Genomic DNA, 72,089 nt, shown 5'->3' on the forward strand with positions numbered 1-72,089 from the left:
TTTAGTTTCCCTTCTTCACATATATATACTGAGAAATATGTTTCAGTCATTTTCACATACTAAAGATTTTAAATTATATATATCGATTTTTAATTTGCAATTTTGGGGTACTGCGCCACCTTCCTACACTAGACAATGAAATATTTTATTTAAATAGAGATATATATGTGCAAGGTTTCATTACATGTGTAATATATGACACTGGGTTCTTACAAAACAATGCTTGTCTTAGTATGGAATTTTGGGACAATCCTCTTACATACTTTAAAATTACCGATTTGTTTAATTTTTCAAAGTGCCAAAATCTACGCACGTGGTTGGCATTAAACATAGAATTAACTTTGGACATCTTAATAAAAGAAGCTCATTCTAAAGTTGTAACAGACAAAATAATTAACTTACACAGAAGTAAGTAGAGGTAGGTAGGCTGAAGGGGAAAACAAAATTGTCTGATTTCAACCTTTATGTATGAACAAAAGCGTGTCTTCTCTGCTGCTGTCAGTGCCATATGTGAAGTTCTTTCTGATCCAGCTTTTTGAGAATTAAGAAGTTTTTTGGCAATTTTACAGTGCACTTAAATTTTGAATAGAAAATTTTCCAGCATTATGTGGCTATGAATGGCCCCATAATCGATGATTCAGGGGCATACAGTTTTTGCGATGTCCCTCCATTTCTCAGTTTGTTTGTCTGCAAAAACTTAAACCTTGTCCATAACTTTTGATTGGTTGGAGCTATGGCTTTCATATTTCACATGTGTATTTCTTGTGACAAGGCTAGATACCAACATATTTGACCTTTTGACCTTGAAGTTTGACCCACTTTTGCCAAATTTTACCGAACTTTAACCTTGGTCATAACTGTGAATTTCTATTAATAAGACCTTTCCTGGGGTACAAATATTTTTTACCGTGACTTTGGAGTTTGGCCTCCTGGAAAAAAAACTTTAACCTTGGCCATAAGTTTTGAATGGTTGGAGCTAGGGCTTTCATATTATACATATGTATTCCTTGTGACAAGACCTTCCCTTGGGAACCAACAATTTTGACTTTATGACCTTGACCTTGGAGTTTGACCTACTTTTGGAAAACAAACTTGGCCATAACATTTGAATTGTTGCTAGGCTTTCATATTTCACTTGTGTTTTTTCTGTGACAAGACCTTCCCTAAGGTGCCATTAATTTTGACCCTTTGACCTTGGAGTTTGACCTACATTTGAAAAATGTTAACCTTGGCCATAACTTTTGAACAGTTGATGTTAGGGTTTTCATATTTCAAGGTGTATTCCTTGTAATAAGACCTTTCTTTGAGTAACAACATTTTTGATGTCTTGACCTTGGAGTTTCAGTTGCATTTGAGAAATTTTAACCTTCATGATAAGCAGCCATATGGGGGTATCGTTATTTCACAAACACATCTTTTTTTGTGTTTTGAAACTTTAATCAGTATTTTAAAGCATTTAAAAAAAGTAAAAATAAAAAAAAAAGACCAAAAAAAAACCCCAATCAAAAAAAGAACTTAAAATGTACCATCTGTAGTTCAGAAGCCCCAACCAATTGTGTTTTCTTAAATTATTAACTGCACTTATTTTAGATATTTTCAGTTGGTGTAATACTAATATAACCCCCCCCCCCCCCCCAAAAAAAAAGAAAAAGAAAATCCGAAGTTTTGGAAGCAGGGTATTAAGAGAAATCCTCTATCTGTCCATGCAATCATAACTTTTTAATGGAAAACCATTAGAAGCCCAGACTTCACACAAAGCAAAAGAATGCTTATGATCTGAGAGTTTGCCATTACCTTGTCACTCGCAGAAAATGTGCGAAATTTGTCTGATCCGTAACTTTCTAATGAAGAAACATTGGCATGTCATACTTCATTTTCAGAAAAAAAAACTTATTTCTAACCAGAGAAAGAATCCTTACCTTGATTCAAGGTTTTTTAGTCAAGTTCAAGGTCACTTTCAGAAAAATGTATAATTCTTGGTCATATTTTGAAATGGAGATATAATGATTGCTGATGGTTTTCAGTTGTGCCATGGCCTTACCTCAAGGTCATTTGGATAAGTTTAAGGTCACTGGCCTAAAAAGTGAATAACTCATGTCTGGCCCTTAACTCTCTCATGGAGAAATTTTGTAATGTGATACTTGTCACAAATATTGCCTATGCCCTGGGGTTGTTTCATAACCTTGACCCATGATGATTTGGTTAAGTTCAAGGTCATGGTAGAAAAAGTGTTAAATTTGTGCCCTTCCATAATGTTCTTATGGAGTAACAGTGGATGTTCATGCTTCACAAAAATATTACTAAATGGCCTAAAGATATGCCTTTACCTTATCAAAAGTCATTTGGACAAGTTCAAGGTCACCAACAGAAAAGTGAGTAATTTGTGTCAGGTTTGTAATGGAAAAAATGTTGGAAGATGAGATTTCCAAAGATTACTCTTGAGTTGAGGATGTGATATAACCTTGCCCCAGTGTCATTTGAATAAGTTCAAGATTGCTGAAAGAAAAGTGTCAAATTCATGTCAGGTCCATTACTTTCCAATGGAGAAACATGATTTTATAATTTTATGAGCTTGCTCACACTGTCTCTGGTTTTACTCCGTCTAAGTTTCTCTTTATTGTATTCACTGTTGACACCTTTTGTATGGATAGAGTATTCACAGGCACCACATGTAAGCCAAGGTAAATCCCTTAAATGAATAAATTATTATTAAACTTTTTAAATTTCAGTTCACAATCTATGTACAACTTATCAGGCTATTGTCTTTGACAATCTGCTCTTAATTGTAAAGACAATAACCAAGGATTTCCACATGAATTTGCTCTTGCTGTTATTCAGTGAGAAAATGAATTACTGACAAAGTTGGCATCAGACTCTCATGAACTTCAAGTATTCCTCTCTGATACTGAAAGCAAATGAAGAATTGATGCTGTTGAAATTGGCAATTTTGACACATAATCTGCTTTTGCATTTTGTGCTGAATACTTGGCATGTCACTTTACTTGTTTTTGGTTTTAACTTTGGTACTGTGATTTTTCCCATTGTTTTTTTTTTTTTTTTTTTTTTTTTTTTTTTTTTTTTGTTTGTTTGTTAAGAATTTGAATTCTTTACAAAATATTTAGGACTGTATACAGGTAAGAAGCCAATTTGTGGACGCAAATCTGATGTAGCTAAATGTTTTGTTTTTGATTTTTGACAAGTATCACAACTCTCTCAATTACACTAGGCAATCACTTATGGCATGACCTTGACCATTTTAGATATGACCTTGTATTAAGATCATGACACACATGAGGGTCTTAAACAAAAAAATTACTCAATTTTCAAGGGTTCTAAAACATTGACTTTTACATGATTACAATATCTCTCAGCCCACTGATCTTGAACCTTAAGATATGACATTGAGTCGGACCTTGACACACTTGTTGGTCATCAGCAACAACAAATATTTCTAGTAAGATTGGAAAAGTTGTAAGCCCAATTCTCATTCACTATAGAAGTGACCTTGAGCTTTGAGATAAAACCTTGAGACAATATCATGGCACACTGTTTAGGTTATAGACAGCAACATAATTTTAAATGTTTGAATCAAGGGATAAATGAAGAGTTATGACCAAAGCATGATTTTAAAACAGACAGACAGACAAAAAATCATGCCAAAACCACTGGAGACACATAAAACAGAGAAGCCTGTCTTATATTTTTCTTTTACTAGAGGCCATTTGAAATTATGGTGTTTTAAATATGAATGTTGCCCTAACTTCCTAAATTTCAATTCAATTCAATTCATTGATGATCACCATGTTGGTATACAGTCAAAATAAGAAATCAAATGACAGACAACAGAAAAAAGAATAGAAAAAATATTATAACATAATGGCTACAGCATGCAAGACAAATTTACATGATTCTCTATAGTCCATGGATTTGTTTCCTCTGCATGAAGCATCTATCTAAATTTCTATTGATTCAGTCTGTAAGTTTGCTCAATCTGAAAGTTAAATTTGCTCAAATTGTGATTCTTTTGCAGAATATAAAACAATCATTTAAATAATGTTTAAAAAAATTTTTCCAATGCCTTACACAATTAATTGAATAAACAATCACAGAATCAAAAAGTCGTAGGAGAAGGCTTTGTGTAACTATTAAGGAATATTGATCCCAATGTAACAAAATGTGCTGGAATGAATCCATACATGCTGCTATCATCAGATAGACTTATTCTTGACACATGGCTCATTTAAGTCAATGTTATAGATGGTATACTGGGATACACTAAACCTGGTTATACATTCCAGTTTGCATTATGTCTGGGAACTTCCAGTGCTTATCAATATTGGGACTCTGGACTATAAGTTTGTTACTCGGTATTGATTAGTGGTCATTTTTGCTGCAGTGAGATCCCATTCAAAGGATATGACATTTTATTGCTCAGTTAATGAGCAGCTGATATTATTTGGAAAGTAAAAAACACACTGATTGGACTTGTTACATAGTATTCTTTGGAATTATGTGGGCATGGCCTCTTGAGAAGAATAATTGTTTAATTGGCTGAGTTTAAAAGTGGTTGGGATCGAAAGAAGGCGTTTTATGTGAGAATAATAAACTTTTCTCTCGTTATTGATGGTCTTGGAATGTGTTATTTTGTAAGAAACTTAAAAATATTGACCAAAAAAAATTATGATGAGGATTGGAGTATGCCAGATTTAAAACGACGTACGGTTCCTTTATCCTGAGGATAACTAAATCTCAGCATTATTATGGCCGCATAGAAAAGGATATAATAGAATGTAATGTCTGATGGATTGCCTCGGCAATTTATGTTGACATTGATGTTATTTCATTTAAGTGATTTCTTTCTCGTCAATTTTTTCTTAACTATGCACAGCAACTAGGTCAGGTCTTGTTGCTCTGTTCAATGGTTTGGGACATTTCCTTTGGTTATTGGGCTGGACCCAGGAAAGAACCTAGAGCCATGACCGTAAGATATTCCACCTGGGGTCTATGTGAGGAGGATTTCGAGGGGATTTCTTTACAGGAGTTTGAATCTGCTGAGAGCAGTATACCTCTGTTGTCTGAGTACAGAAAAAATACAGGTTTGGCTATTAGTATAATTAATTGCTTTCAATTGGCCTATCCTTGCGTGTTTAGAAAATGTGTCTTGATAAATAGATATGTTGTATTTTATTGACTGAATGGACTCTATTTCTCCCTAGGTATTGTCATTTTTTGGTATACTATATAGACATACTCTTTTCCTTAGATTAATTTACGCTACGTATGTGGTGATAAATTTTTTTGCAAAAATTTGTCAAAGCAGACTTAATGTACAATTAAGAAATACAGTAGTACTGCAAGTAATCTGTGTAATTTTCTACCCAAAGATTGAACAGAAATTGTGTATAAAATATAAAACTGTAAACTGTAAAAATTATTACATTTGGTTCAGCACATAACATGTAAGAAAGCTTAAATATACATGTACAGTACAAGACATATTTAGCATTGTACTTGATTTAGGAGTAACTCCTAAATCAAGTACAATGCTAAATATGTCTTGTACTGTACATGTATATTTATATGAAGCACATTCACATAAACATACACTAAATCCAATATTTAGCTGAAAAAATTATTACAGACAATCTGACAAATATTGTGCAGTACACCCTAAATACAAGTATATATTTACAGACCTCTCAATTTACCCATGATTCTTATGATTCTGACCCCCTAAATAGGGTTTCATGATTTACATGAAAAATATTCCTATTTTCATCTTTCAGTTTATTTTTTTTTTTATTATGAAAAATGGAGAAGTACAGACACTTGTCCAATATTTTGGACAATTGGGTAGAAAACTACTGATAACATTTATTTGGGGTTGGGAGCTCTGCATTTAACAGTAATTTGCATATATACAGTAAAACTCGTTTAGTACGAACACGGATATAGCGAATTCACGGATATAGCGAATTTTTCTTGGATCCCCAGCTATATAAATTTAACGAATTTCTTATACGGAGATAACGAATTATGGATATAGCGAAGTAATTTCACAGGTCCCAGTGACTTCGTTATAACCAAGTTTTGCTGTATACCACAAATCCACATGAAATAATTATTACATATGGTCAATTGTCAGGTTATCATCCTCATGGTAACACACACAGAAATAGATAATTATTACTTACCTCATGGTAAATATATTAACACTTTCTCTGAAACAGACATGAAACATATTAGCTGGGGTATTTTTCAAAGAAACAAAAATTAAAAATTTCATTTTCATTGCATTCCCCTAAGTGGTTTCAATTTCTCTTAATTCATACTTGAGACATGCCCCCTTTTCTGATAAAGACATGGTAGCTCAGTCGGTAGAGCGCTTGTTCCATGATCGGAATGTCATGTGTTCAAATCATACGACTGACCGAAGTCGATAAAAAAATAGGTAGCAACTGTTTCTTCACCAAGTGCTGGGCACTTTGAAATAAAAGTTGCGGTTCCTTCGGATGAGACCTTAAAAACTGAGGCCCCATGTCACGGTAGGCATGGGCACGATAAAGAACCCTCACTGCTCAATGGCCCTAAGTGCTGAGTAAAGGTCTAAATTTGAAGCCCTTCACCGGTTTATGGTGAAGTCTCTATAAAAGTGAAAATTTTTCGAACAGAACGTAAAACAACATACAATCAATCAATCTAATAATAACAAAATAAGGAAACCAAGAAATAGTACATATTAGTCATATACATGATCCCTTATGGTTATGAAGGTATAACCTATGATTTTATGGCCTTTTTGATGCAACTTAAAGACCTTAGATGATGGTCATGACACATCAACCATTAGCCAGGGAAACTACTGTTCAGTAGATTATAAAATTTTTTGCTGCAAGATAAGTGTTTGGTATTTTAAACGAGAAAATTTTTTCATGAATTTAGTAAATGTCTTACATAATCTTTATTAATGAAAATATTTGCTGGAATGAAATTTTTGTGATCAGACCATCTTGCGTAATTATGGGAAAATAAAGTTCTCAGGAATAGAAAGTGATTTACGTTATTGTAAGCAGGAAGTAAATTGTTGTGTGAAGCAAAAAGTGATTTTCTTTGGGAGTTTCAGACAGTACACAGGCTAAATTCAAAATACCTTGAACTCTGACAGTTGAAGACGATCGACTCACTGTAAAACTTAAAAAGAACAAGAGTTTGAGATTTTAAGTTAGAGTTAAAGTGGAAATTTCCTGGTTACTTGATTGGGTTTTTAAAATTTGTCTAACTGGAAGTTATTGATTTTCATTAAGGCAGTACATGTACTACAATTATACATGTGTGCTTTAAAAACAATATTCTAGTAATTCCTTTGTATTTTTAGCTTGGTAAATTTGTTTGATTATATAGGAGAAAAAAATAGGGACCATTCTAGGGCAGTATCAATATATCGATACGTAACAATATATAAGAATGTATCATATCGAAAAAATACCTTCCAATACGTACCGGATTTTCTCATAATTCTGTGAAAAAGTTGGGAATTTCAATCACCAAAGGTTATATTTTCACTGTTTTGAATTAAAATTGATCAATAATGATATAATCAATAAGGAGATAGCACATCTTAGATATATATATTTCAAAATACATTGACAACTTTATTTTTACATGTTGTTTTACAGTCATTTAGTTTGAATTTGATGTGTGATTTGTAGAGACAGTGAGACAAGACCTTTGAAATGGGTATAAAACAATTAGTTTTTATAAAATTCATGCATTTAATGATTTATAAGACTTTTTGATAGACTTGTTAAAGAATCCAATAAATAGGATATCGCTTTATAAAATATTGTATCGTATCGAATTTTTTTGCTCAATACACAGCCCCTAAACCATTCACTCACTTCCAAGAGATCATGATCTTCAAAAGAAGTTTGAGTCATCAAGAGTCATCTGTAATAGCTACAAATGACATGACGTGGATATGATATTTGCTAACCAGATAACTGAGTAATTGGAGAAATGGCAATAAGTTGCAGATTTCAGATTTTTTTTCCAGGCATTTCAAAATACAATCTTTGTTTGCTGAAGTATTCAGAATTCTATGTGTTAAATTTTAAGTATTGATAATTTTACAGCTTCCTTTATTCAATAGCATGTTCATTCTAATAGGTTCTTGGCGGTTTAATTCAAGTGTGTGTGAGAGGTCACAGGTTCAAATCCCAGTCTAGTTGACACTTTTTAGCATTTAGCTATTATATCAATGATTTGAACTCTCGGGTGGTTTCAGAAAGACTCAGTGATGTTAACCAAATGAGAAGTTCAAGTTGTAATGATTTCCATCTTCGATTACTTGGTATATCTAATCTCATTATATTTATATAGTCTTTGGCAAATCTGCCTCCACTTGGTAGTACATGTAGACCTTTCCATGGCCTTATTTGTACCATATATTCTTATTAAGGTTCATTGACCCTCTTATAAGAGAGGTAACTCTCACTAGGATAAATTACTTTTCCTTTGTAAAATTGTAAGTTCAAAAGCCAAATTTTGCCCCATGAGGCATGCTTAAATTGGGTGCATTTCAATTATGCATTAGATTTCTTTTGGAAATTATCAGCATTAAAGCAAAATTTCATGTGAGAGATGAAGGATGAGAACCTTTTAGAACAATGATCAATTGGTCCTCTGATGCACAGAAAATATTACAGGAATCAGGATTCCAAATAGTGACATTACAATTTTAGTCCCCATAAATATTTCATAGTGTAATTCTTTTCCTTTTTTGCTTTCTTTTCTTTTGAGTTTCACCTATTGACCTTAAGAAAAAGAAAATTCATTTTGGTGTGACTAACTGGTTAATTGTTCAGAACTAAGTTAACGATAATGTCATTGCCATCCTTCATTAATTGATAGCTTATGTTTGCAAAGAAAATATGATATGAAATTCTGAGACAATGTGGTGCAATTGTATTTGGTGTCTACAATATCTGCTGTTCAATAATTGCTTTTCAAAATTGGAGAGATTTTTATGCAGCAGTTCAAATGAACTTACACTGAAAAGTGCATGCTTGCTTTATGTCAAAACAAGATCATTAATTTCTTGTTATACATGTAGCAATCTAGACCTTCAGATTCTCAGAGGATATGCAAACACTTTATAGTTACAATAAAGAGCATGTCTTTTTGAATGAATTTCTTCAGAGATTTCAATTATGATAATGCTTGCCATTTTGAAAAACATTTTAGTTTTTCTCTTTGCTACCATAGTGCCAATTTTATAGCAATTATCTTCCTTCAATGAAGTCGTTGGGACATAAGAGTTATTGTGGTATAAATGCAGTGTAGGCATTTTTTCCCTCATCTGTAAGATCATGCTTTCCGAAAGGCCATATTGATTTTTATTATCATTGTCCTTTTGAGAGACCATTCCTGAATCTCTAAGTTGTAATAATTCTCAAAAATCAATGCCCCCTGGTAGATAAGAGAGCCGAGTTTATAACATTTTGCCCAGTTGAAGCACATTGCTGTGGCATGCTGAAAGGGACCTGCTGAATGAGCAGTCCAGAAGACTGAGAAAAAGTATTCAGATTTACTAAATTGCTTCCGTGCATCCAAAGTTGTACAACCTGAAATTAACTTAAGAATTACACATATTAGTTGCAGGCAACTGATACATTCATTCAATTTTTCCATCAATATAGGCAGGTATGCAGAGTAAAGACCTGTATGTATTTGATATTAAACAAAGTTATATGGTGTAGAAAAATGTTTATACAGCAGTCAAAGTTAAGAGTCATAATGCATAAATGCATACTGCTTATAAAAAATGGTGATGTTTTAGCCAAAAAATTAATGAAATTATTGATAATTTTAAATAAATTTCTGATATAATTAAGCAAGGTAATTCTCACTAGGTTGTTACAAGGCTTTAATGTATAAGGATGTACATTGTACTAGAGCGGAGTTCCTATTAAGAAACTTTTTATTTAGGGTGGATGTAACAAGGGAGGGAATCTATTGAATTTTTATGGGAATAATTGAATACGTACAATTAACAAAGGAAATAAATATGTATGCTGATGTGGTAAGTTGGGTTCTATCTAATTACATGTTCTTATTATGTGTGCTTTATAAATATGAAGTCCAATTAAGGATAAATAACACAAAAAGAAACTTTTTTCAGAGATCAGCAATATTTCTCATAGATTTATTTTCAAATACTTAGGTAACATGAATAATGTTTGTCAGGTAAAGTGGGAGAATTTTTAAAGATTTTGTCACAATCTTTCAAATATAAATGCGTGCAAAATTTTATTTAGAATTACATAGAAAACTACACAAAGTCACTTATCTAAGCACCTGAAAGAAAAATTACTCTCTCTTTATATTTTTGATTAGGGATTTATTATTTATGTAATTTCTATTCAAAATCAGTCAAAAAATATATATTGTATACATGCATCAAATTTTTGTTTGTGGTATATCAACTTATATGTATATCCTTAAAGAGAGAATTTGGCCAGTTAATCTGGTCACATCTTATTAATACATTTATAAATGTAATTAGTGTCGGACTATATTATATATTACTTACTTCATATTTACCATTTGAATGTTGTAGTAAGTCTTTAGCCTAAATTATTCATACTTTATTCTGGTATATAGAACAGAGGTGAACATTGCTTCAAAAGTAATTAATTTCATGGAATTCACACATGCACATAAATTTAGTCTCGCTACCAATTAGGTTCATATATCTTTTTGGTATGTTGATAGATTATTTGAAAAGAAACTTAATTTTAAAGACACTCTTGAAGAAAATACTAATGATTCAATAATTGAGATAAAAATTTAAAATAAAATGCATTTTTTAAAAATTCATTTTGCACAACCTGTACTTTTTATACCTTTTTCATTTTCAGCACAGAGATGATATTAAAATAAAGAAATCGCTTTTACAAATTTGAAATTCAATGTGAAGGAAATATTAAGATAAACATTGTTAATATCATGAGTAAGGAACATCCTTCCCCCTCCCCCCCCCCCCATCCCCTACCCCATCCTCCTTCCAAAAAAAAAAAAGGATTGATAAAATTAGACAAAAGAAAGCAGTAACATTAATTTTCAGGGTATATTTTGTTAAATGAGAACCAAAATAACTTAAATTGGCAGACATTAACAAAACTGCTTAAAAACACGGTAAATTATTTTTAGAATCACGTCGCCCAAGTGACCCTACCTTCTTAAACAGTGAGACCAAGCTCTTAAACGAACTGTCCCCAGCAGGTCCTAACGGAAAAACTGACGCCTTCCTTTACAATTCTACTACAGATGTTAGACAGCCACCTGCAAGTCCTAGCTTCTACGGAAGCTCCAAGTATGATCTCCAACCCCCACCAAGCCCTGGACTGCTTAGCATCAATTCAGCATGGAGTGAGCTGGCCAAATTGCATTCTAGAAGGTCGTCTTTTGGGGACATTTCTGAAACAAGGTATTGTGAATTATTTTTAAAAAAAACTTTAAAGAGCTACAGATAGTTGTTGATTAAATACATACATGTAAGGCAGTGACTTAAATATTATGCTTATTTTGATTAAGGTGAGGTTTTTAGGTTTTTAATTACCATTTCAAGGGAATTAAGGGGTCATAATAGATGAAAATTAAGATTCTGATTTTTTAGTAAAATTAATGTATTCTTGCTGTCAGATGTAGAATGTATAAAATATATTGAGTAATGATTTGTAATTGAATTTTTGATCTAAGAAGACTGAAATCTCCTCACATAATAGTTATGGGTCATTGTATTTTGAGTTGAAGGAAGTTTTTACATTTTTTTTTTTTGTTTCTTGACCCTATCTGTTGAATAAGTATCAAGTTACATTACGTATTCTCAAAATAGGTTTTGACTTTACCTGTTTGTTCCAGGAGTAACAGTTTATCCAATGTGAGTAGCAGTCTGAGTCAGTACCTCCATGACTTGGTCCAGGCTTTCTCCAGCCGGACAGAGAAGATCAAAGAGAATACCATCCAACCCCCCACCCCCTCCTCCCTGTCGGAGGTTGATGCTCTGTCAGAAGCTAACTCAGGTACCTGATCAAACATTGATAGGTTATACAGTCAAACCTCATCATTTCAAACATGAAAAATTTCAAATGCTGAGCAATGGAGACATTGAGGTTTCAATGCATAAAGAAAATTGAATTGGTGGGGACTTCCAAGTCCTTTCAACTCCAGAGTTAGTTGTTCAAGATACCAATAAAGTTAAACCTGTATTTGCTAGTTCAGTATGCAGAAATGCATTATTTCATGGCATTTTCTACTTTCTCTTTTTTTCAATACTCTGTTCAAAAATTGAACTTTGGAGAGTTAAAAGGTTGATAATTGCAATGAAGCCATTCACAATATGCAAATAGACCAATATGTGAAAGTTTATTTTAATTACAGCAGTTTCTGTGACAGAAGATGAGTCTGCCAGACAGAATAGAATTAACAACTTTTACCCGGAGCACATGATGCTGGGGAAGGATGGCCTGCCTACAGAGGAGGAGCTTGACAAGTTTTACATGGACTGGGGCTGCTGCAAGTCCCGACTCCCCACTTGCTGCAAATATTTACAGTTTCCCTCCATTTTAGAACCTCAAAGTTAGTACATTTGTATGATTTAACACCTATGGCTGCATTTATTCAGCCACATTTCTGCATGTTGATGTACTTAAAGATATCTAAAAAAAAAAAAGGACATTAACTAGGTATGGCGAAGAAACGTTCAGGTCATAGAAAATGTTATTTTCCATTTCTCTCAGTAAGGGGAGAAGAAAATTACCTTGAATATTTTAAAGGAAAGATTTAAAAAATAGGAAAAAAAATAATAATTATTATTTTGGAAGTCAAATTTCAAGTGTGACCTCAACCTTTCAATATCCGTGAAGATTTAGTTGAATTAAAAGTAAATCAAATGCACTTTGACGTCTGTTAATTTAAACAAAGAATCAAGCTTTCATGATATATTCTAATATATAGTTATGATTATTTCTTTTATAGGTAAGATTTACATGAGTTGGTTGGCCCTCGTTGCTCTGTGCTTTACCTACAATGTGTCGGTGATTCCATTACGAGGGATTTTTCCCTACCAGACTGACAAAAACGTGATATATTGGCTGATTTGTGATTATTTTTGTGACTTTGTCTACCTGTTAGATATTCTTGTGTTCAAACCAAGACTGACATTCCTGAATAGTGGACTTATGGAAGTATGAATATTTTTTCATCAAACATGTCGATTTGTACATTTCTTTTCGATCTCTTAACCTAATCTGAACTTAATAATCATCTTTACCAGCAATTCAAAAACATTCAAATTGTGCAGATTAGTGCCCAGATCAGAAATGTAGTTGACACAGTTTCATTTTCATTTTGCAGGAGGATCAGAGGCTAACAAAGAAGAATTATATGAAGAAAAGCATGTTTAAGGTAAGACCTCTATGTCTGGTTAAACTGAGCTAAAAAGCAGTGAAGTTTTAGTTTCATAGTATTATAAATAAATATCTAATCTTATTTTGAGAGTTATCCCCCTTTTATGATTTCAGTTTGATGTTTTATCCCTGCTGCCTTTGGATCTTTTCTACTTTAAAGTTGGAGTTGTTCCTTGGCTAAGGTTTCCCAGATATTTTAAAGTAAGTTATCTTACATTTATAGTATGTAACATTAACATAAAGCATAATTCTACATACGGTAACTCTGAATGCATCACTTTTGCACCATTTTAGCCAAAACTTCAGATGTTTTCTCAGAGAACACACAAGTTATATCACAGATTTTATATTACAGATTCAGACTTTCTGGGAGTTTTTTGAGCGCTGTGATCAAGCTGTTAGATCAGCACACATCCTTAGGTTTGTTATCTTTATAAGGCACTTGAAATTTGATTTTTGCCACATGAATGCAATTACTTTTTAGCTCACCTCAACAAAGTTGGGGGAGCTTATGTAATACCGTCAGTGTTGGTGTCGGCGTCCCAGGTTAAAGTTTTTTGAGCAGTTTTCTTTTCAAGTACTTTTATGCCCTATATTAATCAGAGATGCATGGAGGATGCTTCTAGTGTGTTTCATTGTACCAGTCAAGGTTTGATGCTGCAATTTCAGATAAAGAGTGAATAGGTTAATGTTTTTGGAGCAGGTTAAAGTTTTTGGAGCAGGTCTCATTTCCAAGTAACTATAGGCCCTATATTGACCAAACTTGCCTGGATGATTCATCTAAGGATGCACACTACAGAACATGCTTTAGATGCTGGATCTGACCTACATTTTCCGGATGAGTGACAAGATTAAAGTTTTTGGAACAGATCTGATTTCCAAGTTACTATAAGCCCTAGGGCTGTCACCGTTCCAATATTTTTCGGGTCGGTTCGGTTCTGAAAATTTTCGGTTCGGTTTTGGGTTTTTTGGTTCTGTTATTTACCTCTATTATAAACCTTAATTTCATGAATTTCACATAAAAAATCTCTATTTGTAACGTTACATTCACCTTTAAAACAAATCTTATCCATGTTAACGTCTTGACATCGGTGTTTAGGACCACTAGGCTGACTATTAGCTTCAATCTGACCATTCTTGATTGTTTTGATTATTATCTAATCCTTTCGTGACGAGTGTTTTGTCATGGAATGAAGTATAATTCAGTTGTGATGTTTATTTATCACTGTTATTGTCATCCTTCTTTTGATTTTGATGACATTTTTTGTATAAAACATATTCTAATATATAAACCAGACCCAACCGAAATCTGGAAAAATGGAACCGAAAACAACTTGGACCGCGGTTTTCGGTTATTTCAGGGAACCGTGACAGCCCTAATAAGCCCTATATTGACCAAACTTGCATGGATGATACATCTAAGGATGCACACTACTGGAATTGCTTTGGATGCTGGAGCTGACTTGTATTTTCCAGATGAGTGACCAGATTAAAGTTTTGGGAGCAGGTCTCATTTCCAAGTAACTTTAAGTCCTATGTTGACCAACTTTCATAAATGATACATCCAAGGATACACACTACTGGACTTGCTTCAGATGCTGGATCTGACATATATTTTCCAGATGAGTGACCAGGTTAAAGTTTTTGAAGATCTCATTTCCAAGTAACTATAAACCCTATATTGACTAAATTTGCATGAATGATACATCTAAGGATGTACACTACTGGACTTGCTTCAGATGCTGGATCTGACCTACATTTTCCGGATGAGTGACCAGGTTAAAGTTTTCGGAGCAGATCTCATTTCCAAGTAACTATAAGGCCTATCTGAACCAAACTTGCATGGATGATACACCTAAGGATGCACACTACTTGACTTACTTCAGATGCTGGATCTGACCTACATCATCACAGGATGAACACTCTCAAACTTGCTTCAGATGCTGGATTTGACTTACATTTTCTGGATGAGTGACTAGTTTAAATTTTTAAATAAGTCCATTCCCAAGTAATTGCAAGCCCTATCAGACCCAAATTGCATAAATGTTGCATCTAGGGATGCACATTACTAGCTTATTAGTTTAGTGTGGGACTTTTCTTTACTTAAAGACAACATTCGTTGAGGTGAGCTCTGTAATCTCTGATCAACTATGTTTTTAAGTACGTGTACATGTATTCATGTATTTAATTATGAAGTTGTTTTATTGATTGGTTGATAGATGGATTTGTTGATTGATGAATTTGAGGTTACATATTTGCAGAAAGCCCTAGATTTCCAAAAAAAAACACCATAATATGAGTAGACTATTACCATACAATTTGGACTGTATCCGTCATAATTTATAAATTTCAGAATTACAAAAACAGTGATCTACATGTTGTTCTTGATCCACGTTGAGACCTGCGGTTATTATGCTATGTCTGTGTATGAAGGAATCGGTAGCAACAGATGGGTGTACAATGGTGTCGGCAATGCGTATGTATAACAAATCAAAGGGCAGAAAAAAGGAGCTTTGTGTGATGTGATTTTTTTTTCATATAGCATTTTGCTTTTTGAAAATTTTCACCTTGCACTTTACAATTAAGATTTTTTAATGTTGCAATTTAAAATCGGCTACAGAGATATTGAGACAAATTTATTAGAAAGTATCAGTTGCCAAGAGAAAATTTTACTTCAAAAGAAGTAACACTTAAATTCACTATCCGCGCAGCACAGTTAAGGCTGCAGTAAGGAGGTGGGGCCTAATTTATACGGGAAATGCTTACTATGACATCACACAAAAATATAAGTTATTCAAATTACCACAAAATGAAACGATTTGCTATCTTAAACTGTTGAATAGCTTTAAACTATATCACTACTAACTAGTGCATGTATTATTGTTGTTGGTTAAATCCCACACAGCAATATATAAACGATTCACTGATCGCAATGCACTTGTCAATGTGACGTCATATCGTAAAATTTGATGCAGTTTGTATGCAGTGAGAGGCAGATCAAGTTATATTTATATAATGAAAAATGTATTTTGTAATTAAATAAAATATAAATTGTAGATCTATAAGAGGCCATTAACTTGAATGCAATGTCTATTTTATGATTTTATTCATATACTTCCCGTACATTCCCTAGACTGTCGTATATTTGTATGCAAATTCATTGAAGGGTAATAGAAGGGTTGTAATAAATCGATATATTGCAAGGGCATACCCTCAATGAATTATGACAAGCTTTCACACATAAACTCAAGAAGTATGAAGATATTTGAAAAGTGCTGCGAACCTGTTGAAACATTGCAAATGAATTAATTATATCTATATTTAATGTACTTGACCAGCAAAATATTCAACATACAGTCTAACAAATGTAATTTTAGCAATTAGATAGTAGAATCTATATAGGTTCACAGTACTTTTCACAAACTACAATGTGTTTTGAAAATAATTATATGTTAAACTTAGATTTTTAACTTGGTTATGCCCTTGCAATATCAGAATTTATAGATGACCTCAATAATTCAGTATATTTGCTAAAATCACGTGACTGCCACATCATGTGACAAGTGTAAGTAAGAAATCTAATCGTCCTCAACATGTAGTTTTCAACCACATTGCATTTGTCCGATAAAAGTAAAGTCCTAAAAAGAAACACCCATCCTTGTAAAGAATGTATTTTCTATCTAAAAAATTCGCAGATATTTCCATTTGGCACCTTAACTGTACTGTCCGGTGTTTGATGTATCCTGAGAATTTCATATTTCAGCTACATCCGCTGCTTCTACCTGGCTACAAAGACAGCCACTTCCATTGGGAACAACCCTCAGCCTACCAATGTCCTGGAGTATGTCTTCATGACAGTGTACTGGGTGTCGGGAGTGTTTGTGTTTGCTCTCCTGATTGGTCAGGTTTGTTAATCATCAATTTTGTTGCGATGACATTTCTGATTGGGCAAATGTATGCTATACCTTTCATTGTGTCTGCATTTGTTTGGTCAATTTTTGCTAAAGCTAGTATTTAAAAAATGTAAGAGTTTTTTTTTGAGTTGCAAAACACTTGAAAAAGCACATTAGCTTTCATTTATGTATTTATTTGCTTTAGATAAGGGACATTGTGGATGCTGCTGGAAGAGTTAAGGCCCTTTATAATAAGAGAATGGATGCTGCTATCTGGTATGTCAAGAACCTAAACCTGCCAAAAGAGACCCAGGAAAAAGTCAGGACTTGGTTCATCTATAACTGGCAGCAACAGAAAATACTGGGTTTGTTTATGTTCCATCATGGACTATGAATTATAATCAGAATTTTTAAAAAAATCTGTGAATCTTTGCAGCTTTTTTTATGCTTGATCTTTTGCATTGATTAATTCTATGAATGAAATGCTTATTGTAGATTCCTTAATATACACAAATTTATTGCATAATTTTGTAAGGAAACACCACTCATTGAAATAGAATTAACTTTTATTTTTGATATTGCTGAATACATGGAAATACTTCTTGAATAGCAGTTTACCCACAAATTCATGTTTTCACCATTTGATTTCTACAAAAAAAAAAAAAGAAGAATTTTGAGATATTACAAATATAAGTACTCGTATAAAATAGTAAATCTACAGTATTTAGAGATAATAATTTTTGTAGATGAGAAGGCTTTGATGGATACGCTGCCTAAGAACTTAAGGACTGATCTGGCTATCCATGTCCATTTTAACACACTGAGTAAAGTCAAGCTGTTCCAAGACTGTGACAAGACTTTGCTGTTCGATCTCGTGTTGAAACTAAAGCCAATACTCTACCTGCCAGGGGACTATGTTTGCAGAAAAGTAAAAAAAAAATAATGCAATACAAATGAAATAACTGTTTATACTAGTAGTGGAATATATCCCTCCTAAAGATTATAATGTGCCATATTTAGAGTTATTGGCTATTGTTTTAATTAGCCCATTTTTTTTTAATTTGCCATTTAATGATAACTGCACAAAGGACACAAGTAATGCTAAGATAAAATATACCCAGGATGTATTGCTCTTTTCATAGTATTTCATTGATATTTTCACTAAACATAGGGGGAAGTTGGCAAAGAGATGTATATTGTAAGTCAAGGTCAGGTAGATGTGGTGGGCGGACCTGACAACTCAATCGTCCTGGCAACACTAAAGGAGGGGAGTGTCTTTGGTGAAATCAGGTCAGATTTGGTTTTCATTTGTCAGGGAAGCAGTACAGTGCCAAGTTGTTTATTTTATGCAAATCACATACAGTCAAACCTTGTTATATTGAATTCAATGGGGCCAAGAAAAAAACTTCGAGATATCAGAGGATTTGAGATATTGATGTTAATTTGAAAATACATAAAGAAAAAGTGTTTTTGTCTTCCAATCCACTTCTGAATCAAAGTATTCTGTTGAAGATATTGATGTTTGAGATACCAATGTTTAATTGTAAATGAATGTTAAAAAAAAAAAAAAAAAAAAAAACACTCATATTTTACAGGCTCTTAGAAAGGTATTCACTTTTGGTGATTGTAAAAGTTTTAAATTTCTTCTTTCTTAGCAATCATTTACAAGAATCAGATTTTAATTAAATATTATTACTACTGTAGTTTGCTGGCTTTAAGTGGAGGGGAGGGAAATCGACGAACAGCTGACGTCATCTGTAAGGGCTTCACCAACCTCTTCATTCTCTCCAAAGGCGACTTTGAGGCAGCCATGGCTGAATATCCAGAGGCTCACAGACATATGAAAAAGAGAGCCAAGTAAGTCAAACTAGAAATATGTCCATAGGGCATGAATGCCACCCTCAAGGCTTCACTAGTATTACAACATGAAAATTTGTATTGGTTTTTGAAGTTTGATGAAAATAACTTGAAAAGTTTCTTTGAAACTGAGATTTAAACACAATAAATACATGTAGTAAAGTCAAAGGTCATTAGGAAGTTCAAGGTAAAAACAATTTGGACACAGTTGATTAATTCTCACCAAATTATGTATCAGTGCATAAGCTTACATAAAAGATATTGGAATAGTTTCTTAGAAACTAAGCTAAATGCTTATTTAAGAAAAGTGAGGTCAAGGTCAAAGGGAAGGTCAAGGTCAAAAAAGCTTGATGCAGGGCAATAGCACTCACCAAAATTCATTAGCATATGAAGTTTGATAAAAATATCTATTTACTTCTTTAGAACTGAGCTACACATAAAAGTGAGAAAAGTGAGGTCAAAGAAAAAGGTCAGAAATGTTGATGCAATTGAATACATGTATCTCTTATCAATATGTATAAACATATGAAGTTTGGTAAAAAATATCTTGAATAGTTTCTTTGAAAATGAGCTTAACAATTTTTTTTTTGAAAAGTGAGGTCAGGATCAAAGGAAAGGTCAAGGTCAAAAAATGTTGATGCAGTTGAAAAGCTCTTATCAATATGTATCAACATATAAGGTTTGATAAAAAAAAAATCTTGAATAAAAGATGTATTCAAAAAAAAATGCTTTAAGGTCGAAATTCACCAAAAAAAAAAACTACTAAAAATAAGGAAACCTGTTTTTGACAACCTGGTTCACATTTATACCTGTCCAGCCATTTTCATAGCCAGAATAGCTCGATTGGTATAACAGCTGCATAATATCACCTCAGATACTTTTTTAGAGTTGTAGTTTGAATCCACCTGGTGCCACACTTTTATAGTTTTTAAATTCTCACCTTTTCAAAGACTATTTTTATTTTTTTAAGGGCTATGTATAATCCTTCAACTATCTATCTTTTATGCATGTTCATTCTTCATATAAAAGACACTAAATAGAAAGCATATCGTAAATTCCATTGTATTTACTACAACACAGTCAAGCTGGACTATACCTCACCTGTACAGCAAACTTTCTTCGAGGACAAGAATTATTCACTGTATTACTTGATACAGGTATTCTCGCCTGCAGTGAGCTGCGATGGATTTCTATTGTATATATATGTATTACAAAGAATTTAATCAATTCAGTTACACTGCTTTTGTTCCATCTGTACTACTAGTACTAGAAATCAACAAGCTTTTTATGCCCCCGGATCGAAAGATCCCGGGGGTATATTGTTTTTGTCCTGTCTGTCTGTCTGTTTATCTGTTTGTCTGTCTGTCTGTTGTCAACTTTAACCTTGCCCATAACTTTTGATTGGTTGGAGCTATTACTTTCATATTTCACATGTGTATTCCTTGTGACAAGACCTTTCTTTGGGTACCATCATATTTGACCTTTTGACCTTGACCTTGGAGTTTGACCCACTTGTGCAAAATTTTATGAGACTTTAACCTTGGCCATAACTTCTGAACAGTTGGTGCTTGGGGTTTCTAACTTCACATGTGTATTCTTTGTGACAAGGCCTTCCTTTGGATACCAACAACTTTGACCTTGACCTTGGAGTTTGACCTACTTTTGAAAAACTTTAACCTTGGCCATAACTTTTGAACAGTTAATGCTTGGGGTTTGAAACTTCACATGTGTATTCCTTGTGACAAGACCTTCCTCTGGATATCAATCTCTTTGACCCTTTGACCTTGACCTAGGAGTTTGACATACTTTTGAAAAACTTTAACCTTGGCCATAACTTTTGAACGGTTGGAGCTAGGGCTTTCATACTTCACATATGTAATCCTTGTGACAAGTCCTTCCTTTGGATACCAACCACTTTGACCTTTTGACCTTGACCTAGGAGTTTGACCTACTTTTGAAAAATTTTAACCTTGGTCATAACTTTTGAATGGTTGATGCTAGGACTTTCATACTTCACATATGTAATCCTTGTGACATCACCTTCCTTTGGATACCAACCACTTTGACCCTTTGACCTTGACATAGGAGTTTGACCTACTTCTGAAAAACTTTAACCTAGGCCATAATTTTTGAATGGTTGATGCTAGGGCTTTCATACTTCACATATGTAATCCTTGTGACATCACCTTCCTTTGGATACCAACCACTTTGACCTTGACATAGGAGTTTGACCTACTTTTGAAAAACTTTAACCTTGGCCATAATTTTTGAATGGTTGATGCTAGGGCTTTCATACTTCACATATGTAATCCTTGTGACAAGTCCTTCCTTTGGATACCAATCACTTTGACCCTTTGACCTTGACATAGAAGTTTGACCTACTTTCGAAAAACTTTAACCTTGGCCATAACTTCTGAATGGTTGGTGCTAGGGCTTTCATACTTTACATATGTAATCCTTGTGACAAGACCTTCCTTTGGATACCAACAACTTTGACCTTGACCTTGATGATTTACTTACTTTTAAAAAACTTTAACCTTCGCCATAACTTTTGAACAGTTGCAGCTAGGACTCTCAAATTTAATATTTTTTATCTTTTGGCCTGGATTTTGATTTGCATTTGAGAAACTTTAACCTTCGCCATAAGCTGCCATACGGGGGCATCAGTGTTTAACAAACACATGTTGTTGTAAATTCTAAAACCAACCCAGGTCATATAGGTCAAGGAGCTATTTATAACTAAATGGTCCATTTTGAAAAGTGAGGTCAGGGTCAAAGGAAAGGTCAAGGTCAAAAAATGTTGATGAAGTTGAATAGCTCTCATCAATATATATCAGTATATGAATTTTGATGAAAAAAAATCTTGATTAGTTTCTTTGAAACTGAGCTATATTCATGGTGGGGCATTAAAATATACCTGGGCTTAATAAGTTCTCTCTAAGACCCTCTCTCTCTCTCTCTCTCTCTCTCTGCAGTCAATTTCACAGAAACTTTACAAGAATTCTAGTATTATTTTAGTATTGTGATTAATTATAAGCTGTAATTTTAATATTTTCGTTTTGTTGATTTGTTGTCTGGACTGTTGTTTTTCACTCTATGTCAGTTCAATTTTTTTTAAACTAAGTGCATCAACTTTAAGAGCAAATAATTCCATTAATTCCCATGCAGGTTTAGTATATTTGACTGTAATGATATAAGGAAAAGTTAATTTCTTGTTAACGTTTACTTTTTTGCATTATTGTATTGTACAAATATATGTTTGAAGGGAGGACTTGTATATTCTTTTTTTTTTAAATTAACATAATTTTTTAACCATTTCTTTAAGCTGCAAGATCAGTTGACAAATGAGTAATATTTCTGTTAATTTTTTCTTGTTCCTTTATAGAATGTAAGTACAGGAAAATCACATTTTACCCAAAACAGCACACTCCATAACTTACATGTAGAAACATCTAGCAAGATAATCCATGATATGTATATTAAAACTCTGCACTGAATTTGCATGATATTCACATCCCCTGTTAAAGCCAATTTAGCTCTCTAGATCCAGAGACTTGATTGTCAGATACTTAAATAATTGTCAGATAATTCAGTCATCTAGTCAGATAATTCAGTTAACCCTTCAGATAGTTACATTTCTTCAGATGATTTTATCTATTGATTTATAATGTTGACTATGTGTAATTGTCTAATTAATTTGTAAACATATCAAGGGAGGAAAAAAATCTATAATCATATATTATTCCAAATAAGAATTGTAAAGGCTATTAATATGTGAATAAAGTATCTGACATGCTAACTCAATTATTTGACGGAACACAGATTACTCAACCTTAGACTACAGGTAAATCCCATCATATGAATGAAAATTCCTGCAAGTTATGCATGGAGTTAACTCCCCTTTGATTAACTGAACCAGTCAGTTATAAATCCAAACCAAAATAACTAAAAGCATGAATTTGCATGATGTGCATCCTTTAAGAAAACATTTTATATTCCTAAAGTTAAAATTTCTAAGATCAGCAATTGTAATTTTAGTGAAGGTAAAATTTAAATTAGATACATTGAGTTTGCATGCATCAATAACTGATGTGTTTTCCCTATTAACATGTGTATTGAAAGTACCATACATACTAAACAGGAAACATTGAGATTTGAAAGAATATGATAATATTATGCTACTGCATGACATTTACATATTTATAATTAACCTCCTGCAATTGCAATAATCTTAAATACACAATAATCCAACCCTTGCAGGTAAAAATGTATGCAGGTTCTTTTTTTTTTCAGCCTTAATCTTACACCTGACTATATGGTTAAATAAAACCTTTCCTAAATTTCTTACCTTTTAAAATCATTGACCATGGCTTTGAAAATGCACATGCATTCAATTTGCATTTGTTAATCCCTCTATGAAATTGCTAAATCCAAGATTTATTGAAAAAAATAAAGGTAAAAAATAAAGAAAACAGAATTAAAATTTACCCACACTTTTTCTTATGCAAAAGCAAAATTCTTTAAAGCTGTAAAATCATTGGTGTTAATTAAGCTTGCTCTATATATAATTTTTCTTTTGGAATTTTTTTGATTTTTTCTTATAATGTTGTAGAAAGTTACTGAGACAAAATGCTAAATTAGCCAAGGAGAGTGCCGAATCATTAGGGAGTTCTTGTATGGATGAAATCATCAAGTCTTCTTCAGCTATTAGTCGAACTCCAAAAATGGTGACAACTGTTATGCAGGTAACATAAAACTGTATACAGGGTTGTTTTTGCCCCACATTATTTTTTGCCTTTTCACATTGCAAACTTTTTCTCCTCATTAGATTCATCCAAACACAGTTGTGTTAAAAAGAGAGATAAATTTCGTCCTGTATAATTTGAATTTACCAACTAATTAAGAGCCAGGATGAAAAGGGCAAAAATAAAATGGGCCTATATTCCTTGTTTACGGTACCTGGTAGTACATCTGTGATTGTGAATTTTACTAAGATTATAACCAATATTAATGAGCTGCTGACAGTTTCAACCCTTTATAACTTTTTAACTAATAATGTAGTCATCTTGTTTGAATTTTTGATTGATTTACAATGGAATATTAATTATATTTGTTCAAGTTAGTTGTGAATGTAGAAATGATAAGTATTGTTTTGCGAGTAAATAATAGTTGATTTACTGAAATATTGATGCCAGAATTTATGTGTCACTTTTCTTCCTTTTTTTTTTTTTTGTAAATTTTAAATTTTTTTTCTTATAGGTGATGGATCCTGGTTCTCAAGTGATGAAAAAACTCAACAAGTCACATGACACACAGGAAGTGGATGAAATGTTAAAAGAGCAGGAGGTTTCCCTTCTTATTTAACTTTTTTTGGATGTACATGTACCTCTAAATAATGCTTTATAGAATATACACATATTGCTCTATAGAATGTACAGGCACATATTCAAACTTTTATCTCTAATGTTGGGATATATTAAATGCATGTTGACTCTAGGACAACTTTCTGTTTTAATAATGAACTTGTGATTACAGAACATAGGGAGAGGACTGCCTACAGACCAAGAAGTAGAGGACTTCTTCAATGAGATGCTGACTGTGGAAATACCTGTCCCCACTCCACAAAGCCAAGAGGACTCTCTGAAAAGGGGGAGCAGTAAACTCAAGAAAGAGGACACCATTACCACAGAACACAGTGAGGAATCAACTGACTCAGGTACAGGGGGTTTACCTTACAAAGAAAAGTTAACTCTGTACAAATACCAGAAAGAGAATCAACTGACTCAGGTACAGGGGGTTTACCTTACAAAGAAAAGTTAACTCTGTACAAATACCAGAAAGAGAGATTAATAGATAGTACATGTAGTTCTCTGTTTTAGGTGTACCGTACATATTGATTTTACAGTGAAACGTGATGGGGATTTTTTTTCTTCAGTTTTAGAACATTTTCAAAAATGCACAGCATGTTTGTACATAATTAAGTTAAAACTGTATAGAGGGAATGAGATAAATGACATTTCATAGTTTTTGCAGGGGTACAGCTAATAAAAGCTAGCAGTCCTATAGACAGCACAACTAAAACCATGAGCAACAAGGAAAGTAAAGAGTCCATGATCACTCCGGAAATAACCACAGATTTAGCAGACATATTGGAGGAAACGAGAAGCTGGGTGGAGCAGCAGACCCTTCACACTCAGATGATCAGTGATGGAGGATTTCTGGCCGAATTCTTTGAGGACAACCTCACAAACAATCCAGAGGAGGAGACCACAAACCATGAGGAGGAGCACATAGGAGAAAATTCTGAGGATCAGGTGACAATGGAGATGGAGGGTCAAGGTTGTCTTCAGAATGTTGAACTTCACGGAGAGCTCAGGGTTGAGAGCGAGGATATGAACGTGGACAGTATTGATAACTTGTTGAGTAAAATAGAGGAAGAACATGCCAGCAGTGTAGCGGAAAACAGTGAAAACAATGCAGCTGAAAATGTTTCAGTTGATATGGGAGATGGTATTACAAGTGTAAGGGTAGAAAATGAACTAGAGGGGATTGATGATGAAGAGTTGAAGACAGAGTTGAACAAAGAGGATTTGAAAGATGAGAAAGTTGAAAAAAATGTTGAACAAGCTGAAAAAGTAGTTGAAATGAAGGCAGTTCACAATGAACTGAATTCACTGGAGAATAAGACAGTATCTGAACCAAAACAGCTCATGAGCATAGAGCCCAAAAGCAGGTCCCTCTCCATCCACAGTGCTGGATCGTTGACTGAGAGTGACATCACAGATAGGGAACCCAAGAAAAATCCCATACAGGAGTCCAAACGAGTCATGTCTGAACCTGCTAACCTCTGTATAAACAGAATTCCCTCCAAGAACAGAATTACCTGTGCAGTGGAGGTTCACCGTGAAAAAAGCATCACCCCCACATCTGTGGTAGAATGGCAAGACAATGGAGCAATGGAGTTACAAAAGCAAGGCAGTGCTGCGTCTTCTCCACGGGAATTGCAGTATTTTGAGTCCAGTGTTTAATAGTTCTTAGTGTGTGCCACTGCACTGTCAAGTGTTACCTTGTGTGTTACTATCTGATCAAAGGTCACAGGTCACCTGTGCTAATAGACAGAATTGATTTTAAAAATAAGATCAGTAAAGTTTTATTTGTTGTACATGTATTTTTAAATTATAACCTTATTGACCATCATCAAAACCAACTATTATGTGTATTTGAAATCTTGCCTGGTAAGCAATTTGTAATACACATGTATGTGAGTTAGAGTGCTTGTGTGAAATGTTTTTGTGAATGTGGTACCTTTGATTGTCTTTTAACCCTGTCCATGTTATTTATCATTTATTTGAAACCATATTTTATTTTTTTTTAAAAATAATAATAATCCTTTTCAATTTAATTCTAAGCTGGCTTAGATATCATGTTTATTATTCATTATGAGGTTTTCTAATAATTTTTGAAATGTACTCTATTATTTATTGTTTTATTACTTATTCTTTATCAATACCAATGCCATTAAAAGGTCATGAAAAACCATCCAAGACTTTGTATGTCATTTTTATCAACTAAAGAAAATGAAATCTGTGATTTGGTCAGTTGTAGCTGCAGATCTGTAGCTCGCTGGTCAGAAAAAATTGGGAAGGAAGACCTGAAAGCTACAGTGCCACCCATTGAAAAAAAACATATATTATTGCACGCAAAAAAGTGTGCTGTTTCTTGATTTATTTCTCAGTTTATTAATGCTGCCATCTTAAATTTTTACTAACCCTGTGTTCCTAGTATATTTTTTTATTACTTCGATCCACAACAAAACATTTCCCCAAACCGTTGTTTATAGCCCCCCTGGGCCTGAAATTGAGACCTTTGAAAAGACAATTCAGTCCAAAGCGCTTGGTGCATGACTTGTACATGCAGCTTTGTTTTGAAAGTAGTAATAGAATGTGTTAGGAACACACGGTTAGTAATATTTTGAAATATACCGTGAAATAAATCCAAAAAAATGGTGCTCTTTTTTGTGCACAATTAAAATATGCAAGTTTTTCAATAGGTGGCTCTGTAGCTCTCTGGTCCTCCATCCCAATTTTTTTTAGACCAGCGACCTACAGATCTGCAGCTAGGTCAGTTGATGCATCTTGGGTAGAAGATGTGTCGCATCCTTCTTAAAGATCACTGTGACCTTTAATTAAGGTGAAAGTTATGCTTTTAAGTTACACAATCCCAATAGATGCAAGAGTATTGCAGTAACCTTATTAAAAAATGATAAATCAAGAAAATACACATTTTTTTCATGATGTACTTTACAGCAATCTATAACAAATATATTTCTTTTGTGTCAATAATAAGAGAAATTCCTCTTCTTCTGTGGGTCAATCTAATTAAAATTAGACTTGTAATTTTCGCTCCTCTACGATACGCTTCAATACAAGCGTATCGTAGAGGAGCGAAAATTACAAGTCTAATTTTAATTAGATTGTTCTGTGGGTGTAATAATTATCAAGCAATGCTCTTGTTTCAAGGAGAATTTTGATAACAAATTGCATGTCAAATTAGAGGTTATTTATTGAGTTTTGTGTAAGGAGATTTCTGGTAGAGCATCTCTGATCAAACAGGTGTTATTTATATCTCTAAGGAATTGGTCAGAAGAATTTGGGCTCTTAATTGCAATTTATATCATTCATAAAAAATACAATGAACAATCTGAGTGAGACATGACAATCTGCAATTTGTTGTAGAGATATCAAAGTTAAAATACGTAATGGATTTTAGAACGACAATGAAACATCGCATTTACACACTGGGATTTTTTGGGGAAAAGTTCACTTTTTTATGGGCTCCGGTCTTCTCTCTCTCTTTTTTTTTTTTTTACAAATGTTTGCTTTTTTTAAAATTAATATGCACACGTCAAATAATGTTTCGAAATCATGGAAAGATGACCAAGAGAAAGCAAATTTTTAGAAAAATGTGTTTAAAAATGTAACATTTTGTTTGTTATACCAAATGACTCATCTAGCCAATTTTCAAGTTATTTTTTAGCAAATCAAAACACTATATTGGGAAATATTTCACTTTCCTATTTCTCAGAAACCCTATATATCAAAAGAATGCTAATTAAAATTTCATGTGACAGATCAATGAAATTTTCACTTTAAGTGATCCCAGATTCCTGCCGAATGACAATCAAATGCGCCATTGTTCTTTCTCTGAAATTCTTTCAAAATGCTACACCTTCTGTAGATTTGGTCTAATTTCAGTACGACTTGGTATATTACTGTAGCTCTACTGTTTGTACTTATAACAAAGAAAGAGAAAAGCAGCACTTGGACTTGAAATGCAACGCACAGCATAAATAGAATAATGATCTTTGGTTTAGTCCCTTTTTTGAGGCAAGTTTTATTGCAATCAAACTAAAACTGTAGGAGAAGTAACCTTTTGAAAGAATTTAACAGAAAATTCTAGTTTTAGTAACCATGGTAACATTGTTCATCAAAATCAAAAAAATGATAAAGAAAATTATATATCCTGATTCACAGAATTATGACTGTATCTTAGTGTGGTCTACTTGTGTGCCAAGTTGTATTGAAATCAGACTTTTACCTGTAGGAGGAGTAGCATTTTGAAAATATTTCACAGAAATTTCTATTTTCTATTTTTAGTAACCATGGCAAAATCGATCATTGAAATCAAAAACAGATAAAAACAATTATGTATCTTAATGTAGTCTACTTGTGTGCCAAGTATTACTGAAATCAGACCAAAACTGTAAGAGGAGCAGCATTTTGAAAAATTGTTTACAGATGGATGGACGACGGACACTATTGCAAAAACTCTTCTGGTCTTTAACCTGTAGAGTTAAAAACTCCATTTCATGAGGTATTTACTTATTTATTAAGCTGGATGTTGGACTTCTTATTGTTTTCAGTTTGAAAATAAATGGTGCTGCTTACAAGGGCAGGGATATTAATTAGAAGTTAATATTTTGAAATTAAATTTTCTATTGAAAAAGTTGAAAGCATCAAGTCTCTAGAGTTTTCTAAATATCACATTTACATTTTTATTTCATAAATATGTATACAAGAACAATATTACTTTGCATTTTACAACTTCAAATTCAAAAGTATACATTGCACATGGTAAAAGATGTAATTTGTTACATGATTACGAACAACAGTTACTTTAAAAAAAACACTTCCATATGCTAATTTTCATTATTATACCGGCTGTTTGCACTTTTAAAACAGTCATTAGAATTAAGAAATAAAAGGTCCACATCAGTGTAACATTTAAGGAGTAAATTACTTATATACCTATTGTATATATACATTGTATAGTTCTCTGGGGGGTTTTTATGTTGGATTTTGTTTTACCCATATGGGTTTATTATGAAATAAAGAAATTAAAATTAAGTATTGTAGTAGGGAATTTGCATATACTATTACAATATCTTATGAAAATCTTGATTATAAAATAAAAATTAAATCTCTTTAAGTGGTATTTGAGATAAACGTAAATATACTTGCCATATTTTAGGGCAGAATAAAAAAAATTTCGAGCACAAAAAAACAAATATTTATACACAGATGCATGCACACTGAATTTTGTAAAACAATGAATTTCTCTTGAAGTTTGCATTTTCACAATAAGAATGATATGAACAGTGTCTCATTGATAAAATACATCATCATTTTTACATTAAAATTTTTTCTTATTAACATATCAGTTTGTTTATGAATTATCAATTTCTAACTCCCTCATCACCCGCTGTTTGTAATGTCCATACCCTGTTGGATTTTCATCATCTGTATCATCGTTTGATGATTCATCACTTTCATCTTCTGAAAAAGCATTTGAACATCAAAATAAAACCATGCAACTATGAATCATATTAAATATTAATTCATTAATATTTTTATCTCAAAGTATAACTTCCAAACTTCCAAGCATATGAAAGATATCTTTTTGGTGGTGGTGATGGGGGGGGGGGGGGGTGATAACAATCCATCTTTCATATTAGTAGTAACACAATAGCAGTTGCAGTCTTAATTACAAGTATATCATATAATACTGTATACCCACTTCAAATAAACAAAAACTTCAGAACTTCCAAAGATTGTTGTTTTTTCATAGATATCTTGCTCCTCACCAAATCAAATTGTTTACTTCTAAAATTGAAGAAATTAACACATATCTACTTGATTTAAAAAGGTGCTTCATGTTTATCTTGCTTACCTATATTGCACCTAGATGACATCCACTCAACAAGGCCTCTGTCTTCATAACCAAATGCCTGGTAATCATTGACACCTATGGAAGATAAAAGCTTATGAATACTACATAATGGGTTTCTCTATTGCACAACAAACTACAACAGTAGTTTTATAACTTTATTGTTTATCCATCAGAATAATACAGTAATCTGATTGGTCTAGAGCATGTTATGTGCAGGAAGACCATTCATGATGACAATTTGTAACATCTGTGTTGTCTCCCTTCAGATGACAATGGCCCAAGCCAGCATACAGGGTGACTACTGTATTGTCTCCCTTCTGATGAAACTAAATTGTCGAACTGATTGAACTCTGATATAAAAAATACAGTCAAACCTTATCTTGAACTCCATGGGACTGAGAAAAAACTTCAAGATATCCGAGGGTTCAAGATATCGAGGGTAAAATACTTGAGGAATAAGGGGTTGGGACTTCAAAATCACTTTGGCATATCCATGGTATTCAAGATATCCATGTTCAAGATACCGAAGTTCAACTGTACATTAATTAGTGTATTAATATGCAGGTTTGATAGAGAGTTAGATAGTTAGAGAGACATTAATATCCCCATCTAATTTAGCTATAATTTTATCAAAAGCTTACCATTTCCATACACAAAATCTACGTCCTCCTCTTCTTCTATGAACCTTGGATCCTCATCAGGGTAATCATTCCTCCAGTTACTTTCCTCATTTTCATCATCCTCATCCTCATATATTTCATGGTCCTCCTCACCATTATATCCATACTCAAGATTGTCTGCATATAAGGAGTGAATTGACAGGGAGCTCTCGAATAATTGGAGATTGAAATCTCTGCTGTTTGTGTAGTAGAGATCATAAACATAATCCTCTTCCTTTTCTTGTGGTACTTGTTCATGTACCATTTGTTCGGAATTACACGTAACAAGACTAGCATTTTGAGCTTCCTGTAAAAAATTTTTAAAAAAAAAATGTTTAGCCTTCATGTATAATGGTTTTAGAATAAATGATACCAATTTTATAATTTTCCATTCTGGCAATGACATATATTCACATGATACATACATGTATAGTAGTAACGTTAGTACATATATATAGGTCCCTGATATTCCTGTGAGTCCTAAATCTAAACAGCTGTCCTTAAACCTAAAATTAATATGGTCATTATAAAAATATAAATAATTCATATGTTTTAGGGCATTTTCCAAGTGAAAAATTTTACCTGAATTAAGGACTCAAAAGTTGGTAGATTTGACTGATTGACTTCTACATCATACAGGTGATAAACTTTTTCAGCTGACTGTGCACCATTGGCTACTGAACTTGCTTCATATAAATTTCTCTGTTCTTTTTCAACCCCTTCTGCAGAATTTACAGTGACATTTTTTCTACAGTTACACAAATCTAGTTCTTTTTCACAATTTTCTGAAGCATTTATGCTTGTTTTGCTCTCTGAATGTTTTGCACTTTCTTTTTTACAAATGTCACATACATCAGTGGACTTCAGTGGGGATTTTTTCTTTTCTACACAATCATCACATTCCTTATCAAGGGCTGAAAGATCTAAAGCTCGGAAAGATGATGTTATCTTAAATCTGTTGGCTTTTGAGGACTCCTTTTTATGCCGTCTACTTCTGGGAAGAGCACCTGGTTGATGACTTTTGTATTCTCTTTGTAGTTTTTCTTTTCTTATTGCATCTTTGATGTGCTTTGAAATAACTTCATCCTACAAAGAAATGACTGAATTTTTAATTCACACAAAAATACCAATTATAACAGGAAAGGAGGAAAATTGTGATGGACCAGACCAGGATTCAAAACCAGGCCCCTTGAATCTCTATTCAGGTATTCTAAACAACAAAGCTATCTGGCCATCAAACCCGTCTGACCGCCACCAAGAACCTACATACAGTATATAGGTCCCTGCCGCCACATATAGTTTAAAAAGAATCTTTGTTAAACAAAGTTTTCATAAATATGGTATTCAGAAATTTTCGTGTTAGATCTAAATAACATAAACATTATCTCCAATATATAAATTATATATGGAAATGTAACACAGAGAAAATGTAATGGACAGTATTATATATATATGCAGTTTCAACATATTCATTATTAACAGGTTTGGCACAATCTCTTGATTAAGCTATATAGCTTGAAATAGCTATATAGCTTTATTAAGCTATTCAAATTAGCTCGATAAAGCTATTTATATGCAGTTTTTAACAAAAATGTTATTTGTGCAAAATAGACAAAAAGTCGCAAGTAATTGACTATTCATATATGTACTATGGGCTATCAAAACAACAACCAAAATCAAAGATAGTTCCAACATTGCAGCATTTGAATACTTTTAAGCAAAAGATGAATTTCCATTGTTTGGGTAACTGTACACTACCTTGTGTGAGTTGAGGCATGGATAAGTATGATTGCTTCTCATTGTACTGAATTATTACCAATCAATTATCTTGTTGACCATAATTGACCTCCTTTTAATTATAATTTCATTCGAGATCTAACTGTATCAATTGCTTTATATAGCCCCAAAACTTTAAGAACTTTGAGTACAAAGTCTCTTAAGGAGACACAATTTGATGAGTGATTTGCTGAGAAAATAATACATTTGAGAAAAAAGTGTGATAAAATAGCTAAATCAAGCTATTCTGAATAGCTTAATAAAGCTATATAGCTAAATCAAGCTATATAGCTAAATCAAGAGATTGTGCCTGACCTGATTAAGTTTACATACCATGTGTGTATAACCCCCAACCCTGAAATTTTGTAGATCACACCCTGTTCTGAAATGTAATTTCTTTCAAAGACCATTCACTACAATTTAATTATTTATTATGTTTGATCTGAGTTAATATGAAATTCATTCTTCACCTATAGATTTTGAACCAATTGATGGTCTGAATTTTACTCTACCTTCGATATGACAGTCCCAGCAAACTTCAGATAACTCTCACAACCATCTGTCTCATGTTTACTAGTATCAGCTATGTCTGATTTGAGTTTTTTACACGAAAGAACAATATTTTCGGCAGGATCTTCGTACCTTCTCCGTTTCACCCTCACTATGGTCGCCATCTTGAATATCGGATTCTGCTTCACCTTTTCTCGTCTTGAAAGGAGACAACTCAAGAGGGATTCCGAATGATCAACATGTGGAATCTGACATGAATGTCTTTTTATGTAAAGTTAAACATTTCATTTACCAAAATGGCTACAAGTCGATATTTCAATAGTATAATTAAATGTAGTAAGCAGGGTAATATTTTAATCGCAAGAGTGACTGACACAAATGTAAGTATAGATGAAAAGTGGTCAATGGGGAAGAAAAACATGAATCCGAATTTTCTCCGAGATTTGTAAAGGAGTTACATTTAACGAAACCTTTATTTTGTGTAATTTCATTAACCTTACTTCCTTTTGTGTTTAGGTTACACTAAAAAGATTTTATAATGTCCAGAAATGCACAGCCAAAACAGGGTTAGTCAGCTTGTTGAAGAAACACAGAATTGTAGTAAATTCAGCTCTCATTACAAGGGCAAAAAGCACATCGGTAAGTAATAAAGGTAATTTTCAACTTTTGCTTACTGTATATAAGAAACATGTATATGTCCAGCCTCTATGTATTTAATTTATGCATTCTGTCAAAAGTCATGCTAAAAAAGTACTATGAGTACCAGTAGTAAACAAAATAAAATAATCTTATTGTTGAGACAAACCTAAATCAGGCTCACAGAATACTGTCATTTTGATGGTAGAAAATTCTGTGTATAAATGTGCAGATGAGCCTTGTTAATCCGGATACCTGTTTTCCCAAGCAAATCGTCTCGATAATAAGCATCTGAGTTACTGAAACAGATATTTTACATCTGGTAGATATACATGTACATTCCGTTCCTAACAAATTATATCCAAACGGTGATGGGTCTTGATTATTTGCATCCATATTAATTAACAAGGCTCCACTGTATACAACTAATTCCAAAGCTTATTTTCCTTATATATGCCTATTCTACAATGTCTATTTTCCCTTTTTTTCCCATTAATTATTGTGCAGACTGGAGTCGAAGAAATCCTAAGCAAAGCTGCATCTGAAATCTCCAAAGATGATAAGTTAACTAAAGTTGTTTCTGAAGTGTCAAGTAACACTGGAATAGTAAAACCAGAACTGACAGATGTCACCTCTAGTTTAAATGCCCTGGGGGAAGAGTCTCTGAAAAGTCTGGGACTTGGAAAGTTTACTCCACCTGGACTAATGCAACAGTTTTTGGAGTTGGTTCATGTAAATTTGGATGTACCGTGGTGGACCTCCATTGTGATAGGTAAGTTACATGGAAATTGATTTTTTTTTCAAACCATAATGACATATAACTTTGAACCACAACAATCTGGAATTTATCAACATTTTCTTCCCATTTGGTAATTCAGCATTGTAATTATGAAAGTACATGTAGTAGATTTCTAATTTTTTAAAAATCTTGTGTGATAGAGAACTTTGAGAAAAATTCATACAGAAAATATTGAATTTCAACTTGCTTTCTCACTCCTTTTATTGATTTTTTCAGCATTTTAGTGTACCTTTCAATATGAATTTTTTTCATGATTGAAAGACATGATTTGTCATTCAGAATGTAGAGACATAATATTCTGCATAACAACTTTCAAGCAGAAAAAGAAATTGCAACAAGATTTAAAACTTGAATTTTTCAGTAACTGTTATAATAAGAGGTGCGTTGTTCCCTGTATATCTGAAGGGGAGACAAAGGACCATTAACTCTATGAACCATGCACCTACAACCCAAGTTCTGCAAGAGAAAATAACAAGGGCAAGGATGAGAAGGGATGCATTAGCAAGTAAGGCCGTTAATTTTCATTCAGTGGTCATTATTATGATTGAGAGTTATCTCTCTTATCAGAAGGTCAGTGAACCTTGAAGAGACATGTGCAAATTACATTCAAACCTCGTTATCTCAAACTCAGTGGGACTGAGAAAAAGAACTTTGAGATATCTGAGTGTTTGAGATATCCAAAGTTCAGCTTTAATGATCAATTTTTTTGGAGGAGTTGTCACTTATTTCAGGCAGAATTATACTTTTATATTGTATCTTGTCACAAAAGTTTGCCATAAGGTCTATGAGATCGCTTGTACAGCCAAAGTAGGATGATGCATACACTTTATAAATGGAAAACTGGAAATGATACCTTCATTAAAGACAATTAAATGCCGGAATTAATTAAAAAAAAAAAAATTAATGTATATTAGCTGAATGTCTTGAGAATTGCTTGACAGAATATCAAATATGGTACACTGGTTTCCCTTTGAGTTCACATGGTCATAGGTCAAGGGTCAAACTGTACATAAGATGATATTGATTGCTTAATGTCTTGAGAATGTTTTGCTTGTCAGACATCTAACATGGTTCCCAGTAAGAAGTAGATGACCCCTACTGATTTTAAGGTCACAAGATTAAAATGTCAAACTGGACATAGGTAGATATTGACTGCTCAGTATCTTGAGAACCGTTTGCTTCACAGACATCAAACTTGGTACACTGGTACCCACTAGATGAATTACCCCTAATAATAACAAGGTGTCATAGAGGTAAAGTTTAGAATGATATTTCCCCCCGACTTGCAGGTTACCCTTTTTTTCAACAAAGTTACAGACATTCTAAATTTGAAATTGACTTTTTTTTAGTATTGCCACAAGGGGGCATATACATATGTCTCTAAAATATTTCTTTTCCATCTTAATTCTTTTTAGTGCAAGAATACCAAGCAGAATTGTCGGAGTACCAGAAAAAACATGATATACAGACTTACAAAATATTTTTGCCATTGCTTGTACAGGTATGATATAAAGCAAATGATTTACTTTATTATTATTTGCACAAAATCTTTATTTCTATTATTCACAGGTACATTGATGCAGCCAGTGTTTATTATTTTTATTTTACAAACATATAACACATATGAATACATATTACATAATACAGTAAATCTGTATAATCTGAACACCACTGTCACCATAGAAATTGGGTGGATTAGACAGCATTTTAAACTATTGTATAAATACTGAAAGCAATTTTACATTTGCTGAAAGCAAGTTAACATTGTATTAAGCAAGATTTCATAAGCACATTCTGGAATACATACCTTCCAGATTAGACAGTTTCACTGTACAAGTATATATTATAGAGCAAAATGTTTCAATATGCAAATTATAGATTATTTCTCTGCGTTCTTTATCAATATATATGTACAAGATAATCTTTTTTATTGCAAGATGCCATTCTTCATTTCGATGTTTATTGGACTGCGAGGAATGGCCACCTACCCAGTGGAGAGTATGAAGACAGGAGGAATATTATGGTTCACAGATCTGACAGCCACAGATCCTTATTTAGGCTTACCTCTGTTGACCTCAGCTACTCTCATAGCAATTATACAAGTGAGTGTCTGACCCCAAGACCTACAGTCAAACCTTGTTGTCTCGAACTCTGTGGGACAGAGAAAAACCTTGAGATATCTGAGGATTCGAGATATCAGGGGTAAAATACTTAAAGAATAAGTGGTTGGGACTTCTAAATTACTTCGACATATCCATGGTATTGAGATGTCAGTATTTGAGATACTGAAGTTCAACTGTGTTTTGCATGTAAACTTCACGAAACCTGTTGATCCTTAAGTAAAGACTGTGAATAGAGATTCACTTGAGGTACATTTCTATGGAGGCATTTCTTAATTGTTTTGAACATAACTGAATTGCCATAGTCTGGTGATGAGGAAATCCCTAAATAGAGATACCCCTAAGATAGGATTTGATTCTTTATGTGTCAAATTGTATGTTGCAACTTTGCTGTTCATTTTTTGCCCAGGATTAATATATGAAAAATGTACATGAGGCAGCAAGAGCCTAATCTGAATTTGGCTGCAGTGAAATTTAGTCCCCATTGCAACTTGGCTTGTTTCTGGAAGATGAGGGTTATTATAGAGTCATCTGGTGCATCTTGTTTTCATGTTTTAAAAATAGTCATCAATTAAAATGAAAATGTGATAAAAAAAAAAAATTACACTCTTTAGTTATATAGTTTGAGATAAATGTGCATCATTTATTATATTTCATATTTATGTGTCCCTATGTACAGTGTCTCTCTCTTTTTTTTATGCAGATTGGAGCAGAAAATCCCAATTCAAGTCCTCTTGTGAAAAAAATAGGATGTGGAATGGCCGGGGCAATGTTTCTCTTCATGATCAATTTCCCATCGGTAAGGCAGATCTCATTAAGGAGGTTATTAAAAACCTACTATATTTCAATAACCATCCTGTTAGATGTTGCATGGAATGTACACATTGGTATCTTGATCGTCTTTCTTTGGTAGGCACTTTGCTGTTACTGGGTGACCAACAACACCATCTCTCTCCTCCAAGCCGTCTTGTTCTCCTCTAAGGATGTCAGAAAGTATTTGAATATTCCAGAAGCTGTAGTGCACCAGAAGGATTTGAAAACAAATAATAAGACATTTAGAGAATCATTTAAAGAAATTAAAGAGCAGTCAGGTAAGTGAAATCAATGTGTGGGTTAGGAATTATACAGTACACTAACAGAGGTCAATGTATCCTGTAGACAGATTTGATTTTGCTTCTGTCCAAGATTTCGGAAAGTGACAGATAAACTTTTTTTTCTCATGTGATTGAATTTTGTTTTTATTTTTAAGCCTTTGGTATGTACATTATAATTGTAATCCGTTTACAGCTATCATACATATGTAGGTGTCATTAGTTTACATGCATAATTGTTATTATTGAAAACCAGATTTTCTGAAATTTGATTGCAATAAACATATAGAAATACAGAATGTGTGTGTGTGTGGGGGGGGGGGGGTTGTTTTTACTGAAAATGAACAAAATGAATGAAGTGAATGATGAAGTTTTTCTTTTCTAGGTGTTTTAAAGTCAAATGAAGAGGCCATAAGAGACTTTGAACGACTTCATGCCATTGAAATGGAAAGAGCTGGGAAAGGACCCGTACCAGTCACCTACAAATACAACCCAAAGAAGAAGAGGAGTCCAAAAGAGGATAGAGAAACCCTGAAACTGTGATCAAAAAATATATCTGTATATACAGAGAGACAAGTGAAAGAGAGGTGACAGAGAGTATGCTTCATGATGTATTTAAACAAGCAGGATGTGCTTGCTTTATTTAAATCTTACAGATTTTTTTTATTCATATTGCAGCCTGTTTGATATTTTAAGTATCATTTATTTGTTGTCTTTCCAGTTTCCATTTTTCTTAAAAAAATTTTCAGTACATGTATTGATACTAGTGTAGATGTCATTATTTGACATTTGTGGATATGAAGAATCTGATTGAAATCAAATAAAGTAGGAATCGATTCTTTGAATTTTTGGGGGGGGGGGGGGGGCAGGGGGATCCTTTATTTACTAAAGCCTACCATGAGAGATGATGGCAGGCAATTTTATGATAACAAAAAAGAAACAAAGTCAAACCTCGTTATCTCGAACTCGATGGGGCCGCAAAAAAACTTCGAGATATCTAAGGATTCGAGATATCGAGGGTAAAATACTTTTAAAAAATAAGTGGTTGGGACTTCCAAATCACTTGGACATATCAATGATATTCGAAGTAACAGTGTTTGAGATACTAAAGTTCAATTGTAATGTCTGAACAAACTTAAATATTTACAAGGACTGAAGGAAATTTTTTCACACATATATTGATAATTATAGACAATATACATTGTAACTTGTATTCATTCATTCAATCAGTAAAACAAATTATTTCCAATATTATTGTTTGGATAGAAATTTATTTCTCTCATTCTAAAAAAAAGTACAAGTAAACAAATAGTGAAATTTATTCTCTCATTACACTGATTCTTTCAGATTGATCAATAGGAGAAGTCTGAATATTCACCCCTCTAAAGTTATCTGAAAAGTACACTGGATCAAGGTGTAGTGTAACAGGGGTTTTTTTTTTATTAATTAGATAGATATAAAATAAAGACACCTGCAGGTTTGATTGCTTTGTTTGCCAATGATATGTATAAAAACAATCGCAATATGCTTACAAATGAATAATATTAAAGAGTTATTCCCCTTGTCACAGCACTGTATAAAATTTAGATCTATTCTCTTGAAATATGAATTGAATTCTGAATCCACTTTGTAACTCAAGGGATATTAATGTTGATAGGTACATTTATCAAAATATGAATTGTACCTGTTTATGGAACAGTGTGTCTGGAAACTTTCTATTATAATTATCACTTTATCAGTACCTATACTGTAATTAAATAATAGCATTCACTGTCAGCTCTTGCACACTCAGTGAGTTTATTGATTTGATATAAATAAATCAAGCTTTTGAAATATACTCCATTAATATGAAGTAAATAAGATACTTAATTATAAATTTTAAGAACTGGTAGCTAATTCACAGTACAAAAAATGTATAGAAAATATGTCTTCACAGTTTTAAAGGAATTGAGCTGAAAAATGTCTTTGTCAGATGTCAGGAATTTGGAAGTAAAAGTTTAAACCATTTGGATTAAAGGAAGTTGAAAGACTTCTCGTGTAGCTTTTTACAGGTGTACAAGGGGTGAATCTAAAGTTTAACTGATACTTTGTTTTAGCTATTAGTCATCTTTCTTTTTTATTACTTAGAAAGTTTAGTAGTTTTGTAGAAAGTTTATTTGATGAATAACCATTGCCCATGATGAAATAAAATCCAGTCTTTTTGATATCATAGACAGCTGCTTTTTCAATAAAATGCCTTTTCACTCGTTAATATACATGCTGAGCATACCCCTTGTCATTGATCATCTGCAAAATTATTTTGTTAAAAAGCATTTTGATTGTACAGACAGTTACTTCGAAGGTTATATTAAAAGATGCTTGAGTTTCTGGTTGACAATACATGTATTTTTGTAGTTTTTTGAGATGAAGTCCAACAATCTCTTGGAATTCCCATCGGAATTAATTGTGCTCCATTCTTAGCAGACATATTTTTATGCCCCCCTTCGAAGGGCATATTGCTTTGCTGCTGTTAGTCTGTCAGTCGGTCGGTCTGTCTGCCTGTCAGTCCACCAACAGTTTTCGTTCATTTTCTTCACAGAGGTGAGAGGTTGCACATACTGAAATGAAATTTGGTATACAGATTTATCATAAGAATATCTAGGTCAAGTTCTGTTTTGAGTACGATCGAGCAATTTTTGACAGAGTTATGCCCCTTGGACTTGGAAAAATTCCAATTATTTGCAGTTTCCGTTCATTTTCTTCACAGAGGTTGCACATATACTGAAATGAAATTTGGTATACAGATTTATCATAAGAATATCTAGGTCAAGTTCTGTTTTGAGTACGATCGAGCAATTTTTGACAGAGTTATGCCCCTTGGACTTAGAAAAATTCCAATTAGGGGGGGGGGGGGGGCATAAGTGTTTCACAAATTTATCCAAAAACTTTTACATGAATAGAACAAGTTTCTTATTGTGGCCTTCAATTCGACACTTAGATATATCGACGACGTTTTATCAGTTAACAATATTCATTTTCATTCCGCAGGTTGATTCGATATATCCCTTTGAACTAGAAATAGAAGACACCACAGAGTCTAGCACATCTATTTCATATTTGATTATTTTACTAGTAAAAGACGTCAATGGCAAACTAAGAACCAAAATTTATGATAAACGTGATAACTTCAACTTTACTATCGTCAACACTTCCCTTATTTATGCAGCAACATACCATTATCATTTATCACCTGCATATTGAGTTTTTGTCTCCTATTTGATTCGATACAAGAGCATACGAAAGCCTATTAGGATCAAACTACGGTAAAAAAAAAAAATTAAAAGGCGTTATAACGCCTTTTCAAAAGGCGTTATAACGCAAAAAAAGGCAATAACGCCTTTCCAAAAGGCGTTATTACGCCTTTTTAAAAGGCGTTATTACGCCTTTCTAAAAGGCATTAATTTTTTGAAAGGCCATTATTATGTCTTTGACAGGTCCGTGCTTTTAAAGTTGGGGGGGGGGGGTTCCCATAAAATTGATAAGCAAACAAAAAAAACCCCAAGAAACAACCCCCCCCCCCGAAAAAAAATAAACTGCCTAAACTTGAGGGGAAACGTTTTCTAATTTTTCGATAAAACTTTTTTTACATGCAATGACTTGCCCGAGTTTAACCATACTGCAACAAAATGTTAAGGGACCAAGCAATCAATAAATGATTTTTTTATATTTAAACTATAGCAAGACTATTCTCCCAAAAAGTGGGGTGGGGGAGCCCCCCCCCCCCACTCACTTTCGTACTACCGGCCTGTTTGAAAAGGGGGGGGGGCATAAGTGTTTCACAAATTTATCCAAAAACTTTTACATGAATAGAACAAGTTTCTTGTTGTGGCCTTCAATTCGACACTTAGATATATCGACGACGTTTTATCAGTTAACAATATTCATTTTCATTCCGCAGGTTGATTCGATATATCCCTTTGAACTAGAAATAAAAGACACCACAGAGTCTAGCACATCTATTTCATATTTGATTATTTTACTAGTAAAAGACGTCATTGGCAAACTAAGAACCAAAATTTATGATAAACGTGATAACTTCAACTTTACTATCGTCAACACTTCCCTTATTTATGCAGCAACATACCATTATCATTTATCACCTGCATATTGAGTTTTTGTCTCCTATTTGATTCGATACAAGAGCATACGAAAGCCTATTAGGATCAAACTACGGTAAAAAAAAAATTTAAAAGGCGTTATAACGCCTTTTCAAAAGGCGTTTTAACGCAAAAAAAAGGCAATAACGCCTTTCCAAAAGGCGTTATTACGCCTTTTTAAAAGGCGTTATTACGCCTTTCTAAAAGGCATTAATTTTTTGAAAGGCCATTATTATGTCTTTGACAGGTCCGTGCTTTTAAAGTTGGGGGGGGGGGGGTCCCATAAAATTGACAAGCAAACAAAAAAAAACCCAAGAAACAACCCCCCCCCCCCCGAAAAAAAATAAACTGCCTAAACTTGAGGGGAAACGTTTTCTAATTTTTCGATAAAACTTTATTTACATGCAATGACTTGCCCGAGTTTAACCATACTGCAACAAAATGTTAAGGGACCAAGCAATCAATAAATGATTTTTTTATATTTAAACTATAGCAAGACTATTCTCCCAAAAAGTGGGGTGGGGGAGCCCCCCCCCCACTCACTTTCGTACTACCGGCCTGTTTGAAAAGGAGTTATATCCAAAAATGGAAAGGCGTTATTTTAAAATAGTAAATATATGAAAGATTGAACCAAAGCCATCTTTATTTATACAATATTTAGATTATAGTTTTAATATTATAAATTATATTATAAATAATAGTATTTTCTATATTCCTGCACATCTCGCAGACAGTTGTTTGCATTTTGCATGCATATTAAGAGAAGTCAACACTCTACTTTTGAAAATCCAGGATATAGGCAGAACCAGCTTTGGGCTTTGCTAGCCATGTATTAAAAATTCATGTCAAATTTGAAATATTTTTCTCCCCTCTTGGTAAAAAAACAGGCAAAGTATTTGCATAGGTATAATGAGCAATTAGCCTTCAACCAAATTTCTGAAATCCATGCACCTTGGTAGAGGCGTCTGGCATCAGAGAAGGACTAAGTTGGTTTTAATTAACACTGCAAATATTTTACACATTTACAAATCTTTTTTCCTGGAAATCTAATTATAATCAGCCCCCAGGGTGGGCTAAGTAAGTCATGTATTGAAAAAAAGAGGCGTAATAACGCCTTTTGAAAAGTCGTAATAACGCCTTTTTAAAAGGCGTAATAACGCCTTTAGGAAAGGCGTAATAACGCCTTTTATCGCGTTATAACGCCTTTTGGAAAGGCGTAATTACGCCTTTATTTGCGTTATTACGCCTTTTTCCGCGTTATAACGCCTTTTCAAAAGGCGTTATTACGCCTTTTTTCGCGTTATAACGCCTTTTAATTTTTTTTACCTTAGTTTGATCCTTATAGGCTTTCGTAAGAGCATGTTCTACGCACGAAGAATTTCTAAAACAAGGCAAGCTTTTGATAAATAAGTTGATGATACAGTGGATATCAACAGTCCTAGCTGTTTAAGGTCAACATTTTGCAAATTCTATGGTCGATACAATGACCTTGTTGGCATATGCCATCCATCGTTAAGTCGAATATTGATCGACGTTTTTCATACAAATTGCTATGCCATTATTGTCACGATGAATTGTTTATGAATTTTTCCGTGTACCCGATCAAGACAATGAGCATACGGCTAGTATGACTAAAACCAGTTGTTTTATATATATTCCTAAATTTATAATTGATACATTTAACACTTGAATGTTATAATATTATAATTCTAAAAAAGGCAACAGAAAACTGTCACTGTTATAGTAGTTAAGTACATTGTATTTCTCAAAACTGAATGTTTTAAATTCTATAAACTTTATGTATAATGTTTGTAATTTCCATTTTTAAAATGAGTCACGGTTTTTTTTAAACCTTTTAATTTTGCTTTTTGAACTTGTTTGATCTAAAACACCCTGATGTTGTAAACTAGAACTGTCTTTATGGTATTAAACCCCCGGTGGGGACTCTTTCAATTTATGGATGTTGCAAATTACACGCACGCTTCCACGGATGCTTTTTAAAATTTATATAGCTCTTGCTATTGTCTAGAACAGACCTCAATTTTTTACTAAATGCAACCTCAAACGAAACACAAGTAGATATATGTAAGATATATCATATTTTTGCTGTGTCTAGTCACCTCTGTTTAAAATTCGTTGCCGAATCTATATAAATCATCCATTGATTTGAGATTGTTCTGTGACACGTTGATAATTTTTTTTTTTAAGATCTCTGAGAAATGAAATTTCTATCACATCGTTGAATGCGCTATGATACGTAGGGTATTATGTCGTGCGCACGAGATAATTTCTGCCCATGCAGTTAGTATCTTTGGAAAAAAAGTTGTGTCCTTTTAGAGTGTACCATGTATTATGATATACTAGTATATGAGTTAAAATACAATATTATTTTTCGGAAATAACATTTATTATACTTGTTGCTGGGCGTTAGAAATAAAGGTAAAATATTCAGCCTCAACTATATGTATGCCTACAAAAGGACTCCATGGAAGTATTAACATTGCGTTCAAACCTATATTTCTAAGTCTCCCATTTCCTCTAGAAAGCCTAAATGGCATGATGTATTTGCATGAAAATGATTGAAATATTTAATAAAACTGGGGCGCTTTGCCCTCTTCACCAGGGCTTCGCCCTGGAGCCATCGGGGGACTCACAGCGGCCCTCAGACCCCGGCCGTTCTCTTCGTACACTTGACGTCCATGCTGGCTTCGCGCCTGGCATTCATGAAAAAAAAAAACTATATCTGTGAAATATATATACATGAGGTTATAATGTACTTTTCTATAAGAAAATTAATTTCTAGAGAGTTTTATGTATTATCAGTGATAGTGATGGATTAATTAAGTTCTCCTACTATAACCCTAATAGTATAAAGAAAACAAAACCAGCAAACCAACGTAAAATTTTATTAATTTTTCAGAGCATAAAAATATATATTATTAACAATAGATACATGTATGCATAAATTCTCTATCATAGATTTATATATCACAAATTTTATTTTATTTTTTTTTACACATTTAACTGGACAAAATACCAAGAATTATTTTTTTTTCAGAATTGCACCACCCCTCGAAACAATTTGATTGACTTGAACAATACAGAACAAGAAATATAGGACATTTCATCATGCACAAACGTTGATTAACAAAGTAGAGACAATACATAAAAAACACGAAGAACACACTTACTATAGTTCAAATTCAATGTACATGTAAATAAATCTATATACATGTAAATAACAACATGATTTAAAGCAAATCTAAACTCCAAACAGTGTAACTGTACAGTACATAATACAATGCCTACAGTTCAAGACAAAATGAACTTTTGTAAATACATAATAAAAAGAACACTTATGTTAAAATGGGCTTTGATTTGGCAGGAAAAAATATAAGCTTGCATTGCGATCCATGTGTCTAAATAATAAAGGTATATATATGTACAACTCCGAACGAAAAAAAAGTCATGGTAAAATGATCGGGTACGTGATTTTTGATTGCCCTACAAATATGATTCATTTACAGTTCCGAGATCAAATCTTCCAGCAGTTTTGGTTTATGATAATCATACAGTTTGAATTCTGCTGTTCTTGTACATATCATTTGAATTGAAAAAATGCGGTGTTTGACTGAAAGGGGGTGTTGTGTAGAATGTGGCTTCGTATGGAGGGGGATGGTCCCGTTTGGCATTCGATGCTTCACTCGCTGAATAGCTGGGTAGTCCCGAGGTTAGAGTACCTCCTGAAAGCGAAGGAGCGGCTAAAATGGGAGAGTCCAAATATGACTTTACACCGCACGCAGTTGGTGGGGCACTTGGATTGACAAAGTCCTTGCATGAAAGATATGTTTTGCAACCCTCACAGCATGAATGAAAGCTATTGAAGAAAGTTGCAATGCCCTGTGTTCCTTTATCGCGCGATCCGTATTTGCTCTCAACGGAATGAATTACCGGGGATGAGAGTACTATAGTACTGTCTTTCTCAATACCTTGAAGGTTTGTCACCACAAGCTGACCTTTGGTTTCGTGGAAACAGAAATGGGCAAACTGTTGAATGACCGTTGGACATTTGTTGGTCGATTTTCCCTCGGGATCAGTAAAGGAAACGTATTGACCTTGAACCCGTTCTTCAAGGAGAACGCAGTCATCGCCTGTTATTACCCTATTGTAGTTCCTTTGCAGCAAACGGAACATACGATTATAAAATGGCGCAACCTTGTCCATCACTGCTACGCATGGTAACAGGACTATAATTCTTATACCTTTCAGTGTTGCATTAAATAAGTTGGCCAGTTTGTATACCTCCGTAACTCCTTCCACGTACTTGACAAGATCCTCTTCTGTAACGCTAGGGTCGTCGAACTTGACAGCGCAGTCTGTTTGGCTGAAGAAATTGTCCTCGCTGTACATGTAGCCTCGGAAGACGGTTTTCCGTTCGGCTACCACTTCCGGATAAAACTCAAAATTTGCCCACCATTTCCGTCCATCTGCGCAGCAAGTTATAGAAGGCAGAGTCTGATTTTCGATTTGTTTTAATTCCATAACCTAAAAAAATAAAAGTTATCAATAAATTTTACAAAAATAAAAAAAAAATTCAACCGAGGATGGTTCATTTTTTCTTACATTTGCAGGCAGGAAAAGTGCGTTTTGTACTTCTCAGCCTAAGATACAATTATTCAAAGACTGGAAATTTAAGATCTCAGACTTCATGGGAAAATGTAGTAAAGTTATTTTAAGTTTGACGACCTTGTAAAACCTAAATATAGAAGCAAAGCAATTACGACAAATGCTGCTACAGAAAAAGCATTCAGGTATGAAAAAGTTTTCCATGACACAATATAAATATTTATTTATTCTGGAATTTTTCACATTTTTTTTTTTCACATACGTTGTGTTACGGATGGGTTTTCCCGGTCTTTCAATTCTTAATATTCCTAAAATCTTTCCCAACATGCTAGTCTTTTGCATGTATATATCGAAAATTTTCATGAGAAAGTTTTCTTTCAAGGAAGCTGAACCATATTTATTTAATTAAATTATTTTTAAAAATATACAAAATCAAAGGAATTAATCATTTTAATTTTACTGAAAAAGTTCAGTTTATAAGCCTTCTCATTTCTTTTTCGAAAATTTAAAATAATATATTATTATCGTTAAAATAATATACCTACATGTAGTCCGACGACGTTAAGATAATTTTGAATATTTTGACGTAGCAACCCTCAAGGAGGGGGCGGTTATAACGGTAGAGGAGTGTATCCTCTTTATTCTTTTTTCGCTGATTTTTTTAATAGAAAAACATTTAAAAATGTGTCCCATCTTCCCTCCCGCGCAGTGCTTGGAAAATTGAATTTGCATGTATGTATATGTATATTCTTTTTTATAAATCTGTTTCACATATTGCTTGTAAAAAGAATGAAATACACCTATACATGTATTAACCATTCGTGTAAAACGAAATCTACTGTAAAATTGTTAAATAGATTTTGACAAAGTTTCGAGACGAGTCTTTAATTTCAATGCCTTTTTATTCTTTTATTTACGCTCTTTCTCCTTCGTCTTATCTTTCTTATCGTATTTTATTTCCATAAAAAAATTAATTTAAAAAAATCAAAACCATATTTTTTGTCTAAAAATATTTTTTTCCGGAAAGTGTAGATATTAATTGCTCTTCTTTCCTACTATTAAAATGCATTGCCATATATCGTGTGATATATAATTAATAATAAAAATGTAATTTATTTTATTGACCTAAAAAAATCAAATTTGCTTTGCATTCATAAAAACGTTTTTCAGCCAAACTACCGACGGAAAAACAAGGTGTTCGCATTCTTGCAAAGATAACGCGCTGACGCATCTTTCATTTCCATGCAGACGATGAAACATTTCCTGGAGCTGGTATACAGCTTATATAGCTTTATATACTCACTATTTAAAGTATGATTTTCCGAATATTATATTATACAATTACATTATTATATTATATATAATGCCATTATAAGGGACATTTTATTATGCACAAATTTAAATAATGTGCTTACCTTTAAAATAAAAGAAAAAACTCTCCTATGTTACAATGATGTTCCTGCACAAGAGTTTGCTGCGTCAGTGGCTGTGCGGGCAAAAATGCACGTGCGTTTTGGAAGCTTTATATAGATGAGGAAAGCTGCACATATAAACAAACAGGATATAAGATATACAGATGTATACAATGCAGGAGATTTAAACCTATCTATTCTCGAACAAAGGTGTATGTATATTTTAACTAAAGAGTTTAAAATTCCCGGAACAAATTAATATGCTGCTATTTTTCCTTGAAACTTTTTTTTTCAATATGATGTGGAGATAAAAATATCTATATTGATCTATTTTGCAACAGAACGTACAGAGTCATACAAACAAAACGTAACCTAGAACCATGCAAGTAATAAATGCAGAATCAGGCGTACGTGTGATTTAAGCTCATTATATAACAGATACCTATTTTTTCTATATCGATTAATTCTCCAAGACTTCATAACGTAAACTTTACGGAGCGCGTGCAAAGAAAATATCACCTGACACACATCAAGCAATGCATTACTTCATTTATCTACAAGAATATAAACATATGTTCATGAAGATGTGCACTCTAGTTTTAACACATTCCCGCGGTGTCTGTTAGTGAGTAAACGGTAGATGATGCAACTGATGCTGCCGATAATCGCAACGGGACACTAAGGGCATGACCCTTTGACCTGTCCGGGTCTTACTTATCGATAATCCATGATGTAATTATCTGATTTCTATTGATAACAATACACGCCTGAAAGTACCGACATACGGTCAAATACACCAAGGTATATAAATACTTGGGAAACTGCTTGAAAACGATCGATATTCCGATCGCCATCTTGTTTCAGTTATTGCTTCTATACTATCCCTTTACTCTAAAAGTCATTTCAGTATAACATATTTTGTCCCTTTTTCCAAAATAATTATTTATAGTAATATGCTAATTTAATTACTATATTATATATATTAATCGATTGAAGAATTGGTACCTGAAAAAGATCGGCAAATCAACATCGCTTCCAATCACAATATTTAACACTAAAACACATGGTGGTGTTACACGTACAAGGAAATATTTTTAATATTAAACAAAATGAAACATTATTATACATAATACCAGAAAAAAAACGGAAGATAAATATCCAAAAATATTTCCCTGTAATCATGAGTAATGTTTCCTGTTAGAATTACTCAACTTTTTTTTTATTTTGGTCACACAAAAAAAAATCTTTGGAGACTGTTTGGAACACGCTTAACGCATTACATTACATATATAACCATTAGTACTGTAATATTCCTGTCATTTTTCTGGTATTGGATTACATCATATATTATATTTAATACGTGAAAACTTCTAAAATTTCCCGGCAGTAAATTATCACAGAAAATCAGTTTTATTGCTTCCGGTCATTCAACGACTAAAAATTGTAAAAATGTGATGACAAACAACATCACCCATACAACCATATCTCCTTCAAATATCAATTATCATACTAATATCGCTAGCCAACATTACTAAATTAAAATTAAGTAACACGGAGATAATAGAACTAACAAATCACACTTAAACCAACCGAAAGAAGCTTTAATTAGAGTTACCGCCGTGACAAATTTCAGTTTAAGAGATAGATATAGGCGTAATGTCTACTTACGTGTTTGCGATCTGTTGCTGAGGCTGAATGAAGAGGAATGTCTTGGATAAGCAACCAATCGATGAAGCGGTGGTCGATCGTCAGGTTTGATAACTCGTGGCAGAGCATCGATCGAAATGTATTGGACAATTATTTGATCAAATGGTTAGTTTACTAAAAAGAGGTGATAATTGGATATAATATCAGTAAATTGAATTCATCACATGGAAGAACTTGTATCGATATTGTGTAATAAGGTTTGGTGTATATTAACATACATGAACTATACATTAACAACTAGATGGTATTGTTTACATACCGGAAGTGTAACAGTTTGGAGAGGTTACTTGAAAAAAAACAATACAACTGTTCAATAACAGATAAAGACCTAATACAAATGTATAAATTATGCATATATTACCAAGTCAATTTAATTTTATTAAAACATATGAGCTGAGATAGTTCTTTAATTTACCGATTTAAACAAATTCACAAATAAACCTTTTAGTAAAAGTACACACAAAAAGTAAAAATAAACATAAAGTATACCTAAAGAACATGAACATGAACATGTGGAGGATAAGATATAAACCACATGAAATGGTGCATCGTCGCAAACCACGGTTTTGAGTCCACAAGCTACCTCAAACGTGATGATATCTAGAGAGAATCGATGTGAATCACCCGTGGGTTACCGACGATGGAAATGGTGCTATCAGCATGTTACACGTTTGTTTTACATTTTTAAGAATTATTATATTTTCTTTAAGAAAGTAAAAGGCATTTACAGGAATTTGGCTTTCAAGAGTTTGCCACATCGAAGAAATCCAGATTTTTCATACATAATTTATATAATTATATATATATAATCAGATTATATTGTTTCTAGTGTCCATGATCATATAATAGTGTACACATGTAATAGTAAATGTTAATACATGTATTTGAATTTTCTTTTAGATTTAAAAAATGAATTTCTAAAACATGCATGCACAGGCCCGTCACAACGGTTTCAAAAGTGGGGGGAGGGGGGAGGCAACTTCCCCAAAAATCTGACAAGCAAAAAGAAAATAGGTAATTTACCGTCCAAATCCTGCAATTTGCCAGTGCTTCACCTTAGAACATCGAAAAAAGGGGACCAACCTGCATCTAAAGGAAAATTTACTATAGCAATATACTATACCAGAAAAAAGTGACCCCCCCCCGCGTTCTACGGGCCTGATGCATATAAATGATAATACATGCATTTATACCTAAGTTCTTTTACTTTTTCACGCCCCCCCCCCCCCGTTTCCTACGGCCATGATTGATACATGTATACACTCATACATTAACTTGTGTGTGTGTGTGTGTGTGTGTGTTAAAGTGTCTTTATTCCTATACCGCCATTCAACTCAATGCATGGCATTTAAAATGTCATTTTGAATTTAGATATTCACAACTGATACGAAACGTGTCAAAGGAGAAAGTAACATTATATTGGCCTCTTTCTTAAGGAAATTAGGTTATTCCCCTGCATTCTTTGAATCAAACGATATTGAAACTCCTTCGTCAACAAGCACACAGTTAACTGGAAATGCGATTCTCTCTGTGAGCATGCTCCCGAAATTTAAGAAGTGTATTCGTCCCAAAATGTGAAGAGAATACATGTATTTATAGCACCATTCAAAAAAAACCTACCCGGTAAAAAATAAACAATAATACTTGTATATTAATACTAAACGTCATGGTTAACACATGTAATTAATTCCGCTATATATAAATACTAAATACTGCATACTGCCATAAATTGTAAAATATTAACTCACTAATAACACTATTATGATAGTTTTCACTTGAGAAATAAAGGTAATCTATGCTCAAAATAGAGAGAGGAAATAATATCCGATAGATATCTGAAATTATATCAGACTCTGTGTCACATACACGTACTTCACATGTATATGTAAAATAACAAGAAAAATGTTCATTATGTAAACACCATGCAGTTGTGTTCTTTACATTTTATTAAAAATAAATACGTAAATCATGCACAAATCATCACAAGTGTTTACAACATACATGTACTATAAAAATTTTATTCTGAATACTTTATTTTAAATGAAGGTTTTATTACAAAGCTAAACATATAAATCAATTATGACAACCAATAATTATTATGCCTGGACAAATAATAAAGGGCATAAGATACATTTTTTCGAAATATGATTTATATCGACTTTAATGGAGACACGTTAGACTAGATACAGGGTAAAAGTATTCTTGATAATTGAGATGGATTAAATGGAGGGTAATATTCTGGAAAATGAGACAACAACCAGAACAACAGTTTGTCCCACTCCCCAGCACATGGCAAATTCTGGTTCTAGAGGAAAATCGGATCCACGATAAAATCCAGCTATGGCAGCACCTATAAATATACAAAATAAAATGTAAACCATAAGAACACAATGCTAAAAACATTCAGACAATACATTTACCAAGCAGTCCCGTAGAACGCAGAGGGCCAGGGGAACGCGCAGGGGGGGGGGGGGGGGTACGCGGGGGCCAGCCCCCCTTTTTTATGAGTATAGTATCTATAGTAAATTTTCCTTCGGATGCTGCCCCCCCCCCCCCCTTTTCTTGATGTTGTAAGGTCAAGCACTGTGAAATTCCAGGATTTGGACAGTAAGCTTTTTTTTGCTTTGCTTGTCAGATTTTTTTTGGAAGTTGCCCCCCCCCCCCTTTTGAAACCGTTGCTACGGGTCTGCCTAGGTTTAGATTTCGAATGTTTGTAAATAAAATCAAGGCACATTTTGATTCCTGAATCACTGGGAAATACTACATCTCTATATCTACTTTCTTTCTCCTGAACAAGTTCCAGGCACCTGTAAAATAATGGCAAAGTGTAACTTTTACCAGAATAATGATGACATACTTGATAAGGCCCCTCCAGTCAATGGGGACAGAAACCCCATTACAATGATCAGAATAGGCATCCACCTGCCTATCTTGTGTTGCCGAAGACGACAAAAAGCAATGGCTGCTGCAATTACATGGACCAGCACACAGGAGAATAAAGCCCAGAGAAAGATGTTGTAGAAAATTTCTGTTGGGAGAATAAGATATTTCATGATATAATCCAATTATCACACAGTGAAGCCAAATATTCAAACAAACATTTTATGCAACCCCCCCCCCCCAAAAAAAAAATAAAAAAATAAAAATTAAAAAAAACTCAACCAAAAAAAAAAAACACTGATATATGTAAAGTATTCACACATCAAAATAACTCTTATTTGAATGATTTGAATTAATTTCAGCATTGGAGTAAAATGTTTCCATATACATAGTATTATTTCTTCTCTTACCTCCAAAGTCATTGAGAGTACTTTTAAGGCCAAACACATTTAGAATGCTTTGGCCTGTTTGTTCAATGTCATTTGTCATGTTTCAAGATTTTCTAAATCCAATTTTTCCTTTTAAGTTCTTTTCAGGAGTGGTCTACACATTTAATGTCATTTGTCATGTTTCAGATTTTCGAAATCCAATTTTTCTTTTTTGGTTCTTTTCATGAATGGTATAAGATTCACCCCATGTTCTTCACAATCTTCTAAGTAGTTTTCTCTAATCCAAATCTTTATAAGTCTCCACCACCTGGAACAAGTTTCAAATTAAGTTGGTAAATATCTTCAATATCAACATCATTCAAAACAAACGTGAAATAGTATGCATCAGTGAATCAAAACTACAGTACCAGTAAAACCTTCTCATTCAATTTTAAATACTGAAAACAAATCTACTTTCAAAGTATGATTATTCAAAGTTAAATGATGTGAAGTACAAGACTACTGCTCTACTCTGGTAGGAACAACAAGACTGAATCTGCTTTTTTAAAAGATTGTTATTAGTTCCAGATTGGTGTGGTTCACCTGACACCACCTACATGTATATCTCAATAACACTTTCATCAATTCCTCTGAAGTCTAAGCCAGTAGAGCTACAGTCTCCTGAAAGATTTCTGTATGTAGCAAATCTGTAGATGAATTGAGGAATTCACAGATGTTTTACAAAGCAAAATACAGTGGCTTGCTCCCAAAATGTAAACAATGCAAATTTAAAGAAAAATTACAAGTATATATATAATATTTTTGGGATCAAATATGACCAATCACATTTGATTCCATGTGATTATTCAGCCAATGTAACCATTTGTGCACAAATAAATTAATGCGACAGATTACTTTGTTTACTATGCACTGACAACTTCATGCACATGTAATTCTATCATAACAATTAAGTACAACAAGGAACCTTTTTTTTAACGCAGGTGAGTTAAGGCTAGGTATTGGCATTTCTATGGAAATAATCTAATTAAGGAGGTAGGATCCTGCCATCAAAAGTAATGAGAATTTTTTATCAAGTATATTTTTAGAACTTATACACATAGCTTTATTAAAAATCAAAACAAAAAATGGGGGGCAATGCGCTTCTTTTGGCGCTACAGAGCATTTAGTTTGACCTTTTTGCACTGTAAATACGTCTTACACATAAATCAATTTTTTAAGTTTCTACACCAATAATTTTTGTTCAAATAAATAATGGGGACAAAAACGGTCTTATTTCATCTTAAATAGACACATTAAAATTTGTGACAATGAAGAAATTTTCAAATTACTCCGCATGTTCAATTATTTGACCTGTTTGCACTCAAACATTTTCATTTTTCTGGCATTAAAAATTGAACAAGCAAAAAAATCATTTGAAAGAAATGACATTTTACTGAATTTAAGAAGAATGGTTAAAAGTATCGTATATATTCAGAAAAGAAAATCAAAAGTGGGGGTCTGTGATGTTAATATTTAGATATTACTAAAACAGTGCTAATTTTAAGCTTAAATTAGGGCTATTTTTTTTCTTCATGTTCACAATATATTTGCTATATTTATCATATATGATGATAGAATTCATGACAGTTTATTTATTAGATAATTTAGGACCAATATAAAACAGTCCAATGCACAAAATAACTATGTGTGCAGTCTGCATGTAAAAATAGGAATCCAAACTTAGCATACTTTAAATACTTCGAAAGAGAAAAAATGATCATTTTCTTCTAAAAAAACCTTCCGCCACAAAATATAGTTCCTCGCTTAATGCTTTTAGTATGGAATTTAATCATGGAGTTTTAACTGAATCAGGGTTAGAAACTCCCTAAAATTACAACTCGCAAATAATTGCGAGTACCAAGAAAGTGAACTCGCAATTTTGTAAGACTACTCGCAATTTTCATATAAAGTTAAATTTATATAAATTAAAGTACATGTAACTTAAGGAAAAAGTAACTTCTGTGCAATACACAAAATACAACTACAGTGTGATTTTTGTTAAATTACTGATTTAAATCAAAAGCATTGTATTCTGTCATATTATATATTTTTGATACAGTTTCAATGCGAAAAAAATCAACTCGCAAGTTTTTGCGAGTTACCTAATTTTTAACTCGCAATTTGGGAATTCTAACTCGCATTTTGCGAGTTGTATATAGTGAATTTCGAACCCTGTGAATATAGTTAAATTGGCATTGTAGAATTCAAATTTATTGTATGAATTAAAACATTATGCAGAATTTTTGAAATATAGGTTAAGATAAAAATTTGCTCAAAAGCTCAGGAGCGAACCTCGTTAAAATGCATAGGGACTATATCTATTATACAGAGAAAGTTAAAACTTATTGTCTAATACATACTTGGTGCTCAAGACATGAGATAGCCAGTACACATTATGACTTCATATTATGACGTCATTGTTCTTTACTACACAAGATTATAATGGATATCAACAAAAATGCTTTGGCGCAAGGGCATGCTCTACTTCATTTAACTGAAACAAGGTATATTTAGAAGCAAAATATTTCAAAGTTTGCTGGTATTGCTGCAAAAATATCGACAGCTCAGTTGTATAATTTCTATTTGCAAAGTTTTATGTTGAATAAGGGTAAAAATGTACAGTCCGGTATAAGTTTCCTCAAATTCCGATCAAATAAGAAAATGCCTAGGATTTGTGCAGTAGTTTTATTAATCTATAAAATATTCTTCTTAGCATTATACAATTTTTATGTAAAAATAAATAGGGTATTCCCTTGCGCCGAAGCTGTTTTGTTGATGTGTTTTATTACCTCCAGTAGGTAAGATCAGTGATATCATAATATGACGTCATAAAGTGAACTGGCTATAACATATCGTGGGTACTAAGTATGCATAAGAAAATAAATCAACACTTTCTCTGAATGATAAAAATACCTCTTATGCGTTTTTGTTAGCTCAATTGCATAGAAACACCTATACCTAGCCTTAACTCACATGCGTAATGCATTCAATTTGAGATGCAAACATTTACACAGTTACATGGTGAATAAAGGACTATATTCTGTAGTGGCCAGTATCTGCCCCCAAAATAAAACTTTGATGGAGAAATCTTTAATTATGTTCTAAACCAGGTGGATATTTGTAGACTTCAAAGCATTAAATATTTTTAATCAACTATGACATCATTAGTTAGATATGACGTCAATAAAATGATGTAAATTCCAAATTGCAATGATTTTGAGAGAAAATAGTGTATTTTACGTCGGTATTTTGATTGGAAATTATCGAGCGCAAGTCTGCTCAGACTAGATCTTTTGATATAATGTGTAGAATGATAATATCAATGAAATATGTGAATATGGTACCTGAGCAAGCTTGCGCTCTATAAATACTATAGTCAAAATTGAACAAACTCTGTGCATTTTGGCATTTTTTTTAAAAATAACGGAAATCCAAATAGTTTGTGACGTCACAGAGACAAGAAAAGCCAACTAATTTTTCCAATTTCATAATATATTGTCTGAATTTGGATTATTTTATACAATATATGCACTTTTTCTCATTTCAAGAGATTTTCAAAATTTGACTATTATGGGGGCAGGAATACCCCCATACCGTATACAGTTCTTTATGTTTTCTTTATATGCACAAGAACTTCATTACCTTATAAAACAAAGTACAGACAATACTGTACATCCTTTCCCTTTAAAGTTTCATCATTCATTTAAGAAATAAGATATCATTCTTAGAGTTTCATTGGAGTATGACATGAAGTCGGTCACGTGATCTGATCATGTACCGACTTCATGTCATAACCTAATGAAACTCTTAAAAAATGATACTTTATTTCTTATATTTATATTTTACTTTTTTTTCATGTTACAAAGAAAAATAGGCACTATTTAGACTTTGCTATGGAAATGCAACGTAACGTATCTACGACGTCATGTGACGTCACAATCAGAACTTTCTTAATGACTCGTGCAGTTTGCTTTCCAATCGCAAGAAAGTCTGATCATGTGACCAACTGCATGTCATTGAAAATTGAATTTCAATTTAATTAGTATTGTTATATAAGGAAAGGCATTGGTAAATGCAAATATTGGTGTTTGGAGTAACTCCTACACAAGTTTATTTGTTTATTAGGTAATGGACTGTTCTGTACATTCTAAGCCATTACGTAGACCACAGGTTTGACATCTTAATATTACCTTTCCTGATCACTTCCTTTAAAAGGAATACTAGATTTAATTCAAATTCGTAAACATTCCCTGTGATAAAATAGGGTTGGCTGGGAAATACCAGTGGTGGGAATTACCGGTGGTAAATACCGGTATTTCCCGTCCCGGGAAATACTACAAATTTCTCTAAAGTGGGAAATACTGGGAAAAAGTTAAATTTTTTTTTAAATCATTCAATCTTATACAAAATTCAAAAATAAAATATTAAACATAAAAACAGAAAATGAATAATATGGAATATGTCTCAAATTGCAATTGAACATATTCAGAATGTATCACTACTCCAGGTCCCATACCCATAAGCCTTCTGAAACATTTCTGTGGCTGCATGTTTAAAACTCATTTTTTTCAATTCAAGTTTCTTTTCAGTTTTTTAAAGAACAAGGTTCACTTAGGGCCTTTTTTTGCCCTGTGAATTTCAGAAAAACTGAAACTGCTTGGTTTTAGTTGACAATGCATTAAATATCATTTAGATCTTTGGTGACTGCATATCAATCAAAAATGACGTAATTTTCTGGCTAGTCAATGCATTATGACGTCATGAAATGCGTCATTTTCCTCATATCCTGAAAAATTCTACAAAACAGCCAATTTTTAAAGCTATTTTTCGATATTTTATGTACAGTGCAACCTCTGACCTAAAATATGCAACTATTGAATGACAGAACTATTTCTGAGGATTACAAAACATGTTTTATTTTTTAGATCAGAGGGTGCGCTCATATTATTTCTCTTCTGTGAAAGTACTCAAATATACTTGTTTTCCTTAAAATTCAAGAACATTGCAATTCCAAGAAGCCTGTTTTCCAAGACCTTGGCTTTAAGAAGAAAATTTTTAATAGGAAATGAAAGCATTAAGTCTTTACTTTATCTTGACGTTTAAAATGGAACATAAAGTGTTAGTCAATAAATTGGTAGATCTACAGGGCCATTTTATGCATAATGTGAACCTAGCTCTTTATTAAGTTTATCAATCATAAATCCAAGAACAAAAGAAACCTTGTTTTAAACCTTTTATAAACACTGTAGTTATTACAGTCAATCATGTTGTTTTAACAAATTGCTCTAGACAGTTTTGTGCTCCTGTTTTGAGAGATAATTACCTTGAGTAGAACTGAAAGGCTTCTTCTTAGGTTTGATATTCATTTAAGAATTTTCTTAGATTAAAAAACCCAATTAGGATATTTGGGTTCATTTCATGGACCTTTATAAACTACATCTGACTCAAGCATGAAACAAATGACACTCATGACTGGTATATGAGTATGCTGTGTTATGATTATATATAAAATGAATTACTTGGACACCAGAATTTTTTAAATCAAGGATAGTGTTACCAGGTAGATATCTTATCCAATAAGGTGTACTACATGTCGATATGAATGAAATATGTACCTATTTCTTATTTCCCAGTATTTCCCGGGAAATACCAGTATTTCCCGGTAATTACAAGTATTTCCCACCGTCCTGGGAAATACGAGTATTTCCCAGTTTTTTGCCAACCGTGATAAAAGGGGCATATTTTGCACACTATTGTACTTTGCTCTCTTTCTGAACAGATGTACAAATAATCATTAATTATGCATTGCCACCTAGACAACACATTATAGCGAGCACAGCGAGCAGCGCACGAAGCTAGCTCAATAGACCAACGTGTAAGAACAGAAAAAATTCAATCCGCATATTGGTGGTCTAGCAAATTTTTGTGTGAAACCTTCCTAGAATTCCTTTGCTACCAGCATTCCATGAGATAATGGCGAATATAACAGGCCCCCAGTTATCGTGAAGATTTAGCTTATAATAAGAAACAAAATATAATTGCATCTACTCTACAACGCCTTTTGTTAAAAATTGCACTAAGTCTCCATAACAGAAATACAACTTACATATGACGTCACAGTCTTAACTGTGTCTCGAGTGGTTTGAAGAGGCGAATCAAAGTCACACTGTTATACAAATGTAAGATGTGTAAATTAAGGTTTTGATGCTACAACTGCGCTCGCCCCAACAGTCACACTGTAAAACGTATTAGATATACCATACGGTTTATGCCCCAAATAATGCTTTTTTTTTTTACATATCAATAAGGTACATACATATTTATAAACCAAGACCCAAGTACCTGTGTTAGAAGACAGCCAAATTTGCACGACATAAAAAAAAAAAGATTTGCTTAACTGTACATATATGAAACGCTTACAATTAAAGAATGTATACTTTAGGTTGCCTTTCTTTAGTAGATTGTTATCTAAGACTACTCTAATGGTTGATAATATCATCTATGTTCCCTGTCCTGAAGTAAACACTGAAGTTGTCTGAACTCGAATCGATCTTGTTTGGAAATAAACTGGTTCGCTTGTTTGAACTACCAGCTTAGAATAATTATATCGTACTTTATACTATTCGTATTTAACTCGTGCATACAATCAAAACTCAAAAGACTGAGATTTTTTTATTAAATTGAAATGGGAAGAGTATTTCTCGTTCAACAAAATACAAAAAGAGATTATTAAAAAATTGAAGCAAACTAGTTAGGGTAAAAAAAGTTTTTAGATATTTTTTTTTATTTTTATATGTACCGCGGCGTTTTAACCATTCGGTATGCTAATGATCTTAACGTAAAGTATAAAAGTGAAAAGAGCTATGATAAACAAATGCATTTTAGAACAAAAGATATGTTGTATAGAATATCTAGTTCTAGATAAGTTTACCGAAACCTTTATGAAGTTATGCTAAAATCCTAAGGAAATGTTCTTTTTGAAATACTTCTAAAGAACTGCGAACGATAGCATTGTTCTCCCGCCTACCTCCAAGTCAATTTTCAAAAGTTAACACATTTGAATGATTTTTCATATTTATATAGATATTCATATGAATTTTCATAAAACATTACTTCTTTGGGAAAACAAAGAGAGATAACTCTATAATTTGGGTAAAACTTGTGTTTTTCACTGTAGAAATCAAGGGAAAACGGAAAATATTTTTAAAACATCTCCCCCCCCCCCCCCCCCCCGTGAAACAAAAATTCCTTTTTACAGGTTATATGGACTGTCATTTCACAAATTCATGCCAAAGCTTTTTGTGTTTCACGGGGGGAAACATGTTTACAGACAAAAAACTACAAAAATGCTTATTTTTTCACCAATTTCAAAGGGTTTTACAACTAAAAGATTGTATTTTTTAATAACATATGTTTAATTTTATATGCGTAAAACATAAGCAAAGATTTAAAGAACATTCATTCATATCCGAGAATATTTTAAAATGTGTTGATGCTTTAAAGCCCGATTTCAATGGAAAATATCGTCTACCCCCCTTATCTTAAGAGCTGGAATTAGGGGTAATTAACTATTTAACACTGGCATTAAAATTATCAGTCAATTACCATTGAACTGTTCTTGCATTCAACAAAGATTTTATGATCAAATTGCTATTAGTAATGAATTAAATGAGTGTAAAATGTAGGCGGGAATCGAGAGTTAGCGTGCGTAGTTCTTACACCCTTTTGCTTTGTTTATATTAAATATTTTTTTGTGTCTACGGACTTACATACTAAAAGTATATAGGTCCCTAATTTTCCAGTTTTTTTTTTTTTGCTTTTTTTTCAGACACATGCTTCGTCTATGACGTCTGATACCTCTCTGAGGTACAAAAACCCCTTTCAATTATTCAAACAAACTAAAAAAAAAAAAAAGAATGAAAAAGAGTGAAGTAAACCTCTATCACGTACATACGAAACATTGGTCAAGTGTATATTTACGAACAAGCTTTTGCATCAAAAGCATCTGAAAATGTTCTTTCTTATAAATCCATATTGATTAGAATACATGACTTTTGTTACGTATCGAGCCCCTTGTTCTGACCTGGGGATATTGAATTATAAACTGCATGCCTTTTTTATCAACAATTACAAGATTTTTCTTTATAGAAGTTACAATACTGGAGGTCAGAAATGTCTAAAAAATACATTTTTTTTTAGGGAATATAAATTATCTTTCGACATTAGTCGTTTGTTTGTTTGTTTTTTGTTGTTTAACGTCCCTCTCGAGAATTTTTCACTCATATGGAGACGCCACCACTTGCCGGTGGAGGGCTACAAATTTTGACCTATACTCGGCACTTAGGGCCATTGAGCAGTGAGGGATCTTTTTCGTGCCAACACCTACTGCGACACGGGACCTCGGTTTATACGGTCTCATCCGAAGGACCGGTCTCCACGTCCCGCAGTGGGATTCGAACCCGCGACGTAAGGATCAACTCCTTACTCCGCGATTCTAGCAGACGCTCTAACCACTGCGCCACGCGGGCGACGACATTAGTCGTAATGAAAGGTTATATATGAGAGCAAAAAAATTAGCAATGTGGCAACTGTCAGATACGTACATGTACATGTACTCGTGTTTACGGGTTATACTAAAAGGACTTAAAGCTGAACACGACTCGTAAATAGGCACACGCCATATTAGCTTTACTATCTCCGATATCAGCACCAGCACTTGGGTATATTCTTCGCGTTCGTTACACCTGACTGCTTTCTTGCTACGGGTACTTGCGTGGAATGACGACACGTGTTCGTGCTGGGTATCTTGCATTACCTTTGTTTAGATTTTATTGCAGTTTACGGGTCTTTTGTGTTTGTATACTACACTGACTTGTGCAGATGTTGTAAGTTTCTTTGATGGGCCCCATTCTTTCTCTCCTTCCGTGGAAAAAGGAGAGGCACACAGTTACTTTTGTCGCTACCGAGTGTTTTACAATAGCTATGTAGAATGCGTCCGTCTACACAGACACTGAATAGTAATTAAGAACCCTCTCTACACTGCACACTGAGAAGTTCTGATTCTGTGGTATTTTTCTGCAGTTAGAGTGATCTGCTCTTAGATCTGAATTCAAATAAATTGAAATCTTCAGTGTATTACTCAATTTGTGATCAATTCAAACATTCTGAACATTTTAAAAGGCCAAGATAAATTAATTGAGCACTTTGTTTACAGGTATTTTCTCCACTGAAGTAAGCAAAAGCGATTTTTGTTCAATGATACATTGTTGTCTTTGAACATTTTTCATGGGGGTAAATGCCACGTACCAAATATCGAAAATTCAATAGATAAGCTCAATATTTACACAATTATATAATATAATTTTCACAGTGTCCAAAAAACATTTTGCACTGGTGTATAGAGGGTCCTTAAGTGAAAGGTTTATACATCTAGGGGCCCTCAGATATACATGTATATTATAGCCAGTGAATAAGATAATATGGCGGACAAATTCCTTTTACGAATCGTGTTCAGCTTTAAAAATATCCATACTTTTCCCGGAAAAGCTATATATATATATATATATATATATATATATATATATATATATATATATATATATATATATATATATATATATATATATATATATATATATATATATATATATTTAATGAGTTTAACTATTCCCCGTTTCTGTGCAACAGTTTAAAAAGGCAAAAATGTGCCCGAAATGAAAAAGAACAAGATCAAAAGAATGCGTGATTTATGCTCGAAGTTATTGAGTAATGATATAAGCAGTATGCTGTGTAAATTGTGGTTGATAAATGAATGCTAAATAATTCAGTTCAAATGTACAGACATCAAAACAAGTGAAAAAAAAAACCTTAAATTGAACGAAAGGAAAAACCGAATGATAAGAATTTTTTTTTTATATGTGATACTTTAAAACAATCCGATCGCTTTCTTATCCAGTTTCGGAATTGTGCAATTAGGCTTTTTTATTACCTTCTTAGACAGGCATTTTGTCAATTAGAGGATAGGAAAATTAGACGAGAGATGATAGGAAAAACCGAGTGATAAGAAAACTTTTTTAAAAGAATAGATTTGATAATTTAAAACAACTTGATAGCTTTCAAACCCGGTTTCGAAAGTGCGCAATTAGGTTTTTTGTTACCTTCTTAGACAGAATGTCATATTTTGTAAAGGAGGAGGGAGGGGCCATTAAATGATTGACAAGCAGGAAAAGGTGCCTAAAACTTTGACAAGCCTCTTCCCAATAGAAAAGATACTTTAACACAGAATTTGTCAAAAAACCTATTTCATGGAATACTTTTTTTTTGGGGGGGGGGGCACTAACGTGGGAGAGTTCGACCATACTGCAACAAAAAAGGGGGCAAGTGGAGCAACAACATACTGCAAAATTTCCCCCTTCTTTAAACAGATGAATTCTAGCCCAAGTTTTCTAGGTTTAAACCTTCAAAGAAATTAATGATATGTTGAAAAAAATTGAATTTCAATTTAAAAATAAATTCAATGCACAACAAAAGGTCTCAAGATATACATGTAATATGCAAACAGACAACAAGAAACAAAGTTCGTTATGCATGCAGTGTTGGCTAAACTTTTGTTCAAATAGATGGCTAGCAATACCAGTTTATCCCAGTTATTGTGAAATTTTTCAATGTTCTTTTGCATAGATACGTAATGTAACATTTTGTCATAAACAACCTACAGGAAAAATCTAGTGGTAGAAAACTATGGGTCGATTTCCAGATAAGGTTACTTTCGAAGAATTTTGTCTTATCCTTTTAACCCTAAAAAGAATGGTTTGATAAAATAAAAATTAATCTCCGTCACTTGGTTAAGAAAGTTGTTACTAGGTTTCGATTAGTATGCCTTGGTAGTATTTTATGATTATCCTTTACACGTATTTAGTTCGGTGACTTTCGTTCAAGTATCATTAATTGTTCTAAATAGATGATCACGATTATAATAAATGTAAAAAGGTACATGTACATGTAATATATCAAAATATTGGATTATAATTCAGTGGCAATACAAGTAGCCTTTGAAAATTTGAAAAATTAAATTGTTGTTTTACAATGACAGATGTTACATGTAAATACCCACACTGATTTACTAATTAGGGTAACTATGCTTCTGAAAATACAACTTAATTCGTGCAGCTTCTACTAAAGAATACATGTACACCGACTCAAACTACAATAAAGCTCGGTTGTCATATGAGGCCCATGTGCTAACCTAGCTTTTTACTATAGTGAATACTCGTACGTGTGTAATTAAATAACATTAATAGTTTTAAATTCATAGAATTTGAGAAAGACCTATATCCCCCGTGTTTAATTTAGACAAATTTAAATAAACACAGTGTAGGAAAGATTTCAATACTAGTATTCTTATGCATAGATACGTAATGTAACATTTTGTCAAAAACAACCTACAGGGAAAATCTAGTGGTAGAAAACTATGGGTCGATTTCCAGATAAGGTTGCTTTCGAAGAATTTTGTCTAATCCTTTTAACCCTAAAAAGAATGGTTTGATAAAATAAAAATTAATCTCCGTCATTTGGTTAAGAAAGTTGTTACTAGGTTTCGATTAGTATGCCTTGGTAGTAAATAAACACAGTGTAGGAAAGATTTCAATATTCGTAATGTATCATTTTGTCACAAACAACCTACAGGGAAAATCTAGTGGTAGAAAACTATGGGTCGATTTCCAGATACATTAAAAGTTTTAAATTCATAGAATTTGAGAAAGACCTATATCCCCGTGTTTAATTTAGACAAATTTAAATAAACACGGTGTAGGAAAGATTTCATATATAATTTCGGTTTATATGACCCATGACAAGGAAAAGATTGATTAATTGTATGAAGTTTTATCATCTGGAGGGGAATATTTCGCCTTTGTGGCAACATCGCTTGTTATGTAGCTTTTCTGGGTGAAGTGACGAATTTTTGTCATATGGTCTCTTTCTTCCGAATGCTTATTGCACTTCGTCGTTGTTCTTATGACCGGTCACAGTTGATTCTACTCGGGGCATTCAGCAAAAATTACCTACTAAGTGCACATGCATAACACGAAAAGCTTGCTGATTTCTATGACTGTAAGCTATAAATAGCTTTTAAGCTCACCTGGCCGAGAGGGTGTTCATCGATGTTTCGAGAAAAACCCACTTTTTTGTTTACTTCGAGAATATTTCACTCATGTCGTCAAATTACTGGTGGAAGACTTCAAATTTAGACATGCACTTGGCACTCATAGTCATTGAGCAATAAGGGACCTTTTTTTCGTGTCAGCATCTACTGCGACACACGTGACCTCAATGCAAACAAGAGGCCCAAGGGCCTTAACGGTCACCTGAGTACAATACAACAATTTAGAGGATCCATAGAGTATTAAAATGAAATGAAAGGTGAAGCTTTGTTGCCCAAAAGCAAGAAAAATAGGGTGATCAGGATCAACAAAATAATTAGTCTAATATTCATTAACAGTTCATAAATTAGGATCTAATCTGTTCCCCATTTATCGCTATCACCATACAGTATATTAACAAACTATCAGTCCTTTTGTACTATTTCAATTCCTTGTTGTAATCTCTTACATTGGCCTCTCTTGGTCTTTGATGAACATTTAATAAGAAAAGTTATTTTTGTCTCATTTTTATTTATCTATTACTTACAAGTCCACCTGATCATTAAAACTATGAAAATACTTCTTGTATTATACAATACAAATTCTTGCATAATTCTCTTATTCTATTAACCTTTCAAGTACATTATTTACATTGATTAATTATCAAAAGTAAATGGCAAAGGGGAATAACTCCCCTCAATGGAATGCAAATTAATTGAGCCCTGGTTAGGACCAGAACACTTGACCAAATGGTCCAGATGTTCAAAAATCTGGTAAAAATACCCTTCCTTATTACAACTTTTACTCTTTTTGCCTCTGATATGCCCAAGTGCAGAGAAATTTTTAAAGAAATAATGCATTTTTACTACAGATTCACTATATTATCAATAAAGCCCCCCCCCCCCCCTTAACCACCAAGAAACACCAGAGTCTCTCACCCTGGGACCAGAAGTTTGCTCATCATAAGTAATCACTTTGTTTATCTGCTTTACATTAAGGAGCAGACAGGATTATTTAATAGAATTAATGCATTTTCACTATATTATCAACAGCCCCACCCTTACACCAGCACATCTGACCCAGGGGTCATGCAATTCACTACTCTGGAAGAAGCACTCTTGCTCATCATAACTATATACTTAGCTTCTTAACCAGAAGCAGAAAATATTTTCAAAGAAATTTTGCTTTTTCACTATATAATCAATAGAGCCCCCCACCTTTTCACCAGAGGCCTTGACCCTGGGGCCATGAAATTCACAATTTTAGAAGAGGCATCCTTGCGTATCATAACAGTGTACTTAGTTTGTTTAAATAGTACCCAGGGGCAGAGAAGAAGATTTTCAAAGAAATAATTCACTTTCACTGTAGGAGCTATATAGCCCCACCCTAGCACCAGAGCTCCTGTCCCTGGGGCCATGAATTTCACAATTTTGGAAGAGGCGTCCTTGCTTATCATAACAATGTACTTAGTTTGTTCAAATAATACCCAGAAGCAGAGAAGAAGATTTTTAAAGCATTAATGCATTTTCACTATATAATAAATAGAGCCCCGCCCTAACATCAGAACCCCTGGCCATGAAATTCACAATTTTGGTAGAGTCACTCTTGCTTATCATAACTATGTATTTAATTTGTTTAAATAATACCCAGGAGTAGAGAAGAAGATTTTCAAAGAAATAATGCACTTTCACTATATGATCTATATAGCCCCGTCCTAGCACCAGAACCCCTAATCCTGGAGCTACGAATTTCACAATTTTGGTAGAGTCACTCATTCTCATTATAACTATGTATTTAATTTGTTTAAATAATACCCAGGAGTAGAGAAGAAATAATGCACTTTCACTATATGATCTATACAGCCCCCCCCCCCCAGCACCAGAACCCCTGACCCTGGGGCTATGAATTTCACAATTTTGGTAGAGTCACCCTTGCCTATCATAACTATGTATTCAATTTGTTTCAATAATACCCAGGAGTAGAGAAGAAGATTTTCAAAGAAATAATGCACTTTCACTATATGATCTATATAGCCCCGCCCTAGCACCAGAACTCCTGACCCTGGGGCCATGAATTTCACAATTTTGGTAGAGGGCTCAATGCTTATTACAATCATGTCAACAGTTTGACTGCTTGATGTCCAGGAGTAAAGAAGAAGATTTTTAAAGATTGCATTAATTTTGGTGGTTTTAGCCCCACCCCTCAGGCCCCAGGGGGGCAGGGACCATGAAATTCACAAATTTTGTTCCCCTTTACACATAGATGCCATATGCAAAAATTGGCTGAAATTGGTTCAGCGGTTTTAGAGAAGAAGCTGAAAATGTTCAAATGTTAACACACGACGCACGACGGACGATGACGGACGAAAACAGATAGCAATAGGTCACCTGAGTGACTCAGGTGACCTAAAAAAGTAAATAGAAATCATACAAAATGGACAAACTTTGGTCAGAAAGAATTATCTTGTCCATGCATGGCTCTGGTAAGCATACATGTATAAACGTGTAGTGCTACCTTTCTTTCATGACACCAATATATATAGAAAATGTTTAAGTTTTCCTTTTAATCAGCTGCTGGTCAGATCATAAAATTTGCTGACTGCTTAGATTTGATTGATTTCTTGGAAAAGACATGTAATCAGCTTTCTTGTTACGTAAGCGATATCAAGACACTTTCAAGGCCAATATTTTCATGGTTTTATGTCAACTGACTCACCCAGTTAACATTCTAAGATTTTATCAGTCGTTCCTGTCAACCTTTCGATGTCTAAGCTCCGTTCTGCGTTGGTCACAGATAATTAATCCTCATTTTTCGTTGACGTATAGCAGCGCAAGGGTTCCTATACCACAATTGTGAAATTGGAAATCAGGATAGGACTAAGTCAGGATAGGACTTGAAAACGCAGTATTTTCAAAAAATTGATACTTGTTTAATTGACCACCTTAGTCTCATGCTAGGGCCAAAGCCATGGATCTAGGTATCATAAGTTTCAAATTTTTTAATATTTGGGAAGAGGGCTTGATATTGTTTTTTATAATTAACCAAAAAATTGTCTGCTTATAAAAGATCAAGCATTTTCAATATCTCCATATTAACTTGCCTTAGACCCTATATGAATTTCACGATTGACTATCAATCTTTTCAGCAGATGTCCAAATGTTGCTAAACTATTTTAGAGGCCCTACGATTTTTACGGTTATGTAAATCGTTTCGGATCTACTAGGTTGAATTTCCAAATCCTATCTCATCTTCATTACTGAAAAGCCGGGGATGTACGGGAAGGTATATCGCAAAATAAGAAGTAGGGCAACTATCTCAATTTGAATGCAAATAGGTTTGCAAAGTAAATTTATGACGAGGTGATATCTCGACATGAACAATACATGTATTCAAATCTTGTGAGTTAAGCAAGGACAGATGATACGAACAACAACAACAACAACACAAAAAATGGATGCCTGGATTGGTTTATATTTATACCCCCTGCAACTCCTGCTATACCACTGAATAAAAATTGATGATACTTTCACAGAATATTTGTCACAAAGTGCCATTGTGCACCTCCTATTTCACTTTTTAGATTGGACACATATTTCGGGTTTCCAGTGGCAAAACATAGACGCTGCCATTTTTCAATAATATCGAAGGTTTATCCATCTCTTATCCGCAACTCCTCCTATACCACTTAATAAAATTAAATGATACTTTCGCAGAATCTTTGTTACATAGTGCCACTGTGCACCTCTTACTAGTATTTTAATTTTTGATCGGACACATATTTATGGCTTCCAATAGCTCAACATAGAACACTGCCATTCTTTCTATAATATTGAGGGGCAGCCATCTCTTATCCGCAACTCCTCCTATGCCACTGAATAAAATTTAATGATACTTTCACAGAATCTTTGTTACTATTTTACTTTTTGATCAGGCACTTATTTCGGATATCCCATACATGTAGCAAAACAATGGCCATTATAAACATATGAAAGGCGGAGGGTATCATTTTGTGAGCTCAGTGCTCATATTTCCTCTAGTTATGGACCTATTTTGGTTGTAAATTATACACATAATAAAATATCAAGAAATTGTAAACTTTCTATGATGTTCAAAATTCTTCCTTTCTGCAAACCATTCCTATTAATTTATATATATATATATATATAACTTTTTGTTACTTTAAATACTTTAAATTACAGCATTGTGAACTTTAAATAATATTAAAAAAATTATTCATTTTATTTATATAAATTTAAGTTGTTATTTTCAAGATTTTTGATAAAAGATTGTTTGTATCATCTGTCTTTATAAGAATCGTATTTTTCATTCTTGACCGCAAATATCACCGTCACAAGATTTTTTTCTTCTAAAAGATTTTTACATGAAGTACTCCGTTAAATAGAATCTCAGAAGATAATAATGTTCTTCTGCTCTGCACTTTATTTTTCCGCTGTGAAAAAAATCACTTAACACAGGTAATTGACCGATAAAATACTAACCATATAAATTTATTGGTATGAGTTTTACAAAAATATCTTGAAGCACGACGGAAGAATGCAGGAACAAAAACAAAATCATAAAGAAATACAAACAACCCAAATAATGATTTATGAGACACGGGAAGGGGTTGATTTATATAGAATATTAGGCTCAAAAAACGCGTGTTATAGCGAGAATATTTACAACCACTTTTTTTCTTAGAAAAGAATTATCTTTTGTTAAGGCTTTGCACCCAATTTAAATAGAAGTAGCAAAAAGAAGTTAAACATATATTTTTGCATATAACTTTAATTTCAACTCTTTTTTGTCCCCCGATTTCACTGAAAGTGGGGGATATTAATTTGGGTCTGTCTGTCTGTCCGTCCGTCCGTATTTCTGTCTGTCTGTAACACTTTCGTTTCCGCGTGATATCTCGAGAACCCTTTGAGCTTTCGCAATGAAATTTCGCATAGCAACTCCCTATCGCCTAAAGAAGAACTGTATTGATTTTGAGGTCAAAAGGTCGAAGGTCAAGGTCATAACTTCATAAATTCTGTCTGTTTTAACACTTTCGTTTCCGCGCGATATCTCGCGAATTCTTTGAGCTTTTGTAATGAAATTTTACATGACAACTCCCTGTGGCCTAAGGAAGACCTCTATAGATTTTGAGGTCAAAAGGTCAAAGTTCAAGGTCATAAATTCCGTCTGTGTGTAACACTTTTGTTTCCGGGCCATATCTCAAGAAGCTTTTGATCTTTTGCAATGAAATTTTATACCATAACTCCCTATAGCCTCTCTCGCCCCTCTCGAAGTGTCCCACCCCTAGACAGAAAATGATAAATGTCCTACGGACCCGGTTTAACGATAGAATGCGTTTCGTGTATTGTCAATGTAGCAGAAGAAAATACGGGAGATAACTCTAACTCAGTTCATTTATATGAAAAATCCCGAGTGTTCCGAATGTCAACATGGTGTGTAAATTTGAAACGAGTAAAAAACGTCGGTGAAAAAGTGTTGAATTCTTCCATAATATGGATTAAATTTTTAAATGAAAGGTATTTACAGTCTCAAAAAGGGTTGTTATGATTAATTTGACTGTTATTTTCAATGCAACTTCATTAATTTTCTCCAAAATCGTTTTGGAGCGATTCTGCAATTTTCTGCTACATTACGGGTATATGGGGGGCATTCTAACTGTGGTGAGGGTCATCTCGAGACACAGTTAGATTATTCTAACTACGCACCCCGTTTTTCATTTTATTTATTTATTGTATTAAAAGTCGCTTGGCACTATTTTTAGCACAGGGGCATGTGGAGTGTTATAATAATTACGTATAATACAGGTTGTCGGCGGACTTTATATTCTAATTACATATATTAGAACTGTTTAGTAAAGGCTAAATAAGACACCATGTATTCATTAAAATTTTGACAATATCGAACGTGAAAATAAACATTATATGTGACTTAATGTTCGTTTAATTTCTTGTATATTCAAGTGTCTCTGTGGTCTAATGGTATGATGCTCGCTTAGCAAGCGAGAGGCCAGGGTTCAATCCCTGGACGATTCTCTTTCTTTTTTAAATTTTTTTTTCTTTTTTTTTTCTTTTTTTTTTTTTTGGATTTACTAAATGATACTATTCAACATGTGAAATGAAAAAGTTATGATGTCTGGCGTGTACAAACTCATAAAATCATAATTACAGTGTGATAAATTTTCTGTATATATTGAAAAGAATCTTCTATGTACACATATTAAAGAATAAGCAATCAAATCTTTATATCCATATTGGCTTTTTTTTTAAATTTGCTTCAATATACATGTATACATCTAATAATTCTACAAATATAGGGGGGCAGTGTGACACCCCCCCCCCAACTGCGCATGCTCTTCTTTTTTCCCTAAGCGGGGGACACAAATTCTCTGAATTATCTTGTTGGATATTATATGGGCATATAATATTTGCAATGTACTAATAATTGGGAAGGGTTATGACTCATGTTTTTCAATTTGATATATGAAAATGAAACATTATGCAAACTGACACAAAAGGAACGATTTATTGGTATATTTCTTCATAAAATTCTTTTTCGCTATAAATTATTTCCATCTCAACGTCTACAATTTAATACAGAAGGCAAAATTTTGGGCTTGTACATCATACGCGGACATATCATCTTTTAGATGTCCAGAAAAAAATGAAAATTTTGGGACTGTAGGAGGAGTAAGATTATGAAAAAA

The 72,089-nt window shown here is 33.3% G+C and overlaps 5 protein-coding genes across 6 annotated transcripts; 2 read left to right on the forward strand and 3 right to left on the reverse strand.

Moving 5' to 3' along the window:
• The first annotated feature begins 4,728 nt into the window (after positions 1–4,728).
• LOC133188361 (cyclic nucleotide-gated cation channel beta-1-like) lies at positions 4,729–26,726 on the forward strand. The gene is made up of 18 exons (XM_061323746.1): positions 4,729–5,096; positions 11,212–11,488; positions 11,923–12,083; positions 12,442–12,639; positions 13,039–13,247; positions 13,417–13,467; positions 13,584–13,670; positions 13,825–13,889; positions 15,823–15,945; positions 17,233–17,374; positions 17,568–17,727; positions 18,109–18,290; positions 18,534–18,652; positions 19,067–19,219; positions 23,832–23,964; positions 24,479–24,565; positions 24,755–24,935; positions 25,253–26,726. The coding sequence occupies exons 1-18, from the start codon at positions 4,919–4,921 to the stop codon at positions 26,245–26,247; spliced, it is 3,501 nt and encodes a 1,166-aa protein (XP_061179730.1). The 5' UTR covers positions 4,729–4,918; the 3' UTR covers positions 26,248–26,726.
• Positions 26,727–29,317: 2,591 nt separating this feature from the next.
• On the reverse strand, positions 29,318–33,563 carry LOC133188832 (probable RNA polymerase II nuclear localization protein SLC7A6OS). Its single transcript, XM_061324316.1, has 5 exons — positions 33,396–33,563; positions 31,690–32,193; positions 31,090–31,414; positions 30,449–30,523; positions 29,318–30,054 (listed from the first exon to the last, which is right to left on the reverse strand). Exons 1-5 carry the CDS (start codon positions 33,555–33,557, stop codon positions 29,945–29,947), a joined length of 1,176 nt encoding a protein of 391 aa, XP_061180300.1. The 5' UTR covers positions 33,558–33,563; the 3' UTR covers positions 29,318–29,944.
• Positions 33,564–33,669: 106 nt separating this feature from the next.
• Positions 33,670–38,876, forward strand: LOC133188360 (mitochondrial inner membrane protein OXA1L-like). Of its 2 annotated transcripts, none has more exons than XM_061323745.1 (9): positions 33,670–33,773; positions 33,910–34,032; positions 34,537–34,801; positions 35,190–35,333; positions 36,244–36,329; positions 36,766–36,930; positions 37,652–37,747; positions 37,862–38,043; positions 38,429–38,876. In XM_061323745.1, the coding sequence occupies exons 1-9, from the start codon at positions 33,690–33,692 to the stop codon at positions 38,580–38,582; spliced, it is 1,299 nt and encodes a 432-aa protein (XP_061179729.1). In that variant the 5' UTR covers positions 33,670–33,689; the 3' UTR covers positions 38,583–38,876. The 2 variants fall into 2 exon arrangements, with proteins under 2 accessions (XP_061179729.1, XP_061179728.1); XM_061323744.1 differs by having other exon boundaries at positions 37,862–38,039; positions 38,425–38,876.
• Positions 38,877–45,063: 6,187 nt separating this feature from the next.
• On the reverse strand, positions 45,064–48,340 carry LOC133188833 (uncharacterized). The gene is made up of 2 exons (XM_061324317.1): positions 48,217–48,340; positions 45,064–46,720 (listed from the first exon to the last, which is right to left on the reverse strand). The coding sequence occupies exon 2, from the start codon at positions 46,715–46,717 to the stop codon at positions 45,743–45,745; it is 975 nt and encodes a 324-aa protein (XP_061180301.1). The 5' UTR covers positions 46,718–46,720; positions 48,217–48,340; the 3' UTR covers positions 45,064–45,742.
• A 3,596-nt stretch (positions 48,341–51,936) lies between these two features.
• LOC133188834 (transmembrane protein 170B-like) lies at positions 51,937–59,736 on the reverse strand. The gene is made up of 4 exons (XM_061324318.1): positions 59,649–59,736; positions 53,211–53,496; positions 52,778–52,948; positions 51,937–52,270 (listed from the first exon to the last, which is right to left on the reverse strand). The coding sequence occupies exons 2-4, from the start codon at positions 53,287–53,289 to the stop codon at positions 52,140–52,142; spliced, it is 381 nt and encodes a 126-aa protein (XP_061180302.1). The 5' UTR covers positions 53,290–53,496; positions 59,649–59,736; the 3' UTR covers positions 51,937–52,139.
• Positions 59,737–72,089: the final 12,353 nt, after the last annotated feature.

This window comes from Saccostrea echinata, unplaced genomic scaffold (genome assembly GCF_033153115.1).
Source record: "Saccostrea echinata isolate AGI-Se365-2 ecotype Australia unplaced genomic scaffold, CSIRO_AGI_Sech_v1 ptg000016l, whole genome shotgun sequence".
NCBI lineage: Eukaryota > Metazoa > Mollusca > Bivalvia > Ostreida > Ostreidae > Saccostrea > Saccostrea echinata.

What these genes read in the sequence shown, in the direction of transcription:
- LOC133188833 (XM_061324317.1), bottom strand. Translation starts at nt 46,717, where the DNA reads ATGGAATTAAAACAAATCGAAAATCAGACTCTGCCTTCTATAACTTGC.
- LOC133188832 (XM_061324316.1), bottom strand. Translation starts at nt 33,557, where the DNA reads ATGGCGACCATAGTGAGGGTGAAACGGAGAAGGTACGAAGATCCTGCC. An exon ending in CTTTTGAGTCCTTAATTCAG is followed by an intron (nt 31,415 to 31,689) that starts GTAAAATTTTTC and finishes AATTTTTTACAG; the next exon opens with GAAGCTCAAAATGCTAGTCT. An exon ending in AGATTTTGTGTATGGAAATG is followed by an intron (nt 30,524 to 31,089) that starts GTAAGCTTTTGA and finishes TATCTTCCATAG; the next exon opens with GTGTCAATGATTACCAGGCA.
- LOC133188834 (XM_061324318.1), bottom strand. Translation starts at nt 53,289, where the DNA reads ATGACAAATGACATTGAACAAACAGGCCAAAGCATTCTAAATGTGTTT. An exon ending in TACTCTCAATGACTTTGGAG is followed by an intron (nt 52,949 to 53,210) that starts GTAAGAGAAGAA and finishes TTCTCCCAACAG; the next exon opens with AAATTTTCTACAACATCTTT. An exon ending in GACTGGAGGGGCCTTATCAA is followed by an intron (nt 52,271 to 52,777) that starts GTATGTCATCAT and finishes GTATATTTATAG; the next exon opens with GTGCTGCCATAGCTGGATTT.
- LOC133188360 (XM_061323745.1), top strand. Translation starts at nt 33,690, where the DNA reads ATGGCTACAAGTCGATATTTCAATAGTATAATTAAATGTAGTAAGCAG. An exon ending in GAGAAGGGATGCATTAGCAA is followed by an intron (nt 35,334 to 36,243) that starts GTAAGGCCGTTA and finishes AATTCTTTTTAG; the next exon opens with TGCAAGAATACCAAGCAGAA. An exon ending in CTCTCATAGCAATTATACAA is followed by an intron (nt 36,931 to 37,651) that starts GTGAGTGTCTGA and finishes TTTTTTATGCAG; the next exon opens with ATTGGAGCAGAAAATCCCAA.
- LOC133188361 (XM_061323746.1), top strand. Translation starts at nt 4,919, where the DNA reads ATGGTTTGGGACATTTCCTTTGGTTATTGGGCTGGACCCAGGAAAGAA. An exon ending in GGGGACATTTCTGAAACAAG is followed by an intron (nt 11,489 to 11,922) that starts GTATTGTGAATT and finishes TGTTTGTTCCAG; the next exon opens with GAGTAACAGTTTATCCAATG. An exon ending in CATATGAAAAAGAGAGCCAA is followed by an intron (nt 19,220 to 23,831) that starts GTAAGTCAAACT and finishes ATAATGTTGTAG; the next exon opens with AAAGTTACTGAGACAAAATG.